Source organism: Pristiophorus japonicus, chromosome 4 (assembly GCF_044704955.1).
Source record: "Pristiophorus japonicus isolate sPriJap1 chromosome 4, sPriJap1.hap1, whole genome shotgun sequence".
Classification (NCBI taxonomy): domain Eukaryota; kingdom Metazoa; phylum Chordata; class Chondrichthyes; family Pristiophoridae; genus Pristiophorus; species Pristiophorus japonicus.
In genome coordinates, this window is record NC_091980.1 from 190,950,109 (window position 1) to 191,022,197 (window position 72,089).

The window sequence follows — 72,089 nt, forward strand, 5'->3', positions numbered from 1 at the left end:
TTCTTGGTGCAATTATTCGTGATCCCCTGGGAGATTGTGCTCTTTGCCTGTGCTGCACTTCAGATAAGGTCTTTTTGGAGTGGATGAAGACAGATGCATGCACAGCAATAGTTGCTTTGAGGGAAAAACAAAAACTGCAAATGAAGAAAATAGGCTATTATTTTTTGAAAACAATGTATAGTAGCAAATACAAGATTTGTTCAAGGAGGCCCCGGTGCTCAATGTACTTCGCAAACCTCATCTAATTTTTTTCTCAAGTTGAAATGCATCACGTGTGTAAAGTAATCAAGATATAATTGACTCATTGCTCCTCCCCCTTACCAGATAACTTGGAGGATGAGTCTGTCAGCAACAGTGCCCTTTTGAAATCTGTCATTGAAGTTCATAGAACACGTTGGAAAAAGTGAATATCAATTAAGTCACATGATATCAGGATTAGATCAGTAACTCAGTTATTTTTTTTACTTTGTTTATCCTGCCTGACACTAATGCTAATAGCCCTGCCTGGGAAAGTTGTCAGCATAAGTACTTAAATTTAAATTAACTCGGGGAAGGTTTGGAAAGTACTCAGGGAAACAAAGAGACATTTTCTCCAAGTACTTTCTCAGCCCGATGTGACAGCACACTGAAGATTTATTCCATGCAGTATAAAACTCAAGCAATGTAAGACTCCCTCCTACCTGGAGTCTCGTTCTCTTTTGACCCTGGTTTGGACCTGACTCAGGATTTATATTGCATCCTTACCTTTGCTGTAAATTGGAAACTGCTTTTTAGTGACATTAAAATTGTTCTCCCACAATGGATCTTTAAAAAAACATCTAAGGAAAATAGAGCGATTTTATAGATCAATATCCTCTGTACAATAATTAGTTTCTATTCCTGAATCATTGGCAGAATAACTTGTGGTGCTCTTAGAGGTGTTTCAATTGATCCTACTCTTCAATAACCATTGAAGGAGTTTCATGAAAAGATCCATGAACTTAGACTCTCCTGGACTTCACAGCTTAAATAAGTCATTGTCTGTCTGGTCACAAAGAATGAGTGGCGAGGGAATAAAAAATGGAGAGGGAGAATAAAATATATTTTTTTAATTCACAATTTGTGAGCAGGGCTGAACCAAGAAACTCTAAGAAATCTGGGTTTGAACTCCAGACTTATTTCAGACCAAATCATTGGATGTAAAATCGCATTGAAAAAGAGCAGGATGCAAAAATCAGCAGGTGTTCCATTTCTTGTCACACTTAATCAATTCCTATTATATGGTTGCAGAAAAGCACTGACTAAAGCCATGGCGGTGTCTTTAGTCATTCTTTTATCAAATATCCAGACTTAAAAGGGCTATGAAGCTTTGAAAGAGGGACGATAGCCCAGAATTTCCTGGACAGTTTCAGCATATCTATAATATAAGAGCGGCGTCGTGACGTTTTATTTCGGAAGAAATTTGTGTGTAACTGATTTATGACGGTTTTACATGGGAATTTCCTCAAAAGTTTGTGCCACTTCTGAGGTCCGTCCATCGAAAACTTGTGCCACTCATTTAAATAGCCCCGCCCCCATTGAAATAACTAACTCACACAAGTATCCTGGATTCACATAAATAATGCACTGGCGTTATTTCCTTTATGACATAGCAACTTGTTTACATTAACTCTCACAACTTCCATCCATTCTAAGTCTTACTATAACAAATTGTCTTAAAGATACATAAACAAAGTTGAAGTTGTAACTTGAAAACAACAGATAATGGTTGTCATAGTGCAGAATGCTGTAACATCTCAGCAGGGTACCAAAACATTAGCATTTCTAAGCATCTAATACCAGTCTGAGGAGACATTTCATCTCCAGCTCAAAACAACAATTTAAACACTATCCTTCGTGTCAGTTTTATACATTTTGAACCCCTGATTTCTAACAGTATTGGCACTGTGCCAGGCAGTGTAAAACATAAATGAGGTATTGATCTAATCCTGACATCAAATGACTATATTTACATGTTTTTTTCCAAGGTGTTATATGAACTTTGATTTCAGATTTCAGAAACCAAAATGATGTTGTCTCAGAACAGTGAAAATGTTTCAGCACCCCAGCCCCATGCCCCGCCACGTTCAGAAGGACTACATTGCTGGAATGGTCTTCGCAATGCACGTACTCCTCTTCTGGATTATAACTGAAGAGCAACAGCGGCATGAGGCTCTGAGAGTGAGGTGCCACGGCAGAAGATACTGACACAGTGATTTCACTAGCATAGCAACTCAATGGCCAGGAAATTGCTCAGCGCTGCTCCTGTTCCGCCGGTGTCATTTCCCCGCAAGTAAACTCTTTCCGCTGCAGTCTTGGAGAAGTAACACCGGTGGAGTGAGAATAGCCGCTCCCCATCCCCACCCCCACAAACCCCCCGAGATGTCTGTGCCCCTCTAATTCTGCCCACTTGAGCATCCCTGATTATAATTGCTCAACCATTGGTGGTGGTGCCTTCTGTTACCTCGGTCCTAAGCTCCGGAACTACCTGCCTAAACCTCTCCGCCTGTTTCCTCCTTCAAGACACTCCTTAAAACCTACCTCTTTGACCACCTGCTCTAAGTTCTCCTTATGCGGTTCGATGTCAAATTTTTAATCTCATAATATTCCTGTGAAGCACCTTCGGACGTTTTACTATGCTAAAGGCGCTATATAATACAAGTTGTTGTTGTTGAGGAATTTCCTGCCCAATGTCACTCAAAAGTAAGATGACATCTGGTAGGGATGTTGACCTCTGATGGTAATTCTGAACAATTCAGACCTTCACAATGTTAACAACGGCCTTTTGGTACACGCGTTGGATGCTGCTCAAATTGACATTACGGTGAAGGTGTGCAAATTAATCTCTGTTATTGGACATAGAATGGAGCTGCTATCTTTTCAGTTACATATAGAAATGAGAGGCCAAACCAGCCACGTTTCCTACTTTACAACAGTGACTATCCTATAAAAGTAATTAATTGGCTGTAAAATGCTTTGGAACATACTGAAAGACGCTATAGAAAAGCAAGTCTTTCTTTTTTTTTATCCAGTAGGTCTGGTGGTAAAATGTTAGGGATCTCAACTGGACAACTACGAGTTCAAACCCAGATTGAACTGATATTCACACTTCCTTCCCCTCATTATGCAGGTTTTGGTGGTTCTTGCCAGACCATTAAATGTTGCAGCGCCTCTGCTGTGACATGTCAGAGCCCTCGAATTCACACGTTTGCTGATTTACAAAAAAAAGTGCACTGATAAGTAATTCAGACGGACGCTGTAAGAAGGGAATTTTAACATGAGTGAGCGGGTGAGAGTGAGAGTGGGTGGGGGTTAAATGGGAAAAATGAGTATGTTGGGAAGCCAGCTCCAATTCGCTAACTTCCAGGTTTTACTGAGGCCGACAAGCGGCAGGCAGCCAATCCGCTTCAAGGAGGCAGGTTGGCCTTTTAAATATGTTAATGAAGCTGGAATCCTCGGATTTAACCTGCTTTGCAGGTTTTACTATGGTTGGTCGGGTTTCCCTGCATCTACCCTGGCAAGCCCTGTAAGAATTGTGTATGTTTCAATGAGATCACCTCTCATTCTTCTAAACTCTAGAGAATATAGGCCTAGTCTACTCAATCCCGCCTCATAGGACAATCCCCCCATCCCCGGAATCAGTCTGGTGAATCTTCGTTGCACTCCTTCTATGACAAGTATATCCTTCCTTAGGTAAGGAGACCAAAACTGTACACAATACTCCAGGTGCAGTCTCACCAGGGCCCTATATAATTGCAGTAAGATATCTTTACTCTTATACTCAAACCCTCTTGTAATAAAGGCCAACATACTATTTTATTTCTTAATTGCTTTCTGTACCTGCATGTTAACTTTTTGTGATTCATGTGCAAGGACACCCAGGTCCCTCTGAACACCAACATTTCCCAATCTCTCACCATTTAAAAAATACTCTGCTTTTCTATTTTTCCTACCCAAATGGATAACTTCAGATTTCTCCACATTATATTCCATTTGCCATGTTCATACCCACTCACTTAGCCTGTCTATATCCCCTTGAAGCCTCTTTGCATCCTCCTCACAACTTACATTCCCACCTAGCTTTGTATCATCAGCAAACTTGGATATATTACATTTGGTCCCCTCATCCAAATCATTGATATAGATTGTGAATAGCTGGGGCCCAAGCAACGATCCTTACGGTACCCCACTAGTCACAGCCTGCCAACCCGAAAATTACCCATTTATTCCTACTCTCTGTTTTCTGTCGTTAATCAATCCTCAATCCATGCTGGTATATTACCCCCAAACCCATGAGCCCTAATTTTGTTTAATAACCTTTTGTGTGGCACCTTATCGAATGCCTTCTGAGAATCCAAAAACACATCTACTGATCCACCCATATCTATTCTGCTAGTTACCTGCTAAACATCCAAGCCTAAGTTTTGATTTTCTACAGGGAATATACCATGCTGAAAAATAGCATCAACCATTGTAATACAAAAGGTTAACAGTTTGTGGCGCTGCATTTGCATTTTATTTCCAGAGTAGCCAAATGAGCTCGGCAGGAATTCCCATCGGGAAGATTAGCGCGCAAACTGCCGTCAAATTTGACGGAATGTCTGCGTAAGTGTGCTCAGGAAGTTCAGGGACAATAGGATATTAAAATAAATTCTGATTAAAAAAGTGAATTAAAAAAGTATTTTTAAAGGTATATACGGGAAAAGGCAAATATAGCTCAAACGGATTTCATAATATTGAGAACTTTGACATTGAAGTTCTGTTCGTTTTATTGCAAAATATTTCATAGGGTTGCTGCACCAAATTAGTTCATTCCTCATTTTCAGTTTGTCTCTTGCATTTGATTAATTATTTAACAATATAATGTCTCAGAACAGGTCCATCATACAATCCTTTCAGCCTTGGGAGAAAAGCTTATGATTTATTGCAGTTCGTTTGGCAAATTAGGTAATAATTTTTTCTCATTCATTTTAAAAGGAAAATGATATTGTCATCCCCTGCAGAGACTCGGTTCCACTAATTTCATTCCCAGCTCCCAGAGTCCCTGCATCATCGGTCTCTGCTTTATAAATATTGATCACATCTAGCTCCAGTTTGTGGCTTTTCCAATAGTTATGATCGCATCCTTTTCAGCATTATGGGCTCAATTTTCCCCAAGCCCGCTTTCTGGTCTGTTGCCAGAGTTACGCCCGTTTTTCTAGGCCAGAAATGCACCGGAAATAATTTGCCAAAGTTTCCCTGATGTATAATTCGAAGTTGGCGCTGCGCAGCGTGTCCATTCGCCTCGGGGGATGGGGAGTGGAGCCTGCTGTCTGTGCCGAAAAACGATGCCACACCTTCTGCGCATGCACAGAAAAAAAAAGTTACGTTTTTTACGTCGTTGCAATGGGACGCGCAGGCGCAGAACAGCTCTAAGTAGGCAAATGGCCATTGTTATAGAGCCAGTTGTGTGTGTGAGAACGTTGAGTGCTGTGTGAGAGCATTGGAAAAATCACAGCTGCAGCAATACAGAGTGCAACGTGGTGCAAGGACCAAGAATTTCTTACAGGAAGAAGTGGAGACATTAATTACTGTGATTGAGAACAGATGGCAGGAGCTGGACACCGGCAGAGGTCACATAAAAGTTCCACCCAAAGAAATGAAGAAACGCCGGAACCAAGTTGCAGAAGATTACCGCGCAATGGTGACCACCACGAGACCTGGAGGCCAGTGTAAAAAGAAGTGGCAGGACTTTGGTCAAGTAGTTAATGTAAGTAATGGCCCTGAAATCCTGGTTTCTTCTTCCCGCAGGCGTTCGACTAAAAATAGGAGAAAAGATGCGCACTTACCTTTTGGTCGAATGCTCGCCAGAGATCCTGGACTCGAGGCCTCTTCTTCTTGCACAACATAGCGCGTTCACATTGGGACGTCCGTAGGAGTCACGTGGGCCTGGACACCCAATCACGGTAAAGTATTTTCTCATTCATATTAATAGGAGTTTCGTAAGTCTGAAACTCCCATTATTATGAATGAGAAAAATCCCCAAACACCACATAAAACATTAAAAAAACACCTCACATAAATACATTATCGAAATTAAAGTTGATAGAAATGTTTTTGAAAAAAAAAAATATTTGTCGATGTTTAAAAAATGTTTTAATTATGGTTTAAAATAAAATTACTTGAGTGGGCAGGGTTTTTAACATAAACATGTATTTTTACATTTATTTTAATATATTTTTGATATGTTTTTAAACTCTTACGCTGGTAAAAGCAGGCTGCTTTTACTAGGCGCAAGAGTTTTAAGGACATTGGCTGGGCAAGAGATGGACAAATAGCCCAATCTCTGCCGTGGGAATATCCTCACTCCCGAGATGCGTGCGATCTGTCAAGCCAGAAATTTGACAGATCGGAAAAGCCGGTTTTCAGTGCATGCGCATTATGTGCTGAAAATCGGCTTTTCCGATGCCTTCCTGGGTCCGTACACACTCCGTGCAGACCCGGGGAGGCCGGAATTACAGCACCAATATTTTCATCTATACAATGCAATTGCAATTGTAAATGTGACCATCTGTATGTCCTACCCAGCAGAAAGACACCCTCTTTAAAAAGTTCTGTTTTCATCTTTGCAGAGGAAGGTAGCACATAATAAAAGGAAAAGAACTCGAACAAGAGGAGGCCCGGCAAATCTGCACCCACTGACACCCTTGGAAGAGAGGGTCGCTGCTTTGATGGGTTCTGCCTGGAAAAAAGCAATCAGCATTGCACAAGCTGGGCCCACACTGGACCTCATAGAAACGTTTAAAATTCTGACGGGGTTAGACAGGTTAGATGCAGGAAGAATGTTCCCAATGTTGGGGAAGTCCAGAACCAGGGGACACAGTCTAAGGATAAGGGGGAAGCCATTTAGGACTGAGATGAGGAGGAATTTCTTCACCCAGAGAGTGGTGAACCTGTGGAATTCTCTACCACAGAAAGTTGTTGAGGCCAATTCACTAAATATATTCAAAAAGGAGTTAGATGAAGTCCTTACTACTAGGGGAATCAAGGGGTATGGTGAGAAAGCAGGAATGGGGTACTGAAGTTGCATGTTCAGCCATGAACTCATTGAATGGCGGTGCAGGCTAGAAGGGCCGAATGGCCTACTCCTGCACCTATTTTCTATGTTTCTATGTTTCTATGTTTCTATGAGAGGGTAAGTCCTGCAAATTCATCATGGTCCTTCAAATCAACCTGCTGCCTGACCTGCAATGTGTGAGCCTACTCATGCCACCCACCCTGCCCCCTCCTCTGCTGTTAACCATTTGACTGTTCTGTTATTTTTTGCAGAACTTGAGGCCAACCCTGACGATGCAGAAGAAGATTCAGATGCGGACGAACCTGAAGAGGAAAACATCTTACAATCCAACCCTCCAGACCAAGAACATGGAGATGAGGGGGAGTGGGAGGGGATGGAGCTGGATGATGCTCCCACTGTTGTACTGACTTTGGAGGAGGTGATAGCCCCATCTGTGACTCATGGTTTGAGTGCTGGTGGGACATTCCGAGGTTGCAGGTCCCAGTGGTGTGGTGCAGCGAGGCACACCCAGGGCCCCACCGTTCCAGGCTGCGGGTCCCAGTGGTGTGGTGCAGGGAGGCACAGCCAGGGCCCCAGCTTCCGAGGCTGCGGGTCCCAGTGGTGTGGTGCAGCGAGGCACACCTGGGGCCCTACCTTCCGAGGCTGTGGGTCCCAATGGTGTGGTGCAGCGAGGCACACCTGGAGCCCTACCTTCCGAGGTTGCGGGTCCCAGTGGTGAGGTGCAACGAGGCACACCCAGGATCCCACCTTCCAAGGTTGCGGGTCCCAGTGGTGGGTGCAGCGAGGCACACCTGGGGCCCCACCATCCCAGGCTGCGGGTCCCATTGGTGGGGTGCAGTGTGGCACACCCGTGGGAAGGAGGGGAAGGAGAGCTCGACCGCGCTCTCCTGAGGTGCAGGATCTAACAGATGTGGTTCAGATGATGTCATTGAGTGCGGAGAGTATTGACCTTACCCGATCACTCCTGGGTGCCATCAGTGGGGTGAGTGATGAGGTAGCGGGACTGTTGGGAGAAGTAGACACGAGAAATGTGAACGATATCCGGGACCATCAGTGAGGGAATAGTGGCCATGAGGGAGGGAATGTCAGAGGTGGTGCAAACCACGTCATTGACCATGAGGGAGGGAATGTTGCAGGTCATTGAGACAGTTTTGCTCAAGGTGAGGGAGGGAATGTTGAGACACTGTCAGGGCTGATGAGGGATGGCATATTACAGTTAGCTGCTGCAATAAGGGAACACGCCCAGACTCCGCGCCCATTGACAGAATCAACTGTCACTCCCACTCCAATCCGCACACCAGCCTCTGAAGAGCCCAAAGCTGGGCCCCCAACTTGCTGCTTGGGCCCTCCAACTTGCCGTCTGATGCTGATGCCCCCCACCCTCAAGAGGTGCGCAGTATCCGAGATGTTAGAAAGAATAAGCCCAGAAACACTGCGCCACCGCCTGCGGGCAGGGGTGGTGGTGTGTCCCAGACCAAGCGGTCTTGGATTAAGGTGGAGGAGAGATGGGTGAGTGCAGCCTTTCTTTGCTGCTGCTGCTGCCGTTGTTGTTGCTGTTGTAACTGTTCTCAAATTAAAAGTTTTTTGTAAGTTTTGTAAATTTACAAGTTTAAAGATTGTAAGTGATCTTAAAGTTTTTAAGTGATCTTAAAGAGTAATCTTAAAGTAAAGTTTGATACAAGAATAATTTTATTTAAGTTAAGTACAAAAGAACTGTTTGTTAAACTTTTGAATAAAATATATTTTATATTAAAACTGAATCATGTTCCATTAACACATCACAACATTATGGAACAGCTCCAAACAGTAAACACGGTCCATGTGGAATAGTTATCGCTGAGCCCTCAGGTATCAGTAAAGTGTTCACGGATGAGCTGCTGGTGCAAGGCTCGAGCAATCGATAAAGGGGCACGCTGGCCCGCCCTCCTCCGCTGTCGTGCTCCGGCCTCAGGCACTTGCATGGTTTCCTCATCCTCGTCATCCTCCTCCTCCTCCTCCTCCTGCTCATCACCTGCATCTTCCACATCATTGTCGTCAGCCACTCTCACCGCAGGTAGGTCTTCCATTACCAGCTGCTACTGCCTCATGATGGCTAAGTTATGCAGCATGCAGCACACAACAGTGAACTGACCGACAATCTCAGGGGAGTATTGCAAGTAGCCTCCGGAATGATCCAGGCATCGGAAACGCTGTTTCAAGATGCCAATGGTCCTCTCTATGATGCTGCGCGTAGCAATGTGCGACATGTTGTATTGACGGTCAGCTTCCGTCCCGGTTACTCGTAGGGGCGACATGAATCAGGTGGCGAGGCCGTTCTCTTTGTCTCCCAGTAGCCAGCTCTGCCCTTCTGGCTGCTGCTGCTGAAACATGGCAGAAATAACGCTGTCACATAGGATGAACGCATCATGGGTGCTCCCAGGGTATCTTGCATCGACTGACATAATATCATCATCATCATAGGCAGTCCCTCGGAATCGAGGAGGACTTGCTTCCACTCCCAAAGTGAGTTCTTTAATGGCTGAACAGTCCAATACGAGAGCCACACACCCTATTACAGGTGGGACAGACATTCGTCGAGGGAAGGGGTCGGTGGGGCTGGTTTGCCGCGCGCTCCTTCCGCTGCCTGCGCTTGGCCTCTTCATACTCTTTGCGTTGAGACTCGAAGAGCTCAACGCCCTCCTGGATGGACTTTCTCCACCTCGGTGGTCTGTGGCCAGGGTCTCCCAGGTGTCAGTGGTGATGTCTCACTTTACCAGGTATGATGCATGTCGTCACACACGAGCTGCACATTAATGGAGTGGAAGCCTTTTCTGTTCCTGTACATCTCAGAATCCTCCAAAGGTGCTCGCAAGGTGATGTGGGTACAATCAATGGAGCCCTGTATCTTTGGGAAGCCAGCAATCCTGGAGAAGCCCACAGCCCTGTCATGGATTGCTTGGCGGTCATGGGGAACTTTATGAAGTAATTCCTCTGTGCATACAGTGTAGCTGTCACCTGGCAAATGCAGACATGTGTTGCATGTTGCGAGATGGTGCACACATCCCCAGTTGTAGCTTGAAACAAGCCGGAGGCATAGAATGAAAGTGCAGCTGTAACCTTCACTTTAACTGACAAAGCAGTCCTCCTGATGCTTCTAGGTTGCAGGTCCGCTTTCACCAACTCTCAGATCTCACTTACAACTTCTTTGAGGAAACGCTGCCTTCTGATACTCAGGTGGAGGTACAAACGCCTGTCTCGATATACCCAAGGTGGGTAAAGCCTCCTGCCCAGCACCCGATGGGCTCTAATGTTCCTGATGCGATGACGTTGAATTGATTGTCTCCTACGTAGCACCATGATGCAGAAGGCTCGCACAAGGTATGGCATTGTCAGTATTGCCCCCGCACTTTGTTTAATCTTTGAAAGATGCTCAAAATGGCAGGAAAGCAAGCAGGCAGGCAGGACTGGTTCACATTTCTCTCCCTCCCTAAGGTCTGTATGAATGGACTACAACCAAGGTCTTGTGACTTCTCCTCTCTCCCCCACCCCCCGCCCTTAACTAATTGCAGTCTTGTGACTTCTCCCCTTCTCTCTCCCGCCCCCCCACCTGCCACCCCAACTCATTGCAGTCTTCAGAAGCCTTCTGATCAGCACCTCGCTCCCCGGACTCAGTGCAGAAGCCTTCTGATCAGCACCTTGCTCCCCGGACTCAGTGCAGAAGCCTTCTGATCGGCACCTCGCTCTTGCTCTCTCCTTCCCCCATCCCCCCAATGGCTTGTTTTCTAGACGAGCTGCGAGACCCTGTGCCCGGGCACGGGGCCGATTCTGCCGGCCAAAGCTACGACCCTCCAGACCTATTTCAAAATGTTCGGTGGTGGCGTGTGAGTGAGTAAAAAATTGATAAAACTTCTGAAATCCAGCAAATTTACACGTACTACGTTGACAGGTTAAAAAAAAGGTTAACTTTATTATTGATTTTGATAGTGTTCTTGACTCCCTCCAAAAACTTTGATTTAAAAACAATGGTGTTTTCCAGCGCCGATTTGTCAATGTGCACTGATTTTTTTAAGTGCCCAGAAGATTTTTCGGGAGTGGCCAGATACGCCGACCTGGGAGGAAAAATGTTGGCCAAACTGCGGAAAAAAGTTTAAAAACGACGCAGACATGAGGGAACGTAAAAAAAAGCTGGCCTGGAAAAATCGTAACTAAGTCAATTACACCGGCGCAGATCACAGAGGGAAACTTGGAAAAAAATAAATACCCCAAAAAAACGTCACGCGCCAAAAAAACGGCGCTAATGACCGGGCAAAATTGAGCCCATATATGTCAAAGCATTTATTCTAATACTTTATAACACATAGGCTAGGCTGACTTTTCTTTCTTTCTGGAAACATTGAGCAAATACTTTTGTCTGAAATTATCCTAATTTCTTCCACTTGTGCTTCTGCATTTAATGTATTGCAGATTTTCCTCCCCAAAACAACTAAACAATGAGCAAGTATACCTCTGTCACTGAAAGAACACTTTTGCATCAAAATATAAATGAGAGAAAAAACAGTGGTAACCCACAGGAAAAGAATGAATTTTCCTTATCTCAACCAATGAGCTGTTTTTTAGAGAAAGAAAGATTTGCATTTATATAACGTTGGGCTAGACTTTCCATTTCAGATTGCTGGACTAGTGCCCATATATCGCCCAAAAAGGCAGGGTAATGCCCATTTTGATTAAAAAGTGGAAGGTCGGGCCAGAACATCGCTGGAAAATTGCCGGCCCAACTTTCATGTCACATCACCGAGGTGATTGCTGAGGCGATTGCCCAGCGCAACTTTCGGCACATCGTCTACACATTGCCGGGCTGATCGCTCGCAGTGAAGATCGCTGGACATTCCTGGAGAAAGACTGCTTTTACCTGGCCTTCCTCACAGAACTCAGCACTACGGATGCCATGTTGACTGTTGGGGAAGTGAGGAGGCTGTTTAAACAAGGGGCTTATAATTTGTGAGTTATTTAAGGGTATTTTACTGATGGATCCACTCATATTTATACTTATATTTATATTTATATGTATATTTATAATTTATATTTTATATTTTTTTTAGTACAATGGGCATTTTTAACAACAGTGATAGTGATAATAGTGATAGTGATGGGGCCTGTAGCTTCTCGACCATTAATTGTAAATGCTCACATGCTGCCGTCTGAAGTTGAGTTAAGTGAAGGGTTTAGTGAAGGGGCCAATTGAAGAGGCGGCAGACTAATGCCGAGACAGAGGAGAATGTACAGCCGACGAGCTTACAGGGAAAAACAATCTTACCTCAACTTGTCTGATAACGCGTGCATTAGGAGGCTGTGCTTCTGGAAAGAGGTCATCGATTGTAATGTCTGTAAGCTTGTAATGTTTGTAGCTCCACGCTGTGGATGTGGACGTATTGTGTACTGCAATTGCAGAGTTATTAAACAGAACGAGGCACTTTCCGGAGACTTCCAAGAGAGCTGCCTGCCATGTTAGGAAGCTGTGTGTGTTGTGCTCTGTGAATATATCACATTTGGCAACTGAGATGGGATTTTTCAGATGATTTAAAGCTTAAATTTTGTTGGTGAAGGATTCAGCCAGCCGACAGAAGACTTTGGAAGTTTCTGTCTTTGAAAAAAGCTGGGTGAATTTAGACACGACCGGGAATGTTTTAAAGCACATTTGGATCGGCTAGAAATGGATTTCACTGCAAATAATATAATCGAAGTTCCAGACAATGCAGTCCAGAACCGGGCTCTGTTGGAACGTAAGAAAGCGATCTTCTTATCGGAGGCAGGACCCGGCATTATATGACACTCTTGTAAATCTGCTTGTGCCTGATGAGCCAAAGGACACAATGATTAAAGAGATTTTAACAAAGCTGGAGCAGCACTATAACCCCAAACTGTTAGAAATTGCTGAAAGTTATCGTTTTGGGATTCGGAATCAAAAGGCTGATGAAAGTATCAGTGATTACATCGTTGCATTAAAAAAGCTATCGATGCACTGTAATTTTGGAAACTTTCAAAACCGAGCATTACAGGATTGTTTGTGGGGTGAAAATGATGTGATCAGAAGGAAGTTATTGACGACAGATGACTTGACTTTTGAGATTGCTTGTTAGACAGCGAGGTCGATGGGCATGGCCGAACAATATTCCCGAGAATTAAATAATGATTACGGTCATCAGTCAACTGAGGTAAATCATCTGCAGGTTCAAAGTAAAAGACGGGCATGGCCGAAAGTCTCAGAAACCAGAAATTCTCACAGAGCATCGAAGTCGTGCTATAGGTGCCTGGGACAACACATTGCTCAACATGACGGCAGAGTGTTTCTTCTGCAGAAAGACTGGGCATCTTGCGAAGGCATGCCGACTGAAGGGTAAACCAGCCTTAAAAGCTATGAGTCCAGTGTTCAAAGCTATGAGTAGAAATCCCAAGAGACTACATAGCATGGAAGAACAACAACAGGATGAGGAGATGTTAGAATTACATGTCATCAGGAGCACGAGGTTAACGGACAGCGATTCGTAAAGCATCAAAATCCACATAGATGTTGCAGGATTCAAGATACCAATGTAAATTGACATGGGTGCATCCGTGAGTGTAGTACCGGAGTCACTATACTGCAACAAATTGCGTGATTTCCAACTGAAGAAATCCAAGATAGAGCTGTGAGGCTACTCGGGAGAGAAAATTCCTGTGGTAGGTCGTATCACCGTACCGGTGAAATATAAAGATCAATTTCAGAACTTGCCTCTAATAGTAGTGAAAGGAGACAAGTCTGCCTTACTAGGAAGAAATTGGTTGAGCTCACTGAAGCTGGATTGGAGTAAGACTTTCTGTGTGGAAGTGAGATTTTCATCAATGGATGAGGTTATCAAGAAGTATCCGAAGGTGTTCTGCGAAACGGGCAGTCCAATCCAAGGCTTCAAGGCGAGTGTCAGGGTACAGAAGAACGCTAGATCGGTTTACTACAAGCCACGTTCCATACCATATGCACTCAAGGAGAAAGTTGAGCAAGAATTCAAAAGACTAGAGACTGAGAACATTATATGTAAGATAGATCGATGCAATTGGGCTACACTCATTGTTGTTGTACTTAAGTCCGATGGTAAGGTAAGATTGTGTGGTGATTATAAAGTAACCGTATAACCAGGTTCTAGAGGGTATTGTCCCCAATACATTGCTGAATATAGAAGATTTGTTCACAACACTGACAGGTGGTCAGATCTTCTCAAAACTGGATCTTACGAATGCCTACTTACAGCTTGAGCTAGATGAGGAGTCCAAGTCATGTTTGACTATAAATACTCATCTAGGCCTATATCAATTTAATAGGCTACAATTTGGAGTGTCTTCCACCCCTGCCATATTCCAAGGGGTGATGAACCAGATTTTGCAAGGTATTGAAGGGGTAGTATGTTATTTGGATGACATACTAATTTCAGCACCAAATAGGCAAATTCATAATAACATATTGAATGAAGTCCTCAAATGGCTAGAGAAGCACAGAGTACGAGTGTCTGCTTGTAAGTGTGAGTTATTTAAAAACTCAGTGGAGTACTTAGGGTCCAGAGTAGACAAAGATGCTTTACATCCAACCATGGAAAAATTGGATGCGATTAGAAATGCACCCACTCCCAGGGATGTCACTGAACTTCGTTCATTCTTGGGTCTTTTGAACTATTATGGAAAGTTCCTACCAAATTTGGCTACAGTATTACATCCACTGAATGAACTTTTGAAAAAACAGGTCCATTGGAAGTGGTCAAAAGAATGCAATACAGCATTCAAGGAGTGTAAAAGCAAATTGGTAGAGAGCACCATGTTAGTTCACTATGACATATCGAAGGAGATTAAGCTAGCATGTGATGCCTCTCCGTATGGAGTCGGGGCAGTAATCGCTCATGTATTAAGTAGTGGGGAGGAGAGACCAATTGCTTTTGCTTCACGGACTCTCAGTGCCAGTGAAAGTAATTATGCGCAAATTGAAAGGGAAGCTTTGGCATTAAATTTTGGGGTCAAGAAGTTTCACAAATACTTGTATGGTCGTAAGTTTACCATCGTTATGGACCATAAGCCCTAACAGCAATCCTCCATCCAAAGTCCCCAGTTCCAACATTAGCTGCAGCCCGAATGCAGAGGTGGGCTTTGATTTTGTCAGCATATACATATGATATTGAATACAGACGATCAGCTGATCACAGTAATGCTGATGCAATATCTAGATTACCTTCCCCATCACAAGTTACACCCGATAGGGAAGATCTGTTTTATTTTTCATACATTGATGAATTGCCAGTCACAGCTGAAGAGATTGGTAGAACAACCAAACATGATCCAGTGATGTCAAAGGCATATGAGTATATTGTAAATGGATGGCCAAACCAGCTAACAGACAAAGATACACATGCATTCTTCATTCGTAGGAATGAATTATCAGTCGATAAAGATTGTATCATGTGGGGTGCAAGAGTGGTTATACCAAATAAATTCAGGTCCAAATTATTAGGAGTACTCCATGACCAGCACCTGGGAATGTGCTTGACCAATTTTCACGCAGTTATTTATGGTGGCCAGGTCTTGATAAAGATATAGAGTACATCGTGAGGCAGTGTACGACATGTCAATCGGTAAGCAAGCAACCACCATCAGTACCATTACAGCCATCGAAATGGCCTCCCAGGATGTAGCAAAGGCTACATATTGATTTTGCTGAGTTAGAAGGACAACAATTGTTCATTGTGATTGATAGCCATTCGAAGTGGGTTGAGGTGTTTCCAATGTGGAAAATGACAACAAGTAAAACATTGGACATTTTACAAAAATTATTTTCTTCATTTGGCCTCCCTGAAGAGATTGTTTCGGATAATGGACCACAATTTCATTCAGAAGAATTTGCACAATTCACGAGCAAAAATGGTGTGAAACATACCAAGGTTCCACCATACCATCCTGCTTCGAATGGTACAGCAGAGCGCACTGTACAAATTGTAAAACGTGCCCTCATAAAACAAATGTTCGATTCAAATCCAAAGAAATGACAGTTGTCATTGGATCACAAATTGGCTAATTTTTTGATTACATATCGAAATACTCCTCATACAACTACTGGTAGAACACCAGCAGAGTTGTTTCTCAAACGACAGCCACGAACCAGATTCTTGTTGTTAAAGTCAAATTTGGCACAGTCTGTAGAGAAGACACAATTGGGACAGAAGGTGAATCATGCTAGAGGTAGAGTAAAGGAGAGAAGAGTGAAATTAAACCAGAAGGTGAGAGTGAAGAACCATCACCATAAATGGTTAAAGTGGTTACCCAGAAGAGTGGTGAAGATATGCGGTCCTCGCACATATTTGGTGAAGATGTTTGATGATGGACAGGTTAGGTTTGTTCATATTGATCATATTTTAACTACAGACATGGAAGGAGTTGTAGGTGGGAATGATTCAATTATTTCTGACTCATCAGATAGTTTTGATATACCAGTAGCAAATCCTAAATCCAATGTACTGGAAACAAATCCAGGGGAGAATCAGAATGAAAGTCTGAGTCCGAGTCAGGAAAACAAAGAGCCTGAAGTTAGAGTGAGTTGAAATGAAAATCAAAGAAATTCCGTGGAGGAAAACATTCCTCAGGATGAGCCTCAAATGAGTTTAGATTCAACACCATGTTTGGAAGGTTCTGTTCGAGAGCGAAGGTATCCTCTTCAAAACAGAAAACAAGTGGTAAAGTTAAATTTGGAAATATGGAAAAAAAAAAGTTTATATCCTTAAAAAAAAATAAGTTATGTATAAACAGGAAAGTTATTTATGATGTTTGTTATTATGGCTCCTTCATTAAGGAGGGAGAAATGTAATGTCTGTAAGCTTGTAATGTTTGTAGATCCACACTGTGGATGTGGACGTATTGTGTACTGCAATTTCAGAGTTAATCATTAAACAGAACCAGGCATCTTCCGGAGACTTCTGAGAGAGCTGCCTGCCATGTTAGGAAGCTGTGTGTGCTGTGCTCTGTGAATATATCACATCGATGAGACATGTCAGCTCATCAGGACTGCACTACCCGTTGAGGTAAAGGTTACTGCGGCACTATCCTTCGACGCATCTGGCTCCTTTCAGGCTTCAGCTGGCGATATCTGTGGTATCTCTCAGCACGCCACACATTGCTCCATTCAATAGGTGACTGAAGCCCTTTACTCTCGCAGGATGGATTTTATAAACTTCCTTATGACCAGGGAGGCACAGACCGGGAGTGCTTTAGATTTCTCGTTGTCGACCACAACCAAATAATCATGACAGTAAATGTTACATTTCCCGGCAGCATCCATGATGCACACATCCTACATGAGAGTGCTGTCTCAGACCTGTTTGACAGTCAGCCAGAAGGTCATGGTTGGATGCTGGGGGATAAAGGATATGGCCTTGCCAGCTGGCTCATGACCCCCTGTGTAATCCCCAGATGGAAGCCGAGAAGCGTTACACGAAAGCCATATAACTACACGCAATATCGTCGAAAAGACAATTGGAGTGTTCAAGCAGCGTTTCAGATGCCTGGACCACTCTGGAGGCAGCCTACATTACCACCCTGATCAGGTCGCTGAGTTCATTGTAGTCTGCTGCATGTTGCATAACCTAGCTATAAGGAGAGGACAACGATTGCCAGATGGGGCTGCAGGCTCCACCTCCAGAAGGAGGGAAGTCGGAAGAGGCAGACGGTGAGGAGCAAGAGGAGGAGGAGGAGGAGGAGGCTTGTGAGGACCTCGGGGAGGACAATCAGCCTGGCAATTAATCCATGGTCCCACCCAGCCCCTCCCACCCCCGCCCTTGGAAGACTGGAGAAACCCCGTGGGAATTACGCGGCTGCAAAGCTGTTATGCCAGCAGTTCATAAATGAACGCTTTGCATAACTTACATTGGGGACAGTCACAGTTCGAGTTACAGTTATGGTTAAACAGCAGTTGCATTTGCGTTGAGTTACGTATGAAGGAATGCAAAATTCACAAGAGACCCCCCCTGTTTTTGGGCTCATTCGAAAGGAAATTTATTTGGGACTATCTACCGAAAAGTTTGGAACTCTAAAGTGCTTATGGAAGAAACTATGAACTTTAATAGAATTTTGGATTTTAAAAGACAAACTCAAGGCTGTGGGCGGACCTACGAAACTAGCAAGAGACAGTCTAATCAAGTAAAGCTACCTACATAAGAACATAAGAATTAGGAACAGGAGAAGGTCATCTAGCCCCTCGAGTCTGCTCCGCCATTCAATAAGATCATGGCTGATCTGGCCGTGGACTCAGCTCCACTTACCCGCCCGCTCCCCGTAACCCTTAATTTCCTTATTGGTTAAAAATTTATCTATCTGTGACTTGAATACATTCAATGAGCTAGCCTCAACTGCTCCCTTGGGCAGAGAATTCCACAGATTCACAACCCTCTGGGAGAAGAAATTCCTTCTCAACTCGGTTTTAAATTGGCTCCCCCGTATTTTGAGGCTGTGCCCCCTAGTTCTTGTCTCCCTGACCAGTGGAAACAACCTCTCCACCTCTATCTTGTCTATCCCTTTCATTATTTTAAATGTTTCTATAAGATCACCCCTCATCCTTCTGAACTCCAATGAGTAAAGACCCAGTCTACTCAATCTATCATCATAAGGTAACCCCCTCATCTCCGGAATCAGCCTAGTGAATCGTCTCTGTACCCCCTCCAAAGCCAGTATATCCTTCCTTAAGTAAGGTGACCAAAACTCACGCAGTACTCCAGGTGCCGCCTTACCAATACCCTATATAGTTGCAGCAGGACCTCCCTGCTTTTGTACTCCATCCCTCTCGCAATGAAGGCCAACATTCCATTTGCCTTCCTGATTACCTGCTGCACCTGCAAACTAACTTTTTGGGATTCATGCACAAGGACCCCCAAGTCCCTCTGCACCTCAGCATGTTGTAATTTCTCCCCATTCAAATAATATTCCCTTTTACTGTTTTTTTTCCCCAAGGTGGATGACCTGGGTGTGAGGACTGAGTTAACCTGTCTGGAAGAATGAGTATTCGAAAATCCTTCCCCCAAAGAGACATTAACATCACAAAATCACCCAGAGGTAGCTACCCATCAACATGGGTCTGGACAATCATTTCAGCATATACACCACAAAGAGGCCTAATCCAGTCTGTATGTGAAAGACTAAGCACAAAAGCACATTGCAATTACCAAACTAATATTTCCATCAGGAAACAGTTTTCGAACATCAACCCGCCCAAGACATATCAATTTTAATGAGCCCGACAAAATATTATAAAGAAGAACCAAGTCTGCCAAAATTATACCAAGGATTTTGAACAGATTTGGCGGCAAGATTAGAACACTGAAATCGTATAACTGACCCCTGTTTTTAACAGAGGTTGGGTGGTTGCTAGGTAGCTACAAGGCTGCTACCACCTCAGATGACACTTTGACTGACAGACTAGTACCACACTACGCTGTGTCATCAAGACAAGGAGAGAAACCAACGCGACAGTTGTAAACTAACTTCTCCAACCTCGAAGTCCTGAAGGAAGGAAGAACATCACCATTGCAGCAGCGACCGACCACAGTCAAAGTGGCATCAAGGGAAAAATAACCACGATCTATTGTTAACTATCAAAAGGGTTGGTAAGCATAGTCCCTGCATGCTCTGGAGTCTAACCTAGCTAGAATTAGGTATTGGGAGGTGGGAGGTATAATTTACTGTGACCACCCTTTGAATGTGCAGTGCATGGTTCTTTATTGGAGTGATTTGTGATTTGAAGTTTGACCTTTCCTTGTATTGTTTTCTATTAGAGTGATTATAAGTTTGGCCTTGTATTTTCTTACTAGAGTAATAAGCCTGTATTACCTTGACTGTAATAAAAACAAAGTTCTTTGCATCAAACCAATGTCCTTTGCGCTTTTGTCACACCCCCCAAATAAATCCAGAGTATAGAACCCAAGGGAGTGGGAGCGATTCGGAGCAATTCAAACCGCTCAAGTTGGTCAGAAGGGAACCTGACCCCCTCATAGAGACCATCCCCCTTACACATTTTATCCTTGCTTGGTCTGGCTTAGCCATTGTTGTACAACAGTTGCATTCATGTTTTACCTTAACTTAAGTTATTAGAAGACACTGCATAACAATTGTAAAATTAAATAAAAATTTTTAATAATTTAACAATGTAACTAGATTTTTCAACTGTAACAAACACCACACTCCCCCCCCCCACCCCCAACAATCACCCAACAATAAATTTAAAAAAACAGCAACAACAATAAGAAAATACAACAATATTTAACAACAATAAAACACGCCCCTCCCTACCTGCGGTCAAGTTTCCCTCCAGATCCTGCACGCCCACCGCATCTTAACCCCACCCTATTTTGGTCCCAGGGTAGCGCGATAAGTCTAGCGTGCAGTGGGTGATGGCAAGACTTCCTGCCATGGTGGGGGTGATGGTGGCGCGATCGCCTGTTCGGGGGGTGTTGGAGGGGAAGACAAAGCTGGAGCATCGCCTTCCGAGTCAGAAGGAAGTGCTTCCTCCTGACTTGTTTGTTGCTGGTGCTCGTGGTGTGTGTAACAGCGGCACCTTGGGGTTCAGTGCCGTGTCCCACCAACAACGCATGCCGCAAGGCATCGATGGAGGCGGTCTGCACACGCATCTCCAAGAGCGTCTGCTGCGAAACCTCCGCTTGTCTCTCATGAATACCACGAATGCCTGGAGGTGCTCGCGACTGATCGCGACACTCTCCTCGCACGGTCTGGTCAAACCCTCTTTCCGATTGATCAGAGGGGGTGAGTGCTGACCTCGCTGACCCGACCTCCGTGGGGTCAGAGTGTGCACTGTTAAACGCCTTGGTGTCGCCGGCTGCACGCCGCTTGGTCCCGCTACCTCTTCAGTCGAAACCGACAAAGTGGCCGCAGGTCCCACATCAGCCATGGTCATGGTCATGGTAGGGGTATCCTCCTCTGATTCCATGATGGTATCCTCCTCCTCATGGTTGCTACTCTCTTCCTCCTCCCCTCCCATGGTGAGGGCCACCTGCAGCTGGAGGGGGAGGGGGCCCAGTGGCGCCTCGCTGCGCATGGGTGATGGTGGACCTGCAAAACACAATTGAGCTATTGAGCTTATCAGAACGGAAGGGTACACGTTCTTGCACTGCTTTGTGCTGGCATACGAAGGAGGAGCGGCACTACTACAATAAATGAGACCAGAGACGTTACATAATAACGCATCACACAGTGGTACATATGGTGGTAAATCTGAGTTGAAAGTCAGTGACCCAAAAGGCTGGATCAGTTGGAGAAAGACAGAATGATAAGGGAGTGAATATTTATGGGGAGTGGACAGAGAAGGGGACAGATGGCCAGATCACCTGCTCCTGCTCTCATCTCTTGTCAACCTGAGAGTAGCACAGAGGCTGCATGGGAATCAGGATAGCTGCATGCATAACATGACACCATTCTTATATTATAATGAAGTGACGTTACATTACTTTAACACTGCTTGACGCATTAATCACGTGACGCAAGCGAGGGATGTGCCTCACCACGGGTGGCCAACCGAGTGTGGTCCCCGACCATGCCGCTGCCTGTTCCTCTAACTCTGGAGCGGAGTTAGCTGGGCAGGGCCTCCTCCGGTGCACCTTCACTCTGAACGATTCTTTGCTAACTTCTTCTGCAAACGTGAAAAGAGCATGGCATAAACTCATTGACTAGGTAATATCATGGAAAGACAGCAGTCATCAACGTTACATGCTAATAGGATTTTTATCCACAATTGATGCACGGTTGTAACAAAGATCGTGTTTAGGAGCTAATGCTTGACAAAAACATCTCTCTCGACTACAATCTTCATGGAACTCAGCAATGACAGGATGTTCCAAAGTGTCCCAGGGCAGACAGTGAGCAAGGGCAGCTCTCCCCCAGTCCATGCTGGGTCACTCTGTAAGTGACAGCAGCCAGAGAGACTTAAATAGGGCGCAGGTTCCGAGCCCTGTCCTGGAGTGCATAAGAGATGGTTTTCTAGACCAATATGTCGAGGAACCAACTAGGGGGGAGGCCATCTTAGACTGGGTGTTATGTAATGAGAGAGGACTAATTAGCAATCTCATTGTGCGAGGCCCCTTGGGGAAGAGTGACCATAATATGGTGGAATTCTGCATTAGGTTGGAGAATGATACAGTTAATTCAGAGACCATGGTCCAGAACTTAAAGAAGGGTAACTTTGAAGGTATGAGGCGTGAATTAGCTAGGATAGATTGGCAGGGAATATATGTAATATATATGTAAAAATAACAAGCTTAATTTCAATCCTGGATAATTATAACTATAATTACAATTTGGATCATTACAATATAAAATCTATACTTACTCTTGCTGAAGCAACCAGGCTGTTCCAGCGCTTGCGGCCCTGGTCCAAGCCCCTCGCCTCATTCGACATCGCGGAGACCACATCGGCGATCTCGCTCCATAGTTTGCAGTAGGCCTGGGGTGGAGGTTTCCCATGCACACCCTGGGTTAATTGGGCCCAAGAGTACACCTCGTTGACGAGGGCCTCATGGGCTTTGTCAGAAAAGGGCTTGTGTACAGACCTCCAAACAGTAGTAGTGATGTTGGGGTGGGCATCAAACAGGAAATTAGGGGTGCATGCAATAAAGGTGCAGCAGTTATAATGGGTGACTTTAATATGCACATAGATTGAGCGAGCCAAACTGGAAGCAATACGGTGGAGGAGGATTTCCTGGAGTGCATAAGGGATGGTTTTCTAGACCAATATGTCGAGGAACCAACTAGGGGGGAGGCCATCTTAGACTGGCTGTTATGTAATGAGAGAGGACTAATTAGCAATCTCATTGTGCGAGGCCCCTTGGGGAAGAGTGACCATAATATGGTGGAATTCTGCATTAGGATGGAGAATGATACAGTTAATTCAGAGACCATGGTCCAGAACTTAAAGAAGGGTAACTTTGAAGGTATGAGGCGTGAATTGGCTAGGATAGATTGGCGAATGATACTTAAGGGGTTGACTGTGGATGGGCAATGGCAGACATTTAGAGACCGCATGGATGAATTACAACAATTGTACATTCCAGTCTGGCGTAAAAATAAAAAAGGGAAGGTGGCTCAACCGTGGCTATCAAGGGAAATCAGGGATAGTATTAAAGCCAAGGAAGTGGCATTCAAATTGGCCAGAAATAGCAGCGAACCTGGGGACTGGGAGAAATTTAGAACTCAGCAGAGGAGGACAAAGGGTTTGATTAGGGCAGGGAAAATGGAGTACGAGAAGAAGCTTGCAGGGAACATTAAGGCGGATTGCAAAAGTTTCTATAGGTATGTAAAGAGAAAAAGGTTAGTAAAGACAAACGTAGGTCCCCTGCAGTCAGAATCAGGGGAAGTCATAACGGGGAATAAAGAAATGGCAGACCAATTGAACAAGTACTTTGGTTCAGTATTCACTAAGGAGGACACAAACAACCTTCCGGATATAAAAGGGGTCAGAGGGTCTAGTAGGGAGGAGGAACTGAGGGAAATCTTTATTAGTCGGGAAATTGTGTTGGGGAAATTGATGGGATTGAAGGCCGATAAATCCCCATGGCCTGATGGACTGCATCCCAGAGTACTTAAGGAGGTGGCCTTGGAAATAGCGGATGCATTGACAGTCATTTTCCAACATTCCATTGACTCTGGATCAGTTCCTATCGAGTGGAGGGTAGCCAATGTAACCCCACTTTTTAAAAAAGGAGGGAGAGAGAAAACAGGGAATTATAGACCGGTCAGCCTGACCTCAGTAGTGGGTAAAATGATGGAAACAATTTTTAAGGATTTCATAGCAGCGCATTTGGAAAATGGTGACATGATAGGTCCAAGTCAGCATGGATTTGTGAAGGGGAAATCATGCTTGACAAATCTTCTGGAATTTTTTGAGGATGTTTCCAGTAAAGTGGACAAAGGAGAACCAGTTGATGTGGTATATTTGGACTTTCAGAAGGCTTTCAACAAGGTCCCACACAAGAGATTAATGTGCAAAGTTAAAGCACATGGGATTGGGGGTAGTGTACTGACGTGGATTGAGAACTAGTTGTCAGACAGGAAGCAAAGAGTAAATGGGTACTTTTCAGAATGGCAGGCAGTGACTAGTGGGGTACCGCAAGGTTCTGTGCTGGGGCCCCAGCTGTTTACATTGTACATTAATGATTTAGACGAGGGGATTAAATGTAGTATCTCCAAATTTGCGGATGATACTAAGTTGGGTGGCAGTGTGAGCTGCGAGGAGGATGCTATGAGGCTGCAGAGTGACTTGGATAGGTTAGGTGAGTGGGCAAATGAATGGCAGATGAAGTATAATGTGGATAAATGTGAGGTTATCCACTTTGGTAGTAAAAACAGAGAGACAGACTATTATCTGAATGGTGACAGATTAGGAAAAGGAAAGGTGCAACGAGACCTGGGTGTCATGGTACATCAGTCATTGAAGGTTGGCATGCAGGTACAGCAGGCGGTTAAGAAAACAAATGGCATGTTGGCCTTCATAGCGAGGGGATTTGAGTACAGGGGCAGGGAGGTGTTGGTACAGTTGTACAGGGCCTTGGTGAGGCCACACCTGGAGTATCCTTGAGGAAGGACATTCTTGCTATTGAGGGAGTGCAGCGAAGATTCACCAGACTGATTCCCGGGATGGTGGGACTGACCTATCAAGAAAGACTGGATCAACTGGGCTTGTATTCACTGGAGTTCAGAAGAATGAGAGGGGACCTCATAGAAACATTTAAAATTCTGACGGGTTTAGACAGGTTAGATGCAGGAAGAATGTTCCCAATGTTGGGGAAGTCCAGAACCAGGGATCACAGTCTAAGGATAAGGGGTAAGCCATTTAGGACCGAGATGAGGTCAGACTTCTTCACCCAGAGAGTGGTGAACCTGTGGAATTCTCTGCCACAGAAAGTGGTTGGGGCCAATTCACTAAATATATTCAAAAGGGAGTTAGATGAAGTCCTTACTACTCGGGAGGATCAAGGGGTATGGCGAGAAAGCAGGAAGGGGGTACTGAAGTTTCATGTTCAGCCATGAACTCATTGAATGGCGGTGCAGGCTAGTAGGGCTGAATGGCCTGCTCCTGCACCTATTTTCTATGTTTCTATGTTTCCTCCTACCCTCCACCTCCTGCTCACTCTCAGTGGACTTGTGGTCGGACATATTTTAATGATACTTCTGCTCAGTTTTTTTTTCTCTCTATCTCCTCTCCACAGCCTTTCTCTCTCACTCTCCTCTCTCTCCCCTTACCTTCTGCGCATGTGTGGATGACCCCTGACCTCCCATATCGTGGGAAAACCTGTTTAGCAAAACAAAACGCTTGCGCAGAAGGCCGTTGCTAGGGAAGCTTTGCCTTCCACATCGCTGAGGCTCATTTCGCATCGCTGGGCTATTGCTGAGCCGAAAGTCGCGATCCCAAAAATGGGCAATGTTCCAGCGATCATGAAGGCTGACACATCGCTAAGGCTGGAACATCGGCTATTTTTTGGGCTCTAGCGATCTGAGTGGAAAGTCTAGCCCAACGTCTTTCACAACCTCAGGACGTTCCAAATCTTTACAACCAATGAAGTACTAAATGTCAGCCTCGATTATATGTTCAAGTCCTGAAGTGAAGCTTGAACCCAAACCTTTTCACTCAGAGGCATGATTGTGACCAATTGAATTACCCTGTCTCATTATTTCTCTCTGGCTTGATATGCTGTCTCACTTAATTCCCTTTGATTTTCATCTTAGGTATCATCTTCCCAAGTTACTTATTTCATAGCCAGTGAATTAAATGATTTGAAACTTATCCAGTACTTGGCAAGTAGAGCTCCTAAGCCATAACTGAGGGAAAGCTGAGAAGCAGCTGTTCCTAGCCCTATGGAAATTTGAGAGTGCAAAATACCTGACCCTTGAGATTGGTCATCATCAAATTGCAGCCCTATCACAGAACAATTGTCGAAAGTTTGCTACTGGCAGCCTGCCGTGCAATGGAGAATGGTGAATTACATTTTGATTTGTTGGTTTGAAATGTAGTAAATGACTGCTAGGGGGCTATAAGGTATGTTTGGTCAACACCTGATAGTTACTATAATAGCTTGCACCATGCTAGACTGACTGGTGGGTCATACAGGTGGGGAGGAGTTCAGAGTTGGGACAGGGCTGCTCTGTATTGTCATTTGACTATGCATCAGGCTGATAGTGGTGAGCAGCCACTATGTTTCCAAGCTAAGACTATCTGCAGCATTGGGTTTAAGCACATGGATGGTACGTTTCAATCCGGTTCACCAATGTTGCCTGCAGTAAGCATTTATGATAAACTTCAATTTTCTTTTACCCTGACATCATCATAGGCAGTCCCTCGGAATCAAAGAAGACTTGCTTCCATTCTTAACATGACCCTAACATAATATAACCTTGGATCACCAACTGAACTTGTTACTTGACGTTTAGCCAGAGAATATCAAAATTCATTTGACGTAGATGAGTGGTTAGTCAATGGGGTAGGCAAACCCAAAATTATGGGCTACAGCTCGAAAGTGCAGAAAGTAAAGATGGAGGGATTATCACACTGCCATTATCTAAAACTGAGCGAATTGCTATGTACTTTACTTCACTAAAGCTAGTAAATAACTTGACCATAGTCAGTTACCAAGTACAATTTATCATCCCTGGCATTTGTCTTGGTGTCTCGTTGTCAACAAAATAAGCCTGCCGTGAAAGAAGATACAGAGTTGAATGACCAATTTGAAGGCTGGTTGTGAGGCATGTGAACCATACAGCAAATTTACTATGACATTCAATAGCAACATTTTGGAATGGAAGATTGCATACATTATATACAACTATCTGAGAATATCCTGTGGGTTAGAATCTTCTCTTGAAGAAGAGCACCATTTTCCTTTTTTGTTTGCACTACAGCTATTGCTCATCATTTGTTGAACCTGATAAACGTTCATTTTCTGTGTTGTGAATGAAGACCTCTGTTTAATAGCACTATGTTGAAAATGAAGCTTATTTCACTTGCCTTCAACAGTGTTTACTTTATGTTAAATGACTTGGAATGAGCCATAAGACAGCTATTCTAATAATATCATGACCACGACAGCTTGGTATCCAAACATCAGCAGTACCATGAGATCTAATTATTACCTTAAAGTCACTGCTTGCTTATGCAGTCTCGATATCAACAGATTATTATGATGAGGAAGATCATTTGGCCCATTTTAATTCATCCATACAGAATATCCCCAATGTCCCCTCATTGTGGCATCCAATATTTTCTTGAACAATTCCAGTGTTTCCACCTCCACTATTCCACTTGTGTTGATTACCTTTTATATAAAGAAGAATTTATTGGCATCAGTCCTAAATTTGCCCTTTACTAATTCAAACCTGTGTCCCCTAGTCCAGCTTACAAATTAGTTTGAAATATTTTACTGCTTAAACTTTGTCATACTGTTGTCTATATTCCTCAATGAAATTATTTATCAGACATCTCTTTTCCCAGCTGAATCGCTCAAGGTTCTCCAGCCTTTCATAGAAACATAGAAACATAGAAATTTACAGCGCAGAAGGAGGCCATTCTGGCCCATAGTGTCCCACAGGCCGTCATAGAGCCACACAGCCCTTGGTCAGCAGCCCTAAAGGTACATATAAACCTATGAACAATGACGGAAAGGCAAAGAGTACCAACTCCAACCAATCCGCCTCACCATAACTGCGACACCCCTTATACTAAAACATTCTGCACTCCACCCCAACTGGAGCCATGTGATCTCCTGGGAGAGGCAAAACCCAGATTAAAAACCCAGGCCAATTTAGGGAGAAAAGATCTGGGAAAATTCCTCTCCGACCCATCCAGGTGATCGAAACTAGTCCAGGAGATCATCCTGGCCATATTCTATTCCCTGCAGTACTTACCATTATATCTGCTCCGTCCAACAAAAGGTCATCCAGTCTAATCCCAATTACCAGCTCTAGATTACCAGGTTACTGCAGTTTAAGTGCTCATCCAACTATCTCTTAAAAGTGGTGAGGGTTTCTGCATCCACCACTCTTCCAGGCAGCGAGTTCCAGATCCCCACAAGCCTCTGCGTGAAGAAAGCCCCCCTCAAATCCCCTCTAAACCTTCCACCAACCACCTTAAAACTATGCCTCCTCGTAATAGACCCCTCCACCAATGGAAATAGACCCTTACTATCCACTATGTCCAGGCCCCTCAATATTTTGTACACCTCAATGAGGTCTCCTCTCAACCTTCTCTGTTCCGATGAGAACAAACCCTTTCCTTGTAACTCAAACATCTAATACTAGAGATCAGCCTTGTGGCTCTTCTCCTCACTGCCTCCAGTGCTAAAAGAGCTCCTGTGTGTTTCACCGACTAAAGCTGGACTTGGTGTTCAAGGTATGGTCTGACTATCGCAATATGCAGCTGTGCTGTGTTTTAAATCGTTGTTTTTAAATCAGAGAAATGCTTAGTAATAGAGGGTATAGTTCTTTGTACTATATACAATCTCCCTGTTGCTAAGCGATTATCTGTTGTTTTTAAGTTCAAACTTGAACCTTGTTTGTGTATGTTATGTATAATGTGAAGGGTAGGATTTGAAGTTAGCTTAACAAAACTGCTGGTGAAGATAATGAATGGAAGTTAAGAGAGTTAACATAAACATGTTGCTAGTTGTAAAAGCTAGAAGTCTTATTGGATACTAAGTTTTTAAGGGAACCTTTATAGGTCAAAATGTCTTGTCAATATCCAGGCTCAGGCCCACCCCTAAAAATAGAATAAAAGTAGCCCCAAGTGTTGCAGTGCCTTTGCCGCAGCGACGGAGGTTGGTACAGGGAAGGTCGGTTGCTGTAGGCGTGTACCAGGACATGGTGCGTCTGTCACAGGCCAGTGTCGACATAGGTTGAGAGCTGCTCAAGGCCATGACTACAATAGCCACAAATATCGCGGCTCTATCAGAGTGGCAGTCGGAGGAAAGGTTGCATATGATCGCTGCGATGGAGCAAACCGCCAACGCCGTTGAAGCAATGCGGCAACCGACGGGATCAGGACATGGAGCGGAACCCCCCCATGCCATAGTAGTCAGGTCGACAGCACCTGAGGATGGGGCGCTGACATCATCTTCCAGCCTTGAAGCCGCGCCTTCCACATCACGAGCTTTTCCTGAGACCCCATTTATTACGCCTGCAATGCCTGACCTCCAATGACAGCAACAGCACATAGAATGCGGTGCTGCACACCGGCTTGGTATCAACACGAGGAGGACCATGCCATGGGCACTGGGAAAGGGAAGGGCGGGAGTAAAAAAGGGGGAAATAGTCCCAAGGGTGGTGTAGCACGTGGACGTGGATGGAGCAGAGGTTGTGGCCGAGGAAAGTAAAGGGTCTTTTTGTTGTAATTGAAGTTTGATTTGTAAAAGTTTATTGAAGTTGTAAAAGTTTTGTTAAAGTTGTTATTAAAGTTGTTACAGTTGTTTTATAGTTATAAGTTTTACAAAGTTTCAAAATTGTTTTTACATTTTTACATACACGTTTGAATTGAATTTAAGCACTCTTGTAGAGTGTCAAACTTTTCTCTGAAGATCTTTTGCGGGTAAGGCCTCCTCCTCATCATTCTGCGACCTCTTCCATTACCCTTATAACTCTGCTCAATAAACCTTCTCACATCTGGTTCCTCCATTAGACAGGTTGTCAGTAATACAGGCTGAGATAATACAGGCTGCATTCTTTTTAAATCTCCACAATATTTTTCAATTAAAAAAAATAACTAAAATGCCTTTCTATCTTAAGTTACTCAGTAATAGTAAATATACCTTTTCAAATCAAAATCGCACTCTAAAATTACTGTAAAAGAATTATTAACTGATCAAACAAATACAAAATTATACAAAGATTTGAAATGTTAGCATTTGAATTATACAGGTTACCATAGTGACCATTGTATCACCTTGTTTAATGCAGCGTGGTTCCATTTTGGTTCCACTATGTTTAACTGGACCATCTTGTTTGATTTTTTTTTTCTTCAGCAGTGAGTCAGGACATGACCCCCCGTGCCATAGTAGTCAGGTCGACAGCTTTAGCTGACAGTTCCTGATTTCCAAAATGGCGGATCTGTGCACTCCCCCATTCCCGCCCACTTACAATCGTGTAAAACCCCCTTTTCCAGGACGGTGTGTCAGCGGCATGCGCTAAAAATCTGACTTTTTGGGCGGTATGCGGGTGGTCCTGCATGGCAGACAGTGTGCATACCGCTCGACGGTATGTCAATGATGAATATACGCCGAGCAGTATGTCAGCGGTATGTAGGTGTTTTTTGACCAAAATTGCATATTTGGGCGGTATGTCGGCGGTACGTGGGCAGTAGGGGGCGGTATGTCGACCAATTTCGGCCCCATTGTGTTTTCTCTGCATGAGGCAGAGGGCGAAGGAATCAATGCTTAACAAAACATAAAAGGTACTTCAATCTGTCAACTGCAAATGTCGGGGACACATCATGTTACACCGGGGTCATTATATCACTCGATCATGATAACAAATTGATTAGTTATACCTGTACATGTCCAATTATACATTTTAAACAGTGTTGATCCATCTACTGCTTTAAATGTTGCATTGTTGCAAAAAGTGCATGTTTCCCAAAACTATCCGCATAAAAATCCATCACTTAGGCATTTTCACTTGGTCTTGATAATCTAAATGAAAATAATGATGCAATGTGTCAATTTTGACAATAATTAGAGCATTACATCAATGCTGCTAGGAATTCAACAGAGTACAAGGAACAATTGTATGGATCCTGCCATGAAGAATTGTGATTGATTTACTGTCGACAAGCAAATTACGAATCAGTGGGAAACCTGGGGTGAAGGATCAATCAGCAACATTCCTCTATTGAGATTTTGTCAGATTTATGTGCATAATATTTTCCAGAATACAGAGTGTTTGCACCAGTGTAACAATTAGATTTTATAAGTACGCATTCATTAATTTATAAGAATTTACATTCCATTCACAGAGATTATTGAAATTTTAGGGGTACTTTTAGCAAACAGCAGTACATCCTAGTCCTAATGTAGACCAGTGTTCCAAACTGTACAAGGATTTGTTGCACAAACAGCAATTTCGCTAGTTGTGTAACTAGTAGTTACCTGCGACGATTCTTGAGTTAAATATTAAATTACACATTAGACAATAGCAGTACCGTTAATGTTCGTTTAATACAGAAGAAGTACAAAACTCACTACTTATACTCTGTAGTTACCCAATAGGTCCCCGGGTGATCAGTCCGGTCCTGACACTGTTCCTTCAAGGGTCTCTCCCCTGGTACCTACGTCTGCTGAGTGTGGTTCCTAGGTTCTCGCTCTGGACTGTCCGAACTTGTCTATCTTTATACCCTTTCTTCTCTCAGTTAACCATGTGTGTTGCTATTAATTGCCTGCTTGCTTTTACAAGAAGTACAGAGACATTCTGCTGTTATCACAACCTGTATCTTGCCTCGAAGAGTTATTACCAAGTCCTAATTTTGATCAATTAAGTCTTTTCATCCTTTCCCACTGCCCCCTGCTGCTTCCCACAGCTGGTCCTGTTACGGTAACTCCCTCCTGTCCGTTGGCCTTCAGTCTGCTATTCCTACACCCGACCTTTTGTTTGGTCATTAGCAATTGCTCGAACTCTGTTAATTGGCATTCAGTATTTACACACTATCTCTTACCCAGGGCGACTCCTTTGAATTTGGCTTTATAATCCTCCAGCTTTACAACTTTACCTCCTTCCCTTATCTCCTTCACCCTGAGGTCAATGTCTGCTTGTTTTTTGTGCAAGAGAGTTTATTGGTTTTAGACCCCAGGTCTGAACTAACTTCTTAATTCTTTCTGATATTTCCACAGATTGAATTCTGGTCTGTTTGAGCCAGTGAGGCTTGTGAGTCCTATGAAATGTATCTGGTAAGCAGTATGTGGGAGTTTGTGGTCAGCGAGACTGTCCCGAGTGAACAAGTCTGCAGTAGATTTCTCCGCTTTGAATCTCTTCGGTTCAGAGTCATTGAACTGGAAACACTCTGATACATAAGGGAGGGGTGAAATATCTGGACAGATTGGTCCAGACCTTGGTCACACCTCGTAGAAAGGTGCAGGATCAGAATGGGATTGGTGTGACTAATAATGTAGAGCAAAGGGAACCCAGGTGAGCTAGAGAACAAGGATCTGGAGAAACTGATGATATCATACAGGTACAGTTTACTTGCTGCCTGTGAGGATAAGGATAAAAACTGTTGGAAGGACAGTCAGAGTGCTGACCATGGCACCTTGGAGCAGGAGGCTGTCCAAAGGGAGGAGGAGAATAAGTGTAATATGGTAGTTGTAGGGGATTCAATAATTAGGGGAACAGATAGCATCCTTTGTAAGCAGGATCGAGAGTCCCACATGGTATGTTACCTACCTAGTGCAAGGTTGAGGGACCTCTCAAACCGGCTTGAAAGGATATTGGAGAGGAAGGGGCAGGATCCAGTCATTGTGGTCCATGTTGGGCCCAAGAACATAGGAAGGGGTAGGCAAGAGGTTCTGTTCTGCAAGTACCAGGAGCTAAATTTAAAAAACAGGACTTCTCTGGATTATTACTCGAGCCACGTGCAAATTGTAGGGATAAGCAGATTAGGGAGATGAACATGTGTCAGAAGGAGTGTTATGGGAAAGAGATGCTCCATTTCATGGGTCACTGACACCAGTACTGGACAGGAAGGAACTGTACCATTGGGACAGGCTACACCTGAACTGGGGTGGGATCAGGGTCCTTGAGGAAAGAATGAATCGGGCAGTCACAATGACTTTAATGAAAGTGGAGGCCTTATGGCCAGAACTAAGAAATAGGAAAGGATTTAAGATTGTAGTGGGATTTGTGTATGGGCCTCCTGGTAGCAGTGTGAAGTGGCAGGATACATCAATGCAGAGATTAGATAAGCATGTAGCAAAAGCAGAGTGCCTTTAATGGGGGGTTTTAATTTTCATATTGATTGGGAAAAGCAGACTAGCTCATGTCAGAAAAGTAGTCTGTGCAGTGTCACTGAACAGTAATAATTGGGACACAATGTGGAAGTTAGCTCAGTGTTAACCATTGCATCAGATTAGCTGGTGCACACATGCAGTAAGTGAATCACACCATGAGAATGGTGCAATAACATTGGCTGTGGTAAATTTCTAGGATTCTTGCACCGATGATTGCACTTCTGTTCATGCTGCTTCATTGCAGTAATAATGTAAAAGATCAGAATGCCTTAGGCGTGATGAGGGGGGTGCCAGAGGAGAGAGGTCGGAAGGGTGATGGAGGGGCAAGAGGGCTGCCCTGCTCCCCACCACATCCCACCTCTGCTAAAACCAAAAGTGGCGGGTTGGGGTCAGGATTCAGATTTTTAACTCTTTAATCTCCCACCCGACCTCAACCCACCTGTTTTTTGGGGGTTATAATTCCCCCCTAAACCTCTATTAATAAAGTCAAGGACACCATGTGTTGTTTTAACAGCCTTCTCAACTTGCCCTACCACATTCACTGATTTGTGTACATCCGCCCCCAGGTCTCTCTGTTCCTGCATCCCCTTTAAAGTACCATTTAGTTCATATTGCCTCTCCTCCTTCTTCCAACCAAAATGAATCATTCACATTCTCTGCATTAAATTTCATCTGCCTTGTGTCTGCATGTTTCACCAGTCTGTCTGTGTATTCCTGATGTCTGCGACTATCCTCCTCACTGTTTATTATCTTTCTCAGTTTCGCGTCACCTGCAAACTTTGAAATTATGCCCCGCATACCCAAGTGCAGCTCATTCATATATATCAAAAAGCTGTTTAGTTTGAAACTATTTAAAGACAAGGCTAAAATTGGGAGACGGTGTGATTTTAAAGCTTGAACAGTAACAATTAAAACAATCTGTATGCTAAATAACCATTTACAAATCTGAGCAGACATTTTCTTTAAGCATTAATTTCCAGTGATTATTCCTGTCTTATTAAAAATGTATCAAACTCAGTTTTTTTAATGGTTCATTCCACATTCTAAATACATGGTTAATAGTAATCAGCTAATTATATTCAGCAACACGTGCATATTTTTTTACTAGATCACAGTTTTGGACCATGGTCAGAAATTTCATCTTGCATCCATCCTGCCCCATTATCTATATCAAGAGTTCACTTTAACATAAGAACATAAGAAATAGGAGCAGAGCAGGCCATACGGCCCCTCGAGCCTGCTCCGCCAATAAGTGAGATCATGGCTGATCTTTGACCTCAACTCCACTTTCCCATCCTATCCCTTAATTCCTTTAAAGTCCAAGAATCTATCGATCTCAGTCTTTAATATACTCAACAACTGAGCATCCAGAGCCCTCTAGGGTAGAGAATTCCAAAGATCTACAACTCTCTGAGTGAAGAAATTCCTCCTCATCCCAGTAATAAATGGCTGACCCCTTATCCTGTGGACATCCATAGACCTTCCAGACCCTGTTTCATCAAATTACAGTTTTAACATTTTTCTTACTTTTGTAATCTTGAGGGCTGGATTTTCGGTTTTGTTGTTTGCGCGGTGCAAACGGAGGGGGTGCGGGAAATTTACCACCCGATTAAGATTTACGCTTTGTGGAGCAACTTTCATAATTTGGGCCGCAGCGTAAAGGAAGGCGTTGTACTAGTTTTGCGGCGCAAAAACGGGATCCTTGCCATCTTTAGTGCGGGGCCGGGAGCGCTCCGAGATAGGCCTTGGGAGGGGAGGAAAAAAACTTCACAAAAACTTTCAAAAAGCGTTGCCAACACCCTTACCACACAAATCACTGCAAACATTGAAAAAATAATAACTTTAACTTACTTTTTTTTACAGTTTATCCAACTCACCGCCGTCGGCAGGGATGCGCCGCTGTGTTTTCCTTGGTGGTCACCGTGGGGCACATTTCAGGGCGTGCGGGTCGGGTGATTGACGAAACTTCTGTCGGTGTCGCAATGCGAGCCGTTGCACACCCGGCGCATCTCTCCCCGACGGTGTTTCTAAGCGCCACCGCAAAACCCGACCCGCGGATCGCGCCCGGACGCAAAACAGTTGATCGCCCCATTTTTCGCCGCGGAGGGTCAAAACCCGGCGAAAACCCGGTCGCAAATGACCTGAAAATTCAACCCAAAATAAGTACGATGTTGTTTCATAAACTGTGAGGGGTGATGCCACAGCTAGAGAATTAGTTGGGATGAGTTATTGTATCAGACAGTGCGAGGGAGCTGAATTACTGCTCATGGTTGAAGTGGTCAGATCTGAAATGCCGCAGGCTAGGAATGCAACTACTGATGTATGGCGGAAATTCAGCTCCCTTGCACAGGTAAGTGTTCTCCTGATAACATTATTGCCGTTTAACTGAGTAAAAGAAACAGGAATAAATCTAAAAGATCAATACTAACCATGAATGTTACTGGTCACCATAGTAAGTTGTGGCCTAACAATGGGGGGGAAATTGCGGTCGGAGGCTTCCTTCGGGCGAACGCCTCCAACCTGAATTTTTTAACGAAAATACCTGGTGGTCCCGGAGGAACGTAGGATTCCGATCGGAGGACTCCATTCGCAGTCCAGCATACGGGAACATGTCTTCCAGGTATGTATTCAATATTAATATAAAAACAGATCGCAAGAGTTTCTATAGGGTATATTAAAAGGAACAGAGTTGCTAAAGTAAATGTTGGTCCCTTAGAGGACGAGACCGAGGAATTATTAATGGGAAACATGGAGATGGCAGAAACTCTGAACAAATATTTTATATCAGTCTTTACGTTAAAGGACATTAATAATATTCCAACAGTGGATAGTCAGGGGGCTATAGGGAGAGAGGAACTTAACATAATCACAATCACTAAGGAGGTGGTACTCAGTAAGATAATGGGACTAAAGGCAGATAAATCCCCTGGATCTGATGGCTTGCATCCTAGGGTCTTAAGAGAAGTAGTGGCAGGGATAGTGGATGCATTGGTTGTAATTTACCAAAATTCCCTGGATTCTGGGGAGGTCCCAGCAGATTGGAAAACTGCAACTGGAATGCACCTATTTAAAAAAGGAGGCAGGCAAAAAGCAGGAAACTATAGACCAGTTAGCCTAACCTCAGTGGTTGGGAAAATGTTGGAGTCCATTATTAAAGAAGCAGTAGCAGGACATTTGAAAAAGCAAAATTCGGTCAGGCAGAGTCAGCATGGATTTATGAAGGGGAAGTCATGTTTGACAAATTTGCTAGAATTCTTTGAGGATGTAACGAACAGGGTGGATAAAGGGGAACCAGTGGATGTGGTGTATTTGGACTTCAGAAGACATTTAACAAGGTGCCACATAAAAGGTTACTGCACAAGATAAAAGTTCACAGGGTTGGGGGTAACATATTAGCATGAACAGAAACAACAGAGTAGGGATAAATGGTTCATTCTTGGATTGGCAATCAGTAACTAGTGGGGTGTCACAGGGATCAGTGCTGGGACCCCAACGATTGTGTTCCTAACACAGATGAGACTGCACACAGGGAAGTTAAAGTAACAGTGACCTCAGTCTTTAATAAGACACTCCAGAGTGAGGAACAGGCCTTAGGGGCCAGCTTATATACAGTGCTCCTAAGGGATGCTGGGATCCCTTGGGACTTCAGGGGATGAGCTCCCTGGTGGCAGAACATGGGAGTGCATGCTTTACAGATACACATCACTCCCCCCGCAAAGTCAAAGTGAAAACTATTTACAAGGTGAGGCGGTTGGGAGCCATTCTTTCCCCGGTGGACCGCCTCGGTACAAATGTCTGTTCTGGTGTGTTGGCTGTGCCCTCGCTGGGCTGGCGTGTTGTTTGCCCTGCAGGGCTGCTAGGTGAGCCTGGCCTTGCTGGGCTGTTGGGTGTGATGGGTCCGATTTCCTGGTCCGGCGTGGTGTCGTTGATCCTTTGGGTGTGTGTTGTGGGCTCGAAAAAGGTGGTGTCTGCTGTGGGTTGTTCAGGGCAGTCTGTAAACCGCAGCCTTGTTTGGTCCAGGTGTTTTCTGCAAATTTGTTCATGGTCTAATTTGACTACAAACACCCTATTCCCTTCTTTAGCTATTACCGTCCCCGCGATCTACTTGGGACCATGTCCATAGTTTAGCACATACACAGGGTCATTCAGATCAATTTCCCGTGACACAGTGGTGCGACCATCGTTTACATTTTGTTGCTGCTGCCTGCTCTCTACCTGATCATGCAGGTTGGGGTGAACCAGCGAGAGTCTGGTTTTAAGTGTCTTTTTCATGAGTAGCTCAGCCGGGGGCATCCCTGTGAGCAAGTGGGGTCTTGTGCAGTAGCTGAGCAGTACTCGGGACAGGCGGGTTTGGAGTGAGCCTTCTGTGACTCGTTTAAGGCTCTGTTTGATGGTTTGTACTGCCCGCTCTGCCTGCCCATTGAATGCTGGTTTAAACGGGGCCGAGGTGACATGTTTGATTCCATTGCGGGTCATGAATTCTTTAAATTCGGCACTGGTGAAACATGGCCCGTTGTCACTCACCAGTATGTCAGGCAGGCCGTGGATGGCAAATATGGCCCTCAGGCTTTCAATGGTGGCGGTGGTGGTGCTTCCCGACATTATTTCACATTCAATCCATTTTGAAAAAGCATCCACCACCACCAGGAACATTTTACCGAGAAACGGGCCCGCATAGTCGACATGGATCCTCGTCCATGGTCTGGAGGGCTAGGACCACAAACTTAGTGGTGCCTCTCTGGGCGCGTTGCTCAACTGAGGACTCTAAGTCAGAATCGATACCGAGCCACCACACGTGGGATCTGGCTATCGCTTTCATCATTTCTATACCGGGTGTGTGCTGTGGAGATCCGTGATGAACGTCTCCCTGCCCTTTTTTGGTAGCACTACTCGGTTACCTCACAACAGGCAGTCTGCCTGAATGGACAGCTCGTCCTTTCACCGCTGGAACGGCTTGATTGGCTCTTGCATTTCAACGGGGATGCTGGCCCAGCTCCCATGCAGCACACAGTTTTTTACTAGGGACAGCAGAGGATCTTGGCTGGTCCAAGTCCTAATCTGGTGGGCCGTGACAGGTGATTTATCATTTTGAAACGTTTCCATGACCATCAACAAGTCTGCGGGCTGCGCCACCATCAACAAGTTTGCAGGCTGCGCCATTTCCATCCCCGTGGTGGGTAATGATAGCCGACTGAGAGCATCTACACAGTTCTCGTTGCCTGGCCTGTGGCGGGTGGTATAGTGATACACTGATAGCGCGAGTGCCCACCTTTGTATGCGGGCTGAGGCATTAGTATTTATCCCCTTGTTTTCAGCGAACAAGTAACAGTGACCTCAGTCTATAATAAGACACTCCAGAGTGAGGAACAGGCCTTAGGGGCCAGTTTATATACAGTGCTTGTTGGCTACCATTGCCCACCACGAAATTGCTTTGATCCACCATGGACTGATCTTCCTCTGCCATGTGGTGGTTAGCAGGTTTTGCAGAGCTTGCAGCTCATCTGCAAGCTCGTTGGAGGAGCCGCATTGTTCCACAGCTCTTGCAAACATTCCATTTGAAGTGGCATGAATAGACTGAATGGAAGCCTCCACAAAGCCAACAAGGTGTGAATTGCCTTGCATTCATCTTTTGTTGGGGACTCTGAGTCATCTGGGTCACCTGAGGCCTGCTGGCCGTTGCAGACTCGTGGGTTCTGCCCGGTACATTTCTGCTCGCAAACACAGTTCCAGTTAATTTATGAACATTGCTAGCACTTGTGTGCTGAGAGATTTGTTTGGTGTTATCACTGGTGGACATAAACGCCTGTGCTATTACAATCGCCTTACTGAGGGCCGGTGTCTCTACAGTGAAAAATTTTCGTAGGATGGTCTCGTGGCCAATGCCCAGTACAGAAAAGTCTCTGAGCATTTGCTCCAGGTAGCCATCAAACTCACATTGTCCTGCAAGTCGCCTTAGCTCGGCGACATAGCTCGCCACTTCCTGACCTTCAGATCACCGGCACTTGTAGAACCGACACCTCGCCATCAGCACGCTCTCCCTTGGGTTAAGATGCTCCCGAACCAGTGTACACAGCTCCTCATATGACTTATCTGTGGGTTTCACCGGAGCCAGAAGATTCTTCATGAGGCTGTAGGTCGGTGCCCCACAGACTGTGAGGAGGACCGCTCTCCTTTTTGCAGTGCTTCCTTCTCCGTCCAGCTCGTTGGCTACAAAGTACTGGTCTAGCCGTTCGACATGGGCTTCCCAGTCCTCACCCTCTGAGAACTTCTCCAGGATGCCCACAGTTTGCTGCATCCTTGTGTTGGATTCGTATTCTCGTCGCCAATTATTGTGTTCCTAACACAGATGAGGCTGCACACAGGGAGGTTAAAGTAACAGTGACCTCAGTCTTTAATAAGACACTCCAGAGTGAGGAACAGGCCTTACGGGCCGGCTTATATACAGTGCTCCCAAGGGATGCTGGGAGCCCTTGGGACTTCAGGGGATGAGCTCCCTGCTGGCGGAACATAACACCAACTACTTACAATCTATATTAAGGACTTAGAGGAAGGGACCGAGTGTAACGTAGCCAAGTTTGCTGACGATACAAAGATGGGAGTAAAAGCAATGTGTGAGGAGGACACACAAAATCTGCAAAAGGACATAGACAGGCTGAGAGAGTGGGCAAAAATTTGGCAGATGGAGTATAATGTTGGAAAGTGTGAGGTTGTGCACTTTGGCAGAAAAAAAATCAAAGAGCAAGTTATTATTTAAATGGAGAAAGATTGCAAAGTGCTGCAGTACAGCAGGACCTGGGGTTACTTGTGCATGAAAAACAAAAGGTTAGTATGCAGGTACAGCAAGTGATCAGGAATGCCAATGGAATTTTGGCTTTTATTGCAAAGGGGATTGAGTATAAAAGCAGGGAAGTCTTGTTACAGTTGTACAGGGTATTGATGAGACCACACCTGGAATACTGCGTGCAGTTTTGATTTCCATATTTACGGAAGGATATACTTGCTTTGGAGGCAGTTCAGAGAAGTTTCACAAGGTTAATTCCAGAGATGAGAGGGTTGACTTATGAGAAAAGGTTGAGAAGGTTGGGCCTCTACTCATTGGAATTCAGAAGAATGAGAGGTGATCTTATCGAAACATATAAGATTATGAGGGAGCTTGACAAGGTGGATGCAGAGAGGATGTTTCCACTGATAGGGGAGACTCGAACTCGAGGGCATAATCTTAGAATAAGGGGCCGCCCATTTAAAACTGAGATGAGGAGAAATTTCTTCCCACAGAGAGTTGTGAATCTGTGGAATTCACTGCCTCAGAGAGCTGTGGAAGCTGGGACATTGAATAAATTTAAGACAGAAATAGACAGTTTCTTAAACGATAAGGGAATAAGAGGTTATGGAGAGCGGGCAGGGAAGTGGACCTGAGTCCATGATCCGATCAGCTATGATCATATTAAATGGCGGAGCAGGCTCAAGAGGACATATGGCCTACTCCTGCTCCTATTTTTTATGCTCTTATGTTCTTATGTATTCGTATCATGGAATCACGTGGGCTTTATGTGCTAATAAGATGTACATTTTTTGTTATTATTTTACTGAAGTGAAGTTTTTAGTTTAGCTTAGCTTTCTTCATTAGTACAGTTTTGATTGGCGTTATTGCAAAGTTATGCAAGGTTAAAGGTCAAACTCAGGATGAAATATTGCAGTCAGCCTATTGTGTAATGAATGCATAGACTAGACCTCTCGATGTGAATTTGAGCCTAAAGACACGCGACTGGGGCGTAAACCCAATTTCTGACATAAAAGAATACAAACATTCGGGGTATGTGTGTTACACAAGTACTTGCATTATGCCCAAACTTCCATGACCTTTTATGCCCATAAATTGAGTTCCGTGCCCAGGCGCATCGTGACTCATGGCGTCGTCCCCATGATAAAGCACAGAAAAGTGAACTTCCTGTGATTACGCTGGTTCAAAATGGATGTAAAGTAATGCTCAGAATTTGAGGCACAGCAGGAAACAGTCATATTTTTGCTGTTTTACGGCAATATTTTTTTTGCAAGCAATTTTTATTTCATTTCTGGTTACTGAAATCGGCATCATATTTTCTGTGTCTTTGAATGCATTGTTCCAACATCAGCCTAATATACATGCAAAGCTTCCATGATTGCATTTCTTAAAAATGCTGTGCCGAATATGCATGAATGATAATTAAATGGCTTCAAACATTAACTTTCAAAGTTAAAGAAGAAATATATGGTGTGGGTTTCACGCTTTCCTCAGACTTGATTGTTTATGTTGATTTCCGCTTGTTATTGCAGATTTTTACATACCAAAAAATTGACAGGAAATTTTGGCATTAATTGCCATGGGCAAAATGGACGTAATAACGGGTGTAAATTAGAACGTAACTTGCCAATTATACCGCCACAGGAAATTGCAGGCCATCAAATATCATTCTGCATTTGACCCCAACAAATTTTAATCAACTAATGCAACCTGCTTTTCAGAGTCATCGAATTTTGCAGCACAGAATGAGGCCATTCAGCCTCACATCTGTGCTACCTCTTTGAAGGAGCTATCCAATTAGTGTCGTTCACCAGTCCTTTCCACGTCGTCTTTTAAAACTTTACTTTCTTAAATATTTAATCACGTTCTTTTAAAAAGTAATTGAGTTCGACTTCCAACTTTGCTTCTGGGAGGGCAGGCCATTTTCTGATAACCTTCTGTGTAAAAAGACAAATTGTCCTGACTTCTCCCTTTAATCTTATGGTGTTAAACTTAGGCTCTCCAGCTACAAAATCTCATTACAAGTAATGTGCACATTAACAGTAATCTTTAACCTGAAGGCAGTGTATTCTGAATTGTTTGTAAGTCTCCTGAGAAGGTGGAGAAACCAATAATGAAAAGCAAGGATGGAAGATGTTACATGATGAGGGAATTCAGTTATGTGGAGAAACTAGAGAAGCTGAGATTGTTCTGAAAGTAGAGAAGGTTAAGGGGAGATTTAATTGAGGTGTTCAAAATTCTGAGGTGTTTTGATTGAGTAAATATGGAGAAACTGTTTCCACTAGTGGCCGTTGGTAATCAGAGAACACACATTTAAGTTAATTGGCAAAAGAACCAGACGGGAGATGAAGAGAATTGTTTTTTACATAATGAGTTGTTATGGTCTGAAATTCACTGCTTGAAAGGGAAACCTGGCAGCTAAAGGGAGGCCAGGTCTGCTGCGTGGAAGATCGAAGTGCCTTTCCAGCAATGCTTGTGGGCCAGAAGGAGCAGGAGTGTTTCCTTCCAGCCCCCTAATGTATCCTGCTTCCATCTGCGATCAGACCCCACTCCGCGATTGGAACCAATACGACATCACTGACCCCTCCCACCCCCACTGATAACCAGCCCCCTCTGTGATCACCGACCCTCACCCCACCGCCATGATCACTGAACCCCCCCTGTCCCCCGCGATCGGCCCCCAACCCTCCAACCCACCTGGCACCCCCTCCTCCCCCCCCCCACCCTTGTGATCTCTATCCCAGCACCGGGCAACCTTCCTGCTCCTGGGTTGCGTTCCCCACCCGACAGGGAGCCAAGCCTATCAATCAGGCCAGATTCTGGGTGGTTATTCTGTTGAAAAAAACGCACACGCGCAACCCCACAGTGTTCAGGGAAACCCGGACTTATGCCGACCAGAACTCCCCTCCCACCCCTCAACCCCTCCCCACCACCTCTCCCCACCTCCCTCCCCCCCCCCCCCCGGCTTGGAAATCCCACTCCAGTAAAGATCGGGGCCAAAATATCTCTGTCAGAGGAACTCAAATCTTTAACACCCACTACTGTAATGGCTGTAAATTTGTTGATAGAACAGTAGTCTTCAGAAAAACTCAGCTCTACTTGTCACTGCTAATAACTTCAATCTTATACAGAAATGCAAAATAGTAGTCTTGCTCGAGGACACAGATCATTTGATGGGTTTCGAATGTATGCAGATAGTGCACTCTTTAGATTATATTTCTATAGCAGTAGAATGGTTGAGCTATCATTTCTCCACTAGATTATAATGACTGAAATACGCCAAGTATGGTAGTATAAGGGTCATGGTATTTAAGAGGTTATGAGTTCATAATTCCACCATGGCAAAGGGTGAAATTCAATTCAATAATGGTGGGATTGCACCAGAATAAAATTACTTTGCAAGCTGCTGCTTTGTCTTGAAAACTCAACTGGTTCATCACTAATATTCTTCAGGAAAGGGCACCTATCACCCGTACCTGGTCTGATTTGTGCACTGCTCCAGTCCCCAAAACTCGGGCACCTAGTGCTGGTCAATAAACATGGCCTTGCCAGTATTGCCCACGCCCTGAGAACAAAGTTTAAAAATACTGATCAGTTCATAACGTTGAAGCCCTAGCTGCATGTTTAAGTGAAAGTAAGCCATCTCTTGTTGAACCAGGATTATTAGAATATTTAGGGGAAATATTTGACCTGCTAGTAGAATTGTTCCAGGTTCTTTCTGTGTTTCTAGCAATCATCAAATTCATGTCGGCTCATTATCCACTAATCTCCAGCTCCATTGTGTTATGCTACTTAATACACAAAGCATGAGCTGCAAACGCAGTAAATAAATTGAGGAATTGTCCAAAAGGACGAACTACCTGAGCTGTCTTAAAGGAGGTCAAGACGTTTAGGAGTTTGAAGAAGTGGCCTGAGGCATGTGTAGCCAAAGACTGTAGAGTTAGAGAAACCTCACTGAAAGACCTTACTGTCTTGTCAGAAGTTCTGTCTCCACAATTAAAGCCTAGTTAAAGTCATTTTCTTGGAATTTGTTAATATTTACTTTATGGAAAAAAATGATTCCCTGAAACTCGGGTTTTCCAACATTGAGCCTTCTCCAAATCACCTGGAGTCTGCAAATGCGACTTTCTTCAGAATTATAAGGCCATAATAGAATTAAAGTGAACAAGGCATGATTAATGCTGTACATAGGATGCAGTCATGAAAAACTAATTCATTGCAGGAAGTTACATGATTATGTCAGGGAAGGTCATTGGAAATATGCTCAACAGCTGGAGCAGCCAGTTAAAATGAAGTAGAGGGCTTTAATGAAATGATGACAGTTATGATTTGATCATTTATTAAAAGATGCCATGTAGCATAACAACTACTTTATTAGCAATTGGTACAAACAGTCCACTGTTTCTCTCAATCATTACTGAAATAATAAATTATCTGTAAGGTGTGCATGTCTGAGACCAGGGTGCACATCCGCAAGTTGTCAGTTATTAATGGTGTCATTATTTCCATCCATTATCTGGACTGTTCAAAGGATTTGCTCTATATCACCAGTGGCAGATAAAACCAGCTCACTTGAACTGTTGAGAACAAATATGATATCTTTTAATGATTCAAGTAAAATAGGCAGAAGTGAAGGCAAAATGCAATAAATCCACCTGAGCATTTTTCCTGTATTGCTTTCATTGTTTTATTAACTATCGCTTGAAATTATGAGAATCATAAATAAAATGGTCCACTTTCCTGCAGATTTAAATCTTTTCAGAATCTTTAAGCTCCAAGTCATAGGAACACTGGAGCAAGTGTAGGCCATTCAGCCCCTCGAACTTGTTCTGACTGATGTGGGCCTCAACTCCATTTACCTGCCTTTGCTACCTATCCCTTGATACCCTTACCTATCAAAAATCTAGATCTCAGTCTTGAAATGTTCAACTTCCCCAGCATCCACAGTCTTTTGGGAGAGAGAGTTTCAGATTTCTACTACACTTGGTGTGGAAGGTGCTTCCTAATTTCGCCCCGAATGGCCGAGCTCTAATTTTAAGAATATGCCCCTTTATTCTAGATTCCCCACCAGAAGAACTAGTTACTCTGAGCTCGATTTAACCCACCGAGTCAGGAGAGAGGTGGGCGACATCTGGGCGGGTTGCGACCCCGCTCCTGGCTCCATGTTAGCTTCCCCCACGACTTTCCTGTTGAGTCCTTAACTCTTAAGCACGTACTGCAGATACAGTCACCCTGTGACCTTCACCTTTATTACCGGGACCAAGGAGTCTGGCCCTGCAAGGAACCTCCCCTTATAGACCTGAATCTCCAGGTAAGGAGTGTCTCCCACAAGTACACCCCTTGTGGTCAAGGTGTGCATTTCTAGTAAGTATGTACAGTATGTAGTGGTTACATGAGGGTTACAATTGTATAAGGTTTACAGTAGTATGCTGGTTACATACATGACATCACCTCCCCCCTCATGTCTTTTTGACTCAAAGATTAAGTCTATCAGGTGGTCGACACTCTCTCGTGGACCGCCGCAGTTGTGGCTCTGGTGGCTGAGCCTCGGCATGCGTCTCTGTCACCTGAGGTGATTCCGGCCTGTCCGGGCTGGCCACAGGGACTGTGCATGCTGGTGATTGTCCTTGTTGCTTGTCCACTGGCAGTGGTGTGGTTGACATCTCATGATCTTCTTCATGTTCATCGGTGTCTATGCTAAACCTTTTCTTTACTTGGTCCAAGTGTTTGTGGCATATCTGCCCATTATTGAGTCTGACCACTATGACCCTGTTTCCCTCTTTACCAATTACGGTGCCCTCCAGCCACTTGGGTCCCAATGCATGGTTAAGTACAAATACTGGATCATCAATTTCTATACACCTCTCCCTTGAGTTACGATCGTGGCACTCGGTTTGGGACTGGCGCTTGCCCTCAACAATGTCTGCCAGGGTTGGGTGGATGAGGGACAGCCGCGTTTTGAGCGTACGTTTCATGAGGAGTTCCGAACTCCAGTGAGCGAGTGCGGCCGGGACCTGTAGGCCAGCAGGAGGCGCGATAGGCGGTACTGCAGAGAGGGTCCTTGGATGCGGAGCATGCCTTGCTTTATGATTTGGACCGCACGTCCCGCCTGGCCATTGGAAGCCGGCTTGAATGGCGGCGTCCGGACATGTTTGATACCATTACCCGACATAAACTCCTGGAATTCATGGCTGGTGAAACACGGGCCATCGTCGCTGACCAGAATGTCCGGTAAGCCGTGGGTCGCGAAAACCGTGCGCAGGTTCTCCACAGTGATGGATGTCGTGCACGAGTTTAATATGATGCACTCGATCCATTTCGAGTATGCATCGACAATTATCAAGAACATTTTTCCCATGAACGGGCCCACATAGTCCACGTGAATGCGTGACCAAGGCTTGGTGGGCCAGGGTCACGGGCTGACCGGGGCCTTCCTGGGGGCGTTGCCCAGCTGGGCACACGTCATGCACTTGCGAACCCAGTGTTCCAGGTCTGAGTCAATCCCCGGCCACCATACATGTGACTGGGCAATGGCCTTGATTAACACGATGCCAGGGTGCTCGCTGTGGAGTTCCCTGATGAATGCTTCCCTCCCCTTCTGGGGCATGACCACTCGGCTGCCCCATAGCAGTCAGTCGGCTTGGATGGAGAGCTCATCCATCCGTCTCTGAAACGGTCTGACCTCCTCGGGGCACGCCCTGTGCGTGGGCGCCCAATCCCCCGTCAGGACACATTTCTTTATCATGGATAGGAGGAGGTCCCTGTTGGTCCAGAGTTTAATCTGGCGGGCTGTGATGGGGGAGCCTGCGGTGTCAAAAGCCTCAATGGCCATGACCATTTCAGCGCTTTGCTCCGCCACCCCCTCGGTGGTGGCAAGGGGAAGTCTGCTGAGCGCGTCAGCGCAGTTTTCGGTGCCTGGCCGGTGCCATATGGTGTAGTCATACGCAGCCAGCGTGAGAGCCCATGGCTATATGCGAGCTGACGCATTTGCATTGACCGCCTTGCTGTCAGACAACAGAGAAGTTAATGGCTTGTGGTCCCTTTCTAACTCGAACGGTCTGCCGAAAAGATATTGGTGCATTTTTTTCACACCATAAACGCAAGCGAGTGCTTCTTTTTCGACCATGCTGTATCCACGCTCTGCCTGGAAGACCGACCTGGAGACATAAGCCACCGGTTGGAGTTGTCCATCTCCATTACCCTGCTGCAACACACATCCAACCCCGTATGATGATGCATCGCATGTTAAAACTAGTTTTTTACAGGGGTCATACAACGCTAACAGTTTGTTAGAACAAAGCAGGTTCCACGCCCTGTTGAAAGCCCATTCTTGACAGTCCCCCCAAAACCATTCGCAACCCTTACACAGGAGCACGTGTAACGGCTCCAACAATGTACTTAAGTTCAGCAGGAAGTTCCCGAAATAGATCAAAAATCCTAGGAACGCTCGCAACTCCGATGTGTTGCCGGGCCGGGGCGCCCGGCGCATCGCCTCCGTTTGGCATTCAGTGGACCGGATCCCCTTTGCGGCAATCTTCCTGCCCAAAAACTCGACCTCTGGGGCCAAAAACACACACTTGGCCTTCTTCAGTCGCAGGTCTACCCGGTCCAGTCGGCGTAGCACCTCCTCCAGGTGTTCCTCGGTGTCTCTACCCGTTATTAGGATGTCGTCCTGGAATACGATTGTGCTGGGAATGCATTTCAGCAAGCTTTCCATGTTTCTCTGAAAGATGGCAGCCGCTGAACGGATGCCAAAAGGACACCTGTTGTGGATGCATAAACCCGTGTGCGTCGTGATGGTGGTCAGAAGCTTGGATTCTTCTGCCAGTTCCTGAGTCATGTAGGCCGAAGTGAGGTCCAATTTATTGAACAGCTTGCCGCCTGCCAATGTGGCAAAAAGGTCCTCCGCCCTCGGGAGCGGGTATTGGTCCTGCAGGGACACCCAGTTGATGGTGGCTTTGTAGTCACCGCAGATCCTAACCGAGCCATCCGCTTTAAGGACAGGAACAATGGGACTTGCCCAGTCACTGAATTCAACGGCAGAAATTATGCCCTCTCTGAGCAGCCGATCCAGTTCATTCTCTATTTTCTCATGCATCACGTACGGCACCGCTCTGGCTTTGTGGTGCACTGGTCTGGCGTCCGGGGTGATGCGTATAACTACTTTTGTGCCCTTGAACATTCCGACACCGGGTTGAAACAGTGACCCGAATTTTTGTAGTACCTGTGAGCATGAGCTTCGCTCCACAGATGAAATGACGTGCACATCCCCCCATTTCCAGTTCATCTCAGCTAGCCAGCTCCTTCCCAAAAGCGCGGGGCCATTTCCCGGAACAATCCAGAGTGGCAGCCGGTTCTGTGATCCATTGTGTGTTACCACCACATTTGCACTGCCTAGCACTGGAATGATCTCGAGTGTACGTCCATAGCTGTGTATTAATTCGTTCCAGTTTGGGCCTGCTAGCTCTGTGTGGCCATAGTTTCTCAAATTGTTGTGCACTCCTGGGAGACATGGCTTGCTACCGTGTCCAGCTCCATGCACACCGGGATGCCATTCAATAAAACTTTCATCATCATGGGTGGCGTTTTGGTGTATGAGCTGTGGACGTCAGCCACATGAGCCCATTGAACTTCAGCATCCATGGCTTTACCCCAGACATTGTCCTGCACTGCAAGCCCCTCGCCTGATTCCTCTGTTTCATAGATTAGCCTCACTACCGGCTGTTTGCAAACCCTAGCCAAATGTCCTCTGGCATTACAATTCCTTCAGACGAACTGCTGAAATTTGCAGCTTTTCGCATAATGTCTGCCCCCGCATCTCCAGCATTGGCTGAGATCGTTGTTCACAAAAGGACTGTTAGCAGGCATTCCTCTCTGATTGTTCACTTGGTTGTTTCTAAACACTCTGATGGTGGGTGTTAATGGTTCCCTTGATGGCATGAATTGCCACTCCCCTCTCTATTGTCCCTGTCGGGGGCCCACATTAGAGTCGGTTTCAGCTTGGGCAGTTACAAAATGCCTTTGTCTGACTGCTGCAGTTTCAAAATGCCTTTGCCTGACTGCGAGATCTTGAGCTGCGTTTATCACGTTAATTTCTTGGTCCGTCGCCACGTTGGACCCAGGACTACTCGCGTAAATTAGCTTGGTCTCTTCTTCCCCGGCTATGAAAGGTTGAGCTATCAATGCTGCCCGTTCGAGAGATAAGTCCTTGGTCTCTATGAGCTTCCTGAAGATCCCGGCATGGCTAACGCCCTCAATGAAAAAATCCCTTAACATCTCCCCCCTGCAGGCGTCTGAGAACTTACAGAGGCTGGCCAAGCGTCGCAAGTCTGCCACGAAGTCCGAGATGTTTTGCCCTTCCCGATGTCAGTGTGTGTAGAACTGGTGCTGGGCCACGTGTATGCTGCTCGCCGGTTTTAACTGTTCGCTGATCAGCTGGCTGAGCTCTTCAAAAGACTTGTCGGCCGGTTTGTGGGGTGCGAGCAGGTCCTTCATCAGCGCATACGCAGCTTGTTAGTAGATGCGCCCTCCGCTTGTCAGCCGCATCCTCTTCCAGCCAGTCCTTCGTGACAAAGGTCTGCTGGAGTCTCTCCACAAAATCGTCCCAGTCTTCACCCACACAGTAATGTTCCTCTGAGCTACCGGTGGCCATCCTCTGGGTTCAGTGATTCCCGTTTCCCGTCGCCAGGTGTTGAGTCCTTAACTCTTAAACATAATCACACGAGGCACGTACTGCAGACACAGTCACTCTGTGACCTTCACCTTTATTACCTGGACCAAGGAGTGCTGGCGCTGCGAGGGACCTTCCCTTATATACCTGAATCTCCAGGTAAGGCGTGTCTCCCTCAAGTACACGCCCTGTGGTCAAGGTGTGCATTTCTAGTAAGTATGTACAGTATGTAGTGGTTACATGAGGGTTACAAATGTATAAGGTTTACAGATGCTGGTTCTATTCATGACATTTGCCTTGATTGTTAAGCCCGCCCTGTGAAGTTTTCTGCCAATTAAAAGGAAGCGGGTCTGATGACATCATTTGATGACGCGTCATCAGCAGATTTCCTTAAAGGGACCATGTCCATATTGATTTTAACAGTTATGCTGTCAGTGTTCTTGAGTTGCTGCAAAAACTGACAAGCACTGCACAAAGGTGCACGGCTGCACCAGTGTCTCCCATGACTCCCTCCATATGCTTATGGAGGGAGTCACAGCCACAGGGAGGTTCTCTTCTCTTCCCATGGGCAGAAGGGACCTCCCCAGGACACCAACATAGCGTGGTTGCACATTGTTAGGACGGCACAAGCAGAAATGTCATCAGGAGGACCTGGCTGCAGTGGTGCAGACCTTTCAATGATCTAAGTAGATCATGAAACGTTACTGCAAAGCCACACTCAACCTCATCCTGCTATGCCACTCATCATGTCCCCATCATTCTGCCTTCTCTACCCTACTCCTGCACATCCTTACTCACGCCAACTTAACTTGCACCTCCACCCTTACCTCTCTTTGGGCTCAATTTTGGCGAACTGTTTTTTTCGGTGCACTTACCTAAAGTGCGCCGACTCAGAATGAGTGATCACAGTATGGTTGAATTTGTAATACAGATTGAGGGTGAGGAAGTAGTGTCTCAAACGAGCGTACTATGCTTAAACAAAGGGGATGAGGGCAGAGTTGGCTAAAGTAGACTGGGAACACAGACTAAACAGTGGCACAATTGAGGAACAGTAGAGGACTTTTAAGGAGCTCTTTCATAGTGCTCAACAAAAATATATTCCAGTGAAAAAGAAGGGCGGTAAGAGAAGGGATAACCAGCTGTGGATAACTAAGGAAATAAAGGAGAGTATCAAATTAAAAACCAATGGGTATAAGGTGGCCAAGGTTAGTGGGAAACTAGAAGATTGGGAAAATTTTAAACGACAGCAAAGAATGACTAAGAAAGCAATAAAGAAAGGAAAGATAGATTACGAAAGTAAACTTGCGCAAAACATAAAAACAGATAGTAAAAGTTTTTACCGATATATAAAACGGAAAAGAGTGACGAAAGTAAATGTTGGTCCCTTAGAAGACGAGAAAGGGGATTTAATAATGGGAAATGTGGAAATGGCTGAGACCTTAAACAATTATTTTACTTCGGTCTTCACAGTGGAAGACACAAAAACCATGCCAAAATTTGCAGGCCACAGGAATGTGGGAAGGGAGGACCTTGAGATAATCACTATCACTAGGGGGGTACTGCTGGACAGACTAATGGGACTCAAGGTAGACAAGTCCCCTGGTCCTGATGAAATGCATCCCAGGGTTTTAAAAGAGATGACGGAAGTTATAGCAGATGCATTCGTTATAATCTACCAAAATTCTCTGGACTCTGGGGAGGAACCAGCGGATTGGAGAGCAGCTAATTTAACGCCTCTGTTTAAAAAAGGGGGCAGACAAAAGGCAGGTAACTATAGGCCGGTTAGTTTAACATCTGTAGTAGGGAAAATGCTTGAAGCTATCATTAAGGAAGAAATAGCGGGACATCGAGAAAGGAATCGTGCAATCAAGCAGACGCAACATGGATTCATGAAGGGGAAACCATGTTTAACTCATTTACTGGAATTCTTTGAGGATATAACGAGCATGGTGGATGGATGTGGTGTATTTAGATTTCCAAAAGACATTCAATAAGGTGCCACACAAAAGGTTACTGCAGAAGATAAAGGTACGCGGAGTCAGAGGAAATGTATTAGCATGGATCGAGAATTGGCTGGCTAACAGAAAGCAGAGAGTCGGGATAAATGGGTCCTTTTCGGGTTGGAAATCAGTGGTTAGTGGTGTGCCACAGGGATCGGTGCTGGGACCACAACTGTTTACAATATACATAGATGACCTGGAAGAGGGGACAGAGTGTAGCGTAACAAAATTTGCAGATGACACAAAGATTAGTGGGAAAGCGGGTTGTGTAGAGGGCACAGAGAGGCTGCAAAGAGATTTAGATAGGTTAACCGAATGGGCTAAGGTTTGGCAGATGGAATCCAATGTCAGAAAATGTGAGGTCATCCACCTTGGAAAAAAAAACAGTAAAAGGGAATATTATTTGAATGGGGAGAAATTACAACATGCTGCGGTGCAGAGGGACCTGGGGGCTCCTTGTGCATGAATCCCAAAAAGTTAGTTTGCGGGTGCAGCATGTAATCAGGAAGGCGAATGGAATGTTGGCCTTCATTGCGAGAGGGATGGAGTACAAAAGCAGGGAGGTCCTTCTGTAACTGTACAGGGTGTTGGTGAGGCCGCACCTGGAGTACTGTGTGCAGTTTTGCTCACCTTACTTAAGGAAGGATATACTGGCTTTGGAGGGGGTACAGAGACGATTCACTAGGCTGATTCTGGAGATGAGGGGGGTTACCTTATGATGATAGATTGAGTAGACTGGGTCTTTACTCGTTGGAGTTCAGAAGGATAAGGGGTGATCTTATTGAAACATTTAAAATAATGAAAGGGATAGACAAGATAGAGGCAGAGAGGTTGTTTCCACTGGTCAGAGAGACTAGAACTAGGGGGCACAGCCTCAAAATATGGGGAAGCCAATTTAAAACCGAGTTGAGAAGGAATTTCTTCTCCCAGAGGGTTGTGAATCTGTGGAATTCTCTGCTCAAGGAAGCAGTTGAGGCTAGCTCATTGAATGTATTGAAATCACAGATAGATAGATTTTAAACCAATAGGGGAATTAAGGGTTATGGGGAGAGGGCAGGTAAGTGGAGCTGAGTCCACGGCCAGATCAGCCATGATCTTGTTGAATGGCGGAGCAGGCTCGAGGGGCTAGATGGCCTACTCCTGTTCCTAATTCTTATGTTCTTATGTTCTTATGAATGTTTGCGCACTGGAAACGGCGCCGGAAAAAAGTCACCCCATCCTGGCCGCTCTTCCGAGTCCCCGGAGTCCCAGCATGGCGTGCATTGTGAAGTGGGGGGCGGAGCAACAGGCCAGCGCCAAAAACAGTGCCGGCACCAGCGCGCATGCGCAGTGAAGTCTGTGCGCATGCTCCTGCCCTCATAACGTGTCCTGCGGGCTGTGAGCAGGACCCAATGCTCGCAGTCCCTATCCCCGGCCGAAGGGACACCCCGATCTCGCCGCACCCTATCCCTGGCCGAGTGGCCTCCTGCACCGGCCGGCCGGCCTGCTGAGTTCCCAGGCCGAGGTAGGACTTCAGTTTTATTTTTTATTTATTGGTTGTGCTTGAGAGTTTTGATTCGGGGCGGGGGGGAGGAGGAGAGTTTTGGGGGGGGGGGGGTGAGAAAGAGTGTTTTGATGGGGGTGGAGGGGGGGGAAAGAATGTTTTGATGGAGGGGAGAGAACTTAAAAAAAAACTTGATTCTGGCATAAAGGTAGGACTTCTATTTTTTATTTGTTATTGATTGATTGCTCATTACTTTTTGTGGTTTGTTTAGTGCTTTGTAAGTCTTGGTGCAGGTCCTCAGCTTCCTTCTATTTTTTTATTTATTATTGAATGCTTATTTTTGTGCTTTGTTTAGTGTTTTGTCAGCCTTGGTGCTTTAAATGTACTATATTGCACCGATTTCTTAACTGCCTGCAAGGTTTTTCAGAGCTGGCCACATACGCTGACCTAAGGTGATGTGGAATAAGTTTTAGCTGGCCAAAGTGACATAAATGGCCAAAACTGGCGTAAGTATCTGGGAACACCCCCTTTTTGAAAAAAAACTGAACTAAAAAAAAAAATCGTACCTAACTGACTTACTCTGGAGAAAATATGGCGGGAAAATGGCATTTTTTAACTTACGCCAGAAAAAAACAACTTACTCCAAACAAATTGATGCAAGTCATGGCCGAAATTGGGCCCATGATAACTACATTATTACATCCCCATCTCACTAGCCATTCCTCACACTTACCCTCATCTTTGTCCAATCATACCAACTAACAACAGATAGGTGTAAGCACTTGAGTCTTTTAGCCAATATGTTTTGTCAAACATTGAAATATTTATTTTCAAAACTTTGCTGTCTTAGACAGATCTGTGTGCACCTTTGGAAGTGGTTTAATGAGTTGCAGTGAATGTTGAGACATAACTGTACTCTCACAATGGTGATGAATGTGAAAGGAATGGCTTGGGCATTGTAGGGATGTTTATGGTGCTGATGTGGTGTGGTACCAAGCTGGCACATCGTGTGGCAGCCATTGTGTACATTATCAAGTGAAATAAATGTAGCCATGGTGAGGCCATCCCTGGCCTCCCGGGCAGCAATGTGGTCGGGTGCTGATGCCCTGTGTCCTGTGCAGCATCAGGTAGTTGCAGAGAAGTTTTGTGCTTTTGCTGGTGTTGCTGGTGTGCCCAGTGATGTTGGTGTTGGAACTGATCGTGGTGGGATTCTGAGGACCAAGGTGAGATTTTTTCAAGGGCATTGATGCTGATGGAATAGATGGCAGTTGAACTTGAGATGACAAAAGCGATCTGTCAATGGTGAGAGAGGTTTCTCCAAGGAGGTGACAGTGGATAGAGCATTCACTCCAAACACTTCAAACCTCCATAAAGCTGAAAAGTTTATTCCAAATCCTGAAGGCTCCAACTTCTAAGATTGGAAATTGAACAGCTGTGAAATGGTAGCTTTTAGACCACTCTGCAGCTGTCAACTATTCACAGCAATGGAGAGTCATTGAGAACCCAACACATTTATCTGATGTGATCTCTGAGCGGAAGTGTGAAGTCATCCTCTCGTAAAAAAGCTGGAAAAATGGTAAGTACCTAGTAAAATGTTTATTAAATATCTTTAAACAAGCTCAAATCAATTTGAATTGGCTCCCCCGCCGCTTGGTGTTGGGTCTGTGAATCACAGGCAGACCCAGCACCTGGGAAACTAACATGGAGGTGGGCTGAATGCGGACTTCTGTCCCACTGTCAATCATTGCCAATTTGACAGCTGACCCACCTCCAAACTTGCAATCGCAGCGCCGGTAAAATTCCGGCCTCTGTGTCTATCTTATTAAACCTTTTTCTCATTTTAAACACCTCAATTAAATCATCCCCCATTCCTAGTTTATGCAACCTGTGCTCATAATTTAACTCTTTAAGCCCTGGAATCATTCTGGTGAATCTGTGCTGAACCCCCTTCTAAGACCAATATATCCGTCCTAAGGTGTGGTGCCCAAAACTCAATGGGCTCTAGATGGGATCTGACCAAGGCTCTATAAACGGAAGCATCATTTCCTCCCCTTTGTATTCCAGGCCAACATTCCCCTTGGTTTTTGATTGCTTTTCGTACTTGCCCAATAGTTTTTACTGATTTGTGTTCATGGACACCTAAATCTCGTTGTTTATCCACTGTTTCTCACCATTTAGAAAATACTCCGATTTGGAACCAAAGTGGATGACTTCACACTTCCCCACACTGAACTCCATTTTCCACTGTTTTGCTCACTCAGTTAATCTGCTATGTCCCTTTTTAACTTCCTGTTTCCATTTGCACTTCCATTTACTGTGCTTCCCAACTCAGTGCCACCAACAAACTTGCATAGAAAATGGTGGGGAACCAAGGGTGTAATGAGGATGAGGAACTTAAAGTAACTAATATAAGTAGAGCAAAAGTACAAAAGAAATTAATGGAACTAAAAGCTGACAAATTCCCTGTACCTGCCTGAATCCTAGGGTTCTAAAAGAGGTGCTGCAGAGATAGTGGATGCATTTGTTTTGATCTTCCAAAATTCCCTAGATTCTAGAACGGTCCATGCGGATTGGAAGTAGCAAATGTAGCACTGCTATTTAAGAAAGGAGGGAGAGAGAAAACAGGGAACTACAGGCCAGTTAGCCTGATATCAGTCATCGGGAAAATGCTGCAATCCATTGTTAAGGAAGTGATATCAGGGCACTTAGAAAATTGCAACATGATTAGGCAGAGTCAACATGGTTTTATGTCTTTGGAAATTGTGTTTGACAAATTTATTAGAGTTTTTTGAGGATGTAACTAGCAGGGTAGATAAAGGGGAATCAGTGGATATAGTATATTTGGATTTCCAAAAGGCATGTGACAACCTGCTACATAGAAGGTTGCTGTGCAAGATAAGGGCTCATGGGGTTGGGGGTAAGGTATTAACATGGATAGAGGATTGGTTAACTGTCAGAAAACAGAGAATAGGGGTAAACAGGACTTTTTCAGGTTGGCAGGCTGTAACTAGTGGGGTGCTGTAAGGATCAGTGCTGGGACCTCAGCTATTTACAATCTATATTAATAACCTAGAAGAAGGGACTGAGTGTATGTTTGCTGACGATACAAAGCTAGGTGCGAATGTAAGTTGTGAGGAGGAAGCAAAGAGACTTCAAGGGGATATAGACAGGCTAAGTGAATGGGCAAGAACATGGCAAATGGAATATAATGTGAAGAAATGTGAAGTTATCCACTTTGGTAGTAAAAATAGAAAAGCAGGATATTGTTTAAATGGTGAGAGATTGGAAATGTTGGTATTCAGAGGGACCTGGGTGTCCTTGTACATGAATCACTGAAAGTTAACATGCAGTTACAGCAAACAATTATGAAAGCAAACACAAAGTATTTTCAGCTCTTTTGTGCCTCTGTTTGCACCGTGGAGGGGCGGTAAATGCTGTTTTTGGGCATTACGCCGAGCATCCAGGTTTTAGCACCCGATCAGTAAATTCAGCTCCTGATCTGCGGTGGTGCAAAAACATAACATCCCTCCCTCCATTTGACAGAGATCATGATGTCAATCGTCGTGCAACGCTGCGTGCACCAGATGTAAAATTCGGCCCTTACGCCTCATTTAACACCCGCCCCAGGAAATGTCTGAAAAAATCTGCGTTCCCGGGTGCAGCAGGCCGTATGGGCAGCCACCCACAACATCATTGAACAGCCAATTGGGGTGCTCAACCTGCACTTCCGATGCCCAGACCGCTCTGGAGGCAGCCTTCAATACTCCCCTCAACAGGTCTCCGAATTCATTGTGGTGTACCGCATGCTACACAATTTGGCTATCATGAGGGGCCAGTCATTGCCAGTGGGAATTGCAGGCCCACCTCAGGAGGAGGAGGAGGATGATGATGAAGAGGACCCTGGTGAGGCTCCAATTACAGAGCCACCCAATCCACGGGGGAGGCAGTGTGGAGATGCTGCTGGAGCAAGAGCTACACGTCGTCAGCTCATAATGGACCGGTTTGCTTGAATGGGGAAGCTGAGGGATGCAGCTAAGACACACAACGCTATGTGCCACTATAAAAACTCTTCTACAGTGAATTTTGGAATGATACACATGACACTAATGGCAAAGGGTCAAAGTGACATTTTTATTCAACAAAGTAAGAAACAGTCCCTCCCCTCAACAAAACAAAATCATTCAATAAACAGCACTCTGCTGGAAGTAACTCAACAACAATGAAGTGCATGAATGAAAATAAACTATTTACATGCATACTCATAATGCATCTGGCCATCTACACAAAGTTGTCCCATCTCTTAATGGGACTTGACCTCACATTTTCCCCCACTTCCCTTCATCCCCCTCCCACACCTGCTGCTCCTCTTCAATGAGGCATCAGTGCCTACATCAAGGCTGCTTGAGGGATGCTGTGTTAGAGAGGCAGACGGTGCAGAAGGCATATGATGACGCTCTGGATCAGCTCTTGGCCTGGAAGGCCCGGCTGCGGACTGCTGCACCTCATCATCAATGGAAACAGTCACTGGTGGCTGGGGTGTGTACCGTGTATGGTTGGAGTCAGTGGTGGGAGCCGGAATGCTGTCATGCTGAGGAAGGATAGCATCTTCCATTTCCTGGGAGGCACTGATTCTCTGACGGGGCTGGGTCTCATAAGAACATAAGAAATAGGAGCAGGAGTAGGCCATATGGCCCCTTGAGCCTGCTCCACCATTTAATACGATCATGGATGATCCAATCATGGACTGAGGTCCACTTCCCTGCCCACTCCCCATAACTCCTTATTCCCTTATCAGTTAAGAAACTGTCCATCTCTGTCTTAAATCTATTCAATAACCCAGCTTCCACAGCTCCCTGAGACAGCAAATTCCACAGATTTACAATCCTCTGAGAAGAAATTCCTCCTCATCTCAGTTTTAAATGGGCGGCCCCTTATTCTAAAATTATGCCCTCTAGTTCTAGTCTCCCCCATCAGTAGAAACATCCTCTCTGCATCCACCTTGTCAAGCCCCCTCATAATCTTATACGTTTTGATAAGATCATCTCTCATTCTTCTGAATTCCAATGAGTAGAGGCCCAACCTTCCCAACCTTTCCTCATAAGTTAACCCCCTCATCTCCGTAAACAACCTAGTGAACCTTCTTTGAACTGCCTCCAAAGCAAGTATATCCTTTCTTAAATATGGAGACCAAAACTGCACGCAGTATTCCATGTGTGGCCTCACCAATACCCTGTATAACTGTAGCAAGACTTCCCTGCTTTTATACTCCATCCCCTTTGCAATAAATGGCAAGATTCCATTGGTTTTCCTGATCATTTGCTCTGCCTGCACACTAACCTTTTGTGTTTCATGCACAAGTACCCCCAGGTCCCGCTGTACTGCAGCACTTTCCTATTTTCTCCATTTAAATAATAACTTGCTCTTCGACTTTTTTCTGTGAAAGTGCATGAACTCAACATCCTGAACACGATGTGTCTGCTTTGGCACCATCCCTTCCCCATTGCATAGTGAAGAATAGAGAGAGGATGACGGCAGTCATGGACCACATCACATCACCAAGCTGAAGCATAGCTTGTGTTTGCGATTCAATTGATGCTGCGACGTGATCAAGGGCACGCGCCACACATTCTGGAACGCCACTGCCGCTGCTAGTGTGTGGGCAATGATGGCCTCGCTGGAGTCCTGAGGCTGCACTGACAATCCATGACGCTGCCTCTGTAACAGTCGCAGAAAGTTAGTCGATGCTCTCTGGGATCCGACCCAAAGCAGCCATGAGTTCACGCTGCATTCCTGTGTTTTCCCTGGACATTTCCACCAAGTCCAGTTCCATGTCTGCCTGTTGTTGAGCAGACCGACTTTGCCGACTCACCCTTTAGAGAGCTGGCCTCCGAGTTTCCCCTCTCGCTTCGCATTGCTGCAGGCGACTGGGGCCAGGAGCGTCCACCGACTCAAATCCCTGGAAATTTGGCCTCATCCCGAGAGGTGGTATCTTCCAAGGGGCCGACTGGTGGGCTCTGCAGCTCAGGCATGCAGTGTCATCGCGAGCCTCGTCATCTCCCCCATGGCCAGATGTTGATGGCTCCTTGGATGCCTAGCGTGATTGTGGCTGTTCTTATGCAAGCACAAATAAACAGACGTGTGGTTAGCAGGAGGGGAGGAGGCAGGGTGGTAGGAGGAAGGTGGCACTGCACATGTACATTTGAAGGCCCCCACCGCATCATAATACGTCTCACGGAAGTCACATCAGTCACGCAATGCATTTACATACCCTCACTACCCGAAGGGGGCTCAGCATCGCCCCCAGCAACTGCCCGAGCTGGTGCTCCAATGAGGGCAGATACCTATTCCTCAACATCGGTCAATTCTAGGATTTGAGGCGCACCCTTGCATGTGCACAGCTGCTCATGCCTGTTGAGGGAGTGCTTCGACTGCAAAGAGAAAATAGGAAGGGTTCAGAAATCGTACACTTCCTGTTGTGCCACGTATGCCACGATACTTCAATAGGTGAGACTGTGTGGATATCCTAATGTCTTCACTTCAATCTGTGTTGATGTTGCATGAGCTTTGTGAGTGATTGTTAGGAGGTGAGAGGGAGGTAACATAGGGGCTGTAGGTGATCTTTATCAAACCCAAAGCTGAAGTCGGAGTGTATTGCGAGGAAGATTCTCAATGATTAGAGAACAAGAGAGTATGTGCATCCTTAATTAAGAGCCAATGGCTGGAGAAGTCATAAAATCATAGAATCATAGAAATTTACAGCACGGAAGGAGGCCATTTCAGTCCATCGTGTCCATGCCGGCCGACCAAGAGCTATCCAGCCTAATCCCGCTTTCCAGCTCTTTAAGTGCACATCCAAGTATCTATTAATTGTGGTGAGGGTTTCTGCCTCTACCACTCTTTCAGGCAGTGAGTTCCAGACCCCCACCACCATCTGGGTGAAGAAATTTCCACATACCTCCCCCCAATTACTTTAAATCTATGCCCCCTGGTTGTTGACCCCTCTGCCAAGGGAAACAGGTCCTTCCTAACCACTCTATCAAGGCCCCTCATAATTTTATACACCTCAATCAGGTCTCCCCTCAGCCTCCTTTGTTCCAAAGAAAACAGACTCAGCCTCTCCAATCTTTCCTCATAGCCAAAATTCTCCAGTCCAGGCAACATTCTTGTAAATCTCCTCTGCACCCTTTCCAGTGCAATCACAACTTTCCTGTAATGTGGTGACCAGAACTGCACACAGTACTCCAGCTGTGGCCGACTAGTGTTTTACACAGTTCAAGCATAACCTCCTTGCTCTCTTGTATTCCATGCCTCGACTAATAATGGCAAGTATTCTATGTGTCTTCTTAACCACCTTATCTACCTGACTTGCTACCTTCAGGGATCTGTAGACCTGCATGCCAAAGTCCCTTTGTTCCTCTATACTTTTCAGTGTCATACCATTTAATGGCCCTGAAATTCACGGTCCTGGGAAGGACCATTACTGCCCATTTGCTCAACCAGCCGCCCCAACATAGATTCGGCCCGGGAGGTTTTGCAGCGGTATGGGCCACCGCCGCGGCAGTAGTAACGCAGTAAAAGTACGCTTCGCTATCGCTCCGCCCCCGGACCCACTTTCACCGTTAAGAAGCTGGCCCTTTAGCTGACGGTGCCCCCACCAGCTTTTAGGGCTGGTGCAGAGTGGCAGAGATCTCGGAGCCGTGGGAGCGGAGAGAGACAAGGAGGTAAGATCCAAACCTGAGGATGGGTCGGAAGCTCCCCGGAGTTCTCGAAGTAATAGCAGCTGAGTCGGTCTCACAGAGAAGTCCGGTAAGGGATCATCTGGGGGAGATCAGCGAGCTCAGGACGGGGCGAGATCCCGAAGCCACCTCCGTATTGCTCAGCAACAAGTCCAGGAGCCTCTTTAATGGACCAGAGGAGTTCAGCACAGAATCCGCACTCAAGGGGAGGGAGAGAGAAAGGGAGAGAGGGTGAGCAGTGAGAGAGAGGGAGACAGAGAGAGGAAGAGGGAAAGAGAGAAGGTGAGAGAAAGAGAAGGAGGGAAAGAGAGAGGATGAGAGAGAGGGAGAGAGAGAAAGGAGGGAGAGAGGGAAAGAGGGAAAGAGAGGGAGAGAAGGAGGGAGAGAGAAGGAGGGAGAGAGGGAGAGGGAGAGAGAGAGAGGGAGGGAAAGAGAGAGGGTGAGAGAGAAAGAGAGAGGGTGAGAAAGAGGGAGAGAGAGGAAGGAGGGAGAGAGGGAAAGATGGAAAGAGAGAGGGAGAGAAGGAGGGAGAGAGAAGGAGGGAGAGAGGGAGAGGGAGAGAGAGAGAGGGAGGGAAAGAGAGAGGGTGAGAGAGAAAGAGAGAGGGTGAGAAAGAGGGAGAGAGAGGAAGGAGGGAGAGAGGGAAAGATAGAAAGAGAGAGGGAGAGAATGAGGGAGAGAGGGAGAGAGAGAGGGAGGGCAACAGAGAGGGTGAGAGGGAAAGAGAGAGGGGGAGAGATGGAGGGAGGGAGAGGGAAAGAGAGAGGGAGAGAGAGAGAGGGAAGGGAGCAAAAGAGAAAGGAGAAAGAGATAGAAGTGAGGAAAGGGAATAAGAAACAGAAAGAGAAAATTTGATTGGAGAGAGAGAAATAGAGAAATAGGAATAGAGAAAGAGAAAAGGGGGAAAAGAATAGAGAGAGAAGTAGAGATCCCAAGATTCACAGAGAGAACACGGAAATCTCAATCCAGGGGCTCAGACTGGAAACGTCGCCTAGCTCAGCATTCCGCGCGGTAACAAATCGGAATCAACCTCTGCAGCCTCCAGGCTCGATCCAAGGTCATCCCATCCTCTGCCATCGAACTACAGTACGCAGACGACGCTTGCGTCTGCGCACACTCGGAGGCCAAATTTCAAGCCATCGTCAACACTTTCACTGAGGCATATGAAAGCATAGGCCTTACACTAAACATCAATAAGACAAAGATCGTCCTGACCCTGCCACACAGCACTGCACCCCGGTTATCAAAATCCACGATAAAGCCTTGGACAACATGGACCATTTCCATTCCTCAGTAGCCTACTGTCAGCAAGGGCAGGCATCGATAATGAGGTGCAACACCGCCTTCAGTGTGCCAGCACAGGCTTCAGTCACCTGAGAAAAGAGAGTGTTTGAAGACCAGGACCTCAAATCTGGCACCAACGCTGCCTCTGCAAGATTTTGCAAATCCATTTGGAGGACAGACACACGAACGTCAGTGTCCTCGCTCAGGCCAATATCCCCAGCATCGAAGCATTGACCACGCTCGATCAGCTCCGCTGGGTGAGCTAGATCGTCCACATGCCCGACACGAAATTCCCAAAGCAAGCACTCTACTCGGAGCCTCGAGAAGGCAAGCGAGCCCCAGGAGGGCAGAGGAAACGCTTCAAGGTCACCCTCAAAGCCTCCTTGATAAAGTGCAACATCCCCACCGGCACCTGGACATCCCTGGCTCAAGGCTGCCCAAAGTGGAGGAAGAGCATCCGGAGGGCACATAGCACCTCGAGTCTCATTGCCGAGAGCAACCAGAAACAAGGTATGGGAAGGCTGATGTCTTCCCTGTGTGGAAGCTCACCAGGGGCAGCACAATACTGCCACCACCAATCTGAGGGAGCTCAGGTCAGTGCTGTGGCACCACACCAGAAGGTCCCCCGTGGTCCATTTTGGACCCAGTCATGAAAGCAACACTGAGGTCTCGAGGGGCATCCAGCTGAGACTGCATGCGAGCAGCCAAGTCTGAAAGCCACCAGATATGACAGCACTTAGACGCTCCATCGACTCTTGCAGAGCCGCGGCCATCCTCTCCAAAGCAGCACAGATACCCTCGTTCCCTCGTGCCTGTGCTGCAATGGCACCTGTCACATCACCCTAAGGGTGAATTTCCCAAGGGAATAACGCCCCAATTAAGACTGTAAATTTCAGCTTTGCAGGGCTAATAAGGTTGGAACACTTTTTTGTGGTCAAAAAGCTGAATTTGGATCTAATGGCCACTACAAACTTTGCGGTGTTAATCAGGGAAAAAAGGCCTTAACACCACCAGCTTTTTGGTTGCACTGAATTTCAGCCCCGATGTGTGTTCCCTTGCCTTGTTAGAACCTCCCCAAATGCATTACCTCACACTTATCCAGATTGAATTCCATTTGCCACTGTTCTGCCCACCTGACCAGTACATTGATATCTTCCTGCAGTCCGCAATTTTCTTCTTCATTATCAACAATACAGCCTATTTTAGTGTCATCTGCAAACTTCTTAATCATACCCACAACATTTTAGTCCAAGTCATTGATATATACCACAAAAAGCAAGGGACCCAGCACTGAACCCTGCGGAACCCCACTGGATACACCCTTCCAGTCACAAAAACACCCATCAACCATACCCTTTGCTTCCTGCCTCTGAGCCAATTTTGAATCCAACTTGCCATGAATCCCATGGGCTATTACTTTCGTGATCAGTCTGCCATGTGGGACCTTATCAAAAGCTTTGCTAAAATCCATATACACTACATCGTATACGCTACCCTCATTGACTGTCCTGGTTACCGCCTCGAAAATTTCCATCAAGTTAGTCAGACATGGCCTTCCTTTAACAAATCCATGCTGACTGTCCGTGATTAGTTCATGTCTTTCCAAATGAAGATTTATCCTGTCTCTCAGGATTTTTTCCAATAATTTTCCCACCACCGAGATTCTGCTGGCTGGCCTGTAATTAATCGGTCTATCCCTTTCTCTCTTTTAAAACAATGACACGGCGTTAGTAGTCCTCCAGTCCTCTGGCATCACACCTGTAGCCACAGAGGATTGGAAAATGATGGTCAGAGCCTCTGCTATTTCCTCTTTTGCTTCTATCCTTGAGTTTTGTGAGGCATTGTGAAACCCACTCCACAGGCGATAAGACTTCGAGAATGGACATATACATGAGATACTTCACATTGTCTGACATTCATGTTGGAAGGATAGCAGGCATAAATAAATGTGAATGGTACACACCCTGACAACCCTGGTAAGATTGTTGAACTTTTAGCGGCATTGTGTGCCAGTTCTGGCAAACGTATCTGCCGCAAACAGCCCAAGGGCAATTTCATGCCAAACTCTTTTAAATAGAACTGGCAGTGGTCTCCCCCCCCCCAGCCAGATGGAATGATGACCACCTACTCTCCATTTCATGGACTGAGGCCTCAGCAGCCTCATTGGAGGAATGCCTGGCATGCTGCCTCACCTCCTGCTGCTCCATCTCTGCAGAAGTGCCAGAAGTCGGGCGGATCATATGTGCATGCATGCAGGAAGCTGCCATGCCCTGAAATATTGTCTGCACCCGGGAAAACAAAAACGCGACTGCGCATGTGCAAAATGGCCCCTCTTTTACCGGCTCGGGTGCACAAAATCCGTTGTGTAACGCCTACGATCATGGATCCTCGTTTTTTGCCAAAGTTACTCGTCGAAGGCGCAAACTTTTTTCAGGCAACATCCGGACCGCCCCGCTGCGATTAGCACCCCAAAATAGGGAAAGCCGAAAATACAGCCCAAATAGTCTGCAAAGAAATATAGATAGACTAAGTGAGTGGGCAGTAAGGTGGCAGATGGAGTATAATGCAGGGAAATGAGAAGACATTTTTTTTTAAACTGCACAGGCTCGACGAGCTGAATAGCCTCCTCCTGCGCTGTAACCATTCTATTCTATCGCATTCTCTATTCCTTCATCCAAGTCATTGATAAATATGATGTAAAGCTGAGACCTCAATAGAGTTCCCTGGGGCTTAGCACTTGTCTCATCCCACCAATGAGAGTATGTATCCTTAGGGGGTGAAATTGCCCGGCGCCCCAATTGGTGCTGGTAACCTGCTCTGGGCGGCGCTTCCTGCACCGGGCACAGGAAGTTTTCAGTTAAGATCACTTACAAACTTTAAGATCACTAACAAACTCTAAGATCACTTACAAACTTTTAAACTTGTAAATTTACATAACTTACAAAAATGTTTTAATTTGAGAACAGTTACGACAGCAGCAACATCATCATCATCATAGGCAGTCCCTCAGAATCGAGGAAGACTTGCTTCCACTCTTAACATGAGTTCTTAGGTGGCTGAATAGTCCAATACAAGAACCACAGTCTCTGTCACAGGTGGGACAGATAGTCGTTGAGGGGAGGGGTAGGTGGGACTGGTTTGCCGCACGCTCTTTCCGCTGCCTGCGTTTGATTTCTGGACAGGGAACATTGTATTTTGATTAGTGTGCAACAGTAAAGCACATGGTATTGGGGGTAATGTATTGACGTGGATAGAGAACTGGTTGGCAGACAGGAAGCAAAGAGTAGGAATAAATGGGTCCTTTTCAGAATGGCAGGCAGTGACTAGTGGGGTACCGCAAAGTTCAGTGCTGGGACCCCAGCTATTTACAATATACATTAATGATTTAGACGAAGGAATTTAATGTAATATCTCCAAGTTTGCAGATGACAATAAGCTGGGTGACAGTGTGAGCTGTGAGGAGGATGCTAAGAGGTTGCAGGGTGACTTGGACAGGTTAGGTGAGTGGGCAAATACATGGCAGATGCAGTACAATGTAGATAAATGTGAGGTTATCCATTTTGGTGACAAAAACAGGAAGGCAGAATATTATCTGAATGGTGACAGATTACGAAAAGGGGAGGTGCAACGACACCTGGGTGTCATGGTACATCAGTCATTGAAAGTTGGCATGCAGGTACAGCAGGCGGTGAAGAAGTTAAATGGTATGTTGGCCTTCATAGCGTGAGGATTTGAGTATAGGAGCAGGGAGGTCTTACTGCAGTTGTACAGGGCCTTGGTAAGACCACACCTTGAATATTGTGTACAGTTTTGGTCTCCTAACCTGAGGAAGGACGTTCTTGCTATTGAGGGAATGCAGCGAAGGTTCACCAGACTGATTCCCAGGATGACAGGATTGACATATGAAGAAAGACTGGATTGACGAGGCTTATATTCACTGGAATTTAGAAGGATGAGAGGGGATCTCATAGAAACATATAAAATTCTGACGGGGTTGGACAGGTTAGATGCAGGAGTAATGTTCCCGATCTTGGGGAAGTCCAGAACCAGGGGTCACAGTCTAAGGATAAGGGGTAAGCCATTTAGGACTGAGATGAGGAGAAACTGTTTCATTCAGAGAATTGTTAACCTGTGGAATTTCCTGCTGCAGAGAGTTATTGATGCCAATTCATTGGATATATTCAAGAGAGAATTAGATATGGCCCTTACGGCTAAAGGGATCAAGGGGTATGGAGAGAAAGCAGGAAAGGGGTACTGAAGGAATGATCAGCCATGATCTTATTAAATGGTGGTGCAGGCTCGAAGGGCTGAATGGCCTACTCCTGCACCTATTTTCTATGGCCTCAAGTTTCCACATGATTTGCGCCTGATTTTTAGGAGCAACTGGTGGCGAACGGAGTATCTTAGAAATCGGAATTCTCCACATTTAAGTTTTCTGCAGTTCTAGTCAGGAAGAACAGTTTCACTGAGATTCCCTCTCATCCTTCTAAACTCCAGAGTATAAAGGCCCAGTTGATCCAGTCTCTCCTCATATGTCAGTCCAGCCATCCTGGGAATCAGTTTGGTGAACCTTCACTGCACTCCCTCAATAGCAAGAACGTCCTTCCTCAGATTAGGAGACCAAAATTGAACACAATATTCCAGGTGGAGCATCACCAAGGCCCTGTACAACTGCAGTAAGACCTCCCTGCTCCTATACTCAAATCCCCTAGCTATGAAAGTCAACATGCCATTTGCCCTCTTCACCGCCTGCTGTACCTGTATGCCAACTTTCAATGACTGATGAACCATGACACCCAGGTCTCGCTGCACCTCCCCTTTTCCTAATCTGCCGCCATTCAGATAATATTCTGCCTTTGTATTTTTGCCCCCAAAGTGGATAACCTCACATTTATCCACATTATACTGCATCAGCCATGTATTTGCCCAGTCGCCTAACCTGTCTAAATCACCCTGCAGCCTCTTAGCATCCTCCTCACAGCTCTCACCGCCACCCAGTTTAGTGTCATCTGCAAACTTGGAGATATTACACTCAATTCCATCATCTAAATCATTAATATATATTGTAAAGAGCTGGGGTCCCAGCACTGAGCCCTGCGGCACTCCACTAGTCACTGCCTGCCATTCTGAAAAGGACCCGTTTATCCCGACTCTCTGCTTCCTGTCTGCCAACCGGTTCTCTATCCACGTCAGTACATTACCCCTAATACCATGTGCTTTGATTTTGCACACCAATCTCTTGTGTAGGACCTTGTCAAAAGCCTTTTAAAAGTCCAAATACCCCACATCCATTGGTTCTCCCTTGTCCACTCAACTAGTTACATCCTCAAAAAATTCCAGAAGATTTGTCAAGCATGATTTCCCTTTCATAAATCCATGCTGACTTGGACCAATCCTATCACTGCTTTCCAAATGCACTGCAATTTCATCCTTAATGATTGATTCCAACATTTTCCCCACTACTGATGTCAGGCTAACTGTTCTATAATTACCTGTTTTCTCTCTCCCTCCTTTTTTAAAAAGTGGTGTTACATTAGCTACACTCCAGTCCATAGGAACTGATCCAGAGTCGATAGACTGTTGGAAAATTATCACCAATGCATCCACTATTTCTAGGGTCACTTCCTTAAGTACTCTGGGATGTAGACTATCAGGCCCTGGGGATTTATCGGCCTTCAATCGCATCAATTTCCCGAACACAATTTCCCGCCTAATAAGGATATCCTTCAGTTCCTCCTTCTCACTAGACCCTCGGTCCCCTAGTATATCCAGAAGGTTATTTGTGTCTATATTTTTGAAGCCGGAACCAAAGTACTTGTTCAATTGGTCTGCCATTTCTTTATTCCCCATTGTAAATTCACCCGAATCCGACTGCAAGGGACCTATGTTTGTCTTCACTAATCTTTTTCTCTTCACATATCTATAGAAGCTTTTGCAGTCAGTTCTTATGATTCCGGCAAGCTTCCTCTCGTACTCTATTTTCCCCCTCTTAATTGAACCCTTTGTCCTCCTCTGCTGAATTCTAAATTTCTCCCAGTCCTCCGGTTTGCTACTTTTTCTGGCTAATTTGTATGCCTCCTCCTTGGATTTAACACTATCCTTAATTTCCCTTGTTAGCCATGGTTGAGCCACCTTCCCCGTTTTATTTTTACTCCAGACAGGGATGTACAATTGTTGAAGTTCATCCATGTGATCTTTAAAGGTTTGCCTTTGCCTATCCATCATCAACCCTTTAAAGTATCATTTGCCAGTCTAATCTAGCCAATTCTCGCCTCATACCGTCAAAGTTACCTTTCCTTAAGTTTAGGACCCTAGTTTCTGAATTAACTGTGTCACTCTCCATCTTAATAAAGAATTCTACCATATTATGGTCACTCTTCCCCAAGGGGCCTCGCACAACAAGATTGCTAATTAGTCCCTTCTCATTACACATCACCCAGTCTAGGATGGCCAGCTCTCTGGTTGGTTCCTCGCCATATTGGTCCAGAAAACCATCCCTAATACACTCCAGGAAATCCTCCTCCACCGCATTTCTACCAGTTAGGTTAGCCCAAACAATATGTAGATTAAAGTCGCCCATGATTACTGCTGTACCTTTATTGCACACATTCCTTATTTCTTGTTTGATGCTGCCCCAACCTCACTACTACTGTTTGGAGGTCTGTACACAACTCCCACTAGCGTTTTCTGCCCTTTGGTATTCCGTAGCTCCACCTATACCGATTCCACATCATCCAAGCTATTGTCCTTCCTTACAATTGCATTAATTTCCTCTTTAACCAGCAACGACACTCCGCCTCCTTTTCCTTTCTGTCTATCCTTCCTAAATGCTGACTACCCTTGGATGTTGAGTTCCCAGCCTTGGTCACCCTGGAGCCATGTCTCCCTGATGTCAATCACATCGTATCCGTTAACTACTATCTGCGCAGTTAATTCGTCCACCTTCTTCCGAATACTCCTCGCATTGAGGCACAGAGCCTTCAGGTTTGTCTTTTGAACGCACTTTGACCCTTTAGAATTTTGCTGTAAAGTGGCCCTTTTTGTTTTTTGCCTTGGGTTTCTCTGCCCTCCACTTTTACTAGTCTCCTTTCTATCTTTTGCTTCTGTCTGCATTTTATTTCCCTCTGTCTCCCTGCATAGGTTCCCACCCCCCTGCCATATTAGTTTAACTCCTCCCAAACAACACTAGCAAACACTCCCCAGAGGACATTGATTCCGGTCCTGCCCAGGTGCAGACCATCCGGTTTGTATTGGTCCCACCTCCCCCAGAACCGGTTCCAATGCCCCAGGAATTTGAATCCCTCCCTGCTGCACCACTGCTCAAGCCACGTATTCATCTGAGCTATCCTGCGATTCCTACTCTGATTAGCACGTGGCACTGGTGGCAATCCTGAGATTACTACTTTTGAGGTCCTACTTTTTAATTTAACTCCTAGCGCCCTAAATTCGTCTCGTAGGACCTCATCCCATTTCTTACCTATATCGTTGGTATATGTACCACGACAACTGGCTGTTCACCCTCCCTTTTTAGAATGTCCTGCACCCGCTCCGGGACATCCTTGACCTTTGCACCTGGGAGGCAACATACCATCCTGGAGTCTCGGTTGCGGCCTCAGAAATGTCTATCTATTCCCCTCACAATTGAATCCCCTATCACTATCGCTCTCCCACTCTTTTTCCTGCCCTCCTGTGCAGCAGAGCCAGCCACGGTGCCATGGACTTGGCTGCTGCTGCTCTCCCCTGATGAGTCATCCCCCTCAACAGTACCCAAAGTGGTGTATCTGTTTTGCAGTGGGATGACCACAGGGAACCCCTGCACTACCTTCCTTGCACTGCTCTTCCTGTTGGTCCTCCATTCCCTATCTGGCTGTGTACCCTTTTCCTGCGGTAAGACCAACTCACTAAATGTACTATTCACGTCATTCTCAGCATCATGGATGCTCCAGAGTTCATCCACCCGCAGGTCCAGTGCCACAATGCGGTCCATCAGGAGCTGGAGGCAGATACACTTCCCGCACACGTAGTTGTCAGGGACACCGGAAGCGTCCCTGACTTCCCACATAGTACAGGAGGAGCATAACATGTGTCTGAGCTCTCCTGCCATGACTTAACCCTTAGATAAATTTAATTTGGGAACAATAATTGTTACTTACTGATGAAGAAAAGAAAAAGAAAAAGAAAAACTATTTGCCATTCACCAGCCAATCACTTACCCCCTTGGCTGTGACGTCACCTTTCATAAACATCAGTAAGACAAAGGTCCTCCACCAGCCTGTCCTCGCTGCACAGCACTGCCCCCCCACCCCAGTCATCAAGATCCACGGCGCAGTTCTGGACAACGTGGACCATTTCCTTTATCTCAGGAGCCTCCTATCAACAAGAGCATTCATTAACGACGAGATCCAACACTGCCTCCAGTGCACCAGTGCAGCCTTCGGCCACCTGAGGAAAAGAGTGTTTGAAGAACAGGCCCTCAAATCTGTCACCAAGCTCATGGTCTACAGGGCTGTATGGCTCAGAACCATGGACCATGGACCATGTACAGTACAGTAACAACAATAATAACAACAACAACAACAACAGCAGCAAAGAAAGGTTGCACCCATCTCTCCTCCACCTTATTCTAAGAGCGCCCGCTGGGCTTGGTCTTGCTGACTCCACCCCTGCCCACAGGCGGTGGCGCAGTGTTTCTCGGGTTGGTACCAAGCTTATTCTTTCGAGTATCTCAGGTAATGCACGCTTCTTGATGGATGGCGTGGGCAGGCGGTAATGTAGAAGTCCCGGCTTAGGTCTCTTCAGAGGCTGGTCTGGGGATTGGAGTGGGAGTGGCAGTTGATTCTGTCAATGGCTGCGGTGTCTGGCGTGTTCCCTTATTGCAGCAGCTAACTCCAACATTCCCTCCCTCATGTTCGCCCACATTGTACCAGCTATTTGTGACATTTCCTCCCTCATGTTCACCAACAGTGTTCCCATTTCTTGTGAGAGTGTTGTTACTTCTCCCAACAGTCCCAATATCTCATCACCCACCCCATTGTGGGATCGGGTAAGGTCAATGCTTTCCGCACGAATTGCAATCACCTGAACCACATGTGTTAGATCCTGCACCTCAGGAGAGCGCTGTCAAGCTCTCTTTCCCCTCCTCACCCTGGTGTGGCTCGCTGCATCCCACTGGGACCTGCAGCCTCGGATGGTGGGGCCCTGGGTGTGCCTCGCTGCATCCCACTGGAATCCCCAGCCTCAGACTGTGAGAAACCATGGAATGTCCCAACACTCGTACCACTCAGGAAAGGGCCTGGCACCTCAATGGGTGGCACCTGCACCTCCTCCAGAGTGAGTACAACAGTGGGGGCTTCATCCATCACCTTCCCCTCACCCCTATGTTCTTGGTCTGGAAGGTGGGATTGGAAGATGTTCTCCTTTTCAGGTTCATCCGCGTCTGAATCTTCCTCTGCATTGACTTCAGCCTCGTCAGGGTTGGCCTCAAGTTCTGCAAAATATAACAGAACAGACAAATGGTTAGCAGCAGAGGAGGGGGCAGGGTGGGTGGCATGAGTAGCTGCACACAGCGCAGGCTGCAGACTGATTTGAAGGACCACGATGAATGATAGCTCATTGCATCAACCGAATCGTAGCTGACGGAGACACCCCCATGAACCAAAGCATAGCTAGCTTGTGCAGTAGTTAACAAAACCAGACTATAGAATTTTCAGGACTTACCTTCTCCCTCGACTGTGGGCCCAGCTTGTGCAGTGCCGGTTGCTTTTCTCCAGGCAGGACCCATCAAAGCAGCGACCCTCTGTTCTAAGTGTGTCAGTGGGTGCAGATATGCCGGGCCTCCTCCTGTTCAAATTATTTCCCTTTTGTTGTGTGCCAATGTGAATGTTTAAAATGTATAGAGACATTGAAGTTGAGAACGTGGGAATTGTATAGGGACAGTATAAGCTAACAAAGAATTCATGGAGGAATAGCCATGACATCTCGGACTCGAGACTGCGAAATGTTACAACACTAACACATATTGAAACAAAACCCACAGCTTGCA